The following is a 72,089-nucleotide window of genomic DNA, read 5'->3' as shown; positions in this document are numbered from 1 at the left end:
AAACACAAAACAATATTCTGATTCCATTTGCATGAAGTTCTACAATAAGCAGACCCCATCTATGTTAGGGGGAAAGTCAATAATAGCACTGAGTAGGAGGTTGACTGGGAAACAGTCTAAGAGGATTTTCTAAGGTGATACAAATTTGGATCACAAACCTGCATGCATTTGTCAAAACTATCTGAAATGTACACTTGGAATTTTCACAAGTTACTCTAGGTAAATTTTACCTTAAAAAATAGAATATAAATAAATACTGAACTGTGATCAACGGGTTCTCTTTTCATATTGATAAGGGTTAACAACTCTGAAACCACTTTCTGTGTACTCTAGGCTTGAGAAATTAAGCAAATAGTTTGAGACTAGGAGAGGCAACTTTCTCAGTAGCAGAGTGTGATGTGCAGACATGGAAAGGGGAACTGCTAGAACGCATCGGATGGGGAGTGACAGTAACAGGAGCAGCAAGCACAGTCAGCACCTCAGCCTTGGCTTCTAAACACCCTTCCCCACTAAAAAGAATGAGAACCCCTTTAACCAGCTGATTCCAGAACTAGAACAAGGAAAGCACAGGGCATCCTGGGATGTCTTATTGATCCAGAAGTTAAGGAAGTGCTCAGAGAACAATAAGGCATAGAAAAAGATCTCAGGACCTGCCTTAACAGGACTCCCATCGGCCAAATCTGGGAAAACCTGAACATCAAAAACAAATGGTAAGTGGTGGGGGCTGTAGCCCACTGGTAGAGCACTTCCCTCGCAGGTGTGAGACCATGGGTTTGATCCTCAGCACCATATAAAATAAATAAACAAACAAATAAAGATATTGTGTTCATCTACAACTAAAAAAAAATGTTCTTGGAAAAATTGGGAATGGAACCACCATTTGACCCAGCTACCCCACTCCTCGGTCTATACCCAAAGGACTTAAAAACAGTATACTGCAGGGACACAGCCACATCAATGTTTATAGCAGCACAATTCACAATAGCTAAACTGTGGAACCAACCTAGATGCCCTTCAATAGATGAATGGATTAAAAAATGTGGCATTTATACACAATGGAATATTACTCAGCAATAAAAGAGAATAAAATCATGGCATTTGCAGGTAAATGGATGCAGTCAGAGAAGATAATGCTAAGTGAAATTAGCCAATCCCCCCAAAAAAAACAAATGCTGAATGTTCTCTCTGATATAAGGAGGCTGACTCATAGTGGGATAGGGAGCAGGAGCATGGGAGGAATAGACGAACTCTAGTTAGAGCAGAGGGTGGGAGGGGAAGGGAGGGGGCATGGGGTAATTAATGATGGTGGAATGTGATGATCATTAGTATCCAAAGTACAGGTATGAAGACATGAATTGGTGAGAATATACTGTGTATACAACCAGAGATATGAAAAATTGTGCTCTATATGTGTAATAAGAATTGTAATGCATTCCGCTGTCATATATAAATAAAAAAAGAAAAAATGATAATTGATGAAAATACATTAAGTAAAATAGAAATCTGCAGGTTATACTGTTATAAAAAAATGATAAATAAACAGGAAAAGAGATTATTGTTTATAGTAGCATAAATATCTAAATATATATGTAAACATATATATAAACATAGAGAATAAAGTTAGAAAATCACAATGGATACTGAAACTTGTGAATGAAATTTTAATGAGAACCAGGATATTTACATAGTCTCTAAGAGCACTCCACTATTAGCTAAAGTTAATAGTAGAATTGGAGAAACCTGGAGACACCACAGTGACCAAAAGCTCAAAGACGTTACCAATATTACCTCTGGATGGGAGGCACAGAGATCAACACAACTTGACATCTTTGGTATTTCTGTTGAAAAGACATAACAATCAAATCATAATAAAACTTCAAGCAATCTGAATTAAAAGACACTCTACAAAATAGCTGACTCATACCTCTGAAAAATGGCACAGTCAAGAAAGACAAAGGTGCAATAAGCCAACAAATAACCCAATCAATAAATGGGCAAAGGAACTGAACAGAAGAAGAAATACAGTCGATCAACAAATATATGAAAAATGATCAACATCTCTAGCAGTTAGAAAAATGCAAATTAAAACTACACAGAGATTCCATCTCACTCTAGTCAGAATGGCAATTATCAAGAATACAAGTAACAATAAATGCTGGTGAGGAGTGGGCAAAAGGTACACTCATACATTGCTCGTGGGACTATAAATTGGTGCAACCACTCTGAAAAACAGTGTGGAGATTCCTCAGAAAATTTAGTTGGAACCACCATTTGCCCAGTTATCCCACTCCTCAGATTATACTAAAGGACTTAAAATCAGCACACTACAGTGACACTGCCATATCAATGTTTATAGCAGCTCGATTCACAATAGCTAAATTATGGAATCAGCCTAGGTGCCCTTTAACAGATGAATGGATAAAAAAAAATGTGGTATGTTTACACAATGGAATACTACTCAGCCTTAAAGAAGAATGAAATCATGGCATCTGCTGATCAAAGGATAGAGCTGGAGATTCTCATGCTTGGTGAAATAAACCAATCCCAAAGAAACAAAGGCTGAATGTTTTCTCTGATGTGGAAGCTAAATCACAATGAGAGGGAAGGTAGGAAAGATTAGATAAAGGGGAATGAAGGCAAGGAGGGACAAGGGAAATAGAAATAGAGTAGAATGAATCAACGTTACTTTCTGACCACTAAAGGGAAGGTCAGGAAGAAGATGCCAGAGCAGCTCTGAGAGTCCCCGAGCTGCAAAGATGCCAGGGCTGGGAGGAGCAAGAAGCCTCCATCTTAACCTGAGCATTCCTTACTTTTTGTGTGCACTTCACTTTATAAAATTTAGCGTCAAGGGAACCCAAAGAGCAATTCCTCATGGGGTGCACTAGGCTTTTATGTAAGTAACATCCCTGAGATTTCACATCTCTGTTCCCCAAATCCCATGTGTTCACTCCCCATGAACTTTCAGCTGGGACCAGGAAGAGCTGCTGGGTGGGGAGGCTGCATGGTATGGGGTGAAGCCCAGGCCACCCTCCGTCCCCGCTCCCTCACCCTCTCTCCTCTTTCTTGTGCTTCATCTTCCTTTCTCCACTGTAACACACCTGATGAAAAATGTGTTTTAACAAAACCTACAGAACCCAGGACAATGCATTATCTATATTCTTTGCTCATAAAATCTCTATTGACTAATGAATTGAGCTCAGAGTCACAGACAATAATAAAACATCAATTTCCATTTTCTTAGATTTGATAAAGTCTGATGAAGGGTAGATGATTCAAGATGGTCAGCAGACAGAATCCTAATAACCTTTTATAAGTAAGAAGTCATGAATTGAGGCCCAGTAAGGGTTTTCTCCCTCGGTGCTCCTCCTAGAAGTTGCTGCTCATCAGCGGCTCACTCTGAGCTCTCTTCTCGGCCTCCTGGACCAACTGGCTTGATCTCTGCACCTACCAGTGGTCTCAGGCTGTGGGCTTGTGTAGTTGAATGTGTCTCTGTCTTGGTCCTCAGTCGGCTCATGTTCCTTGATGGATCTGATGCCATCAGCTGAGGAGAGGATGAGAGAGAGGGGGAAGTAGGTTTAGGAAGGGAAATTGAGAAGGAAGGAGAAGGAAGGGAGAGGAAATGAGAAAGTGGAGTGGGAGGGAAGGAGAGGGAGTGAGGGGGTGAGGGATTGGGAGAGGAACGAAATGCTTATTGTGGTCCAGAATGTCAGAAAGTGCCCTGGGTATTATGAGAAAATTGGTCTAGATCTTGTTCATAAGGACTTCTCAAAGCAATTGAGAAAAGGGAAAACCAGTGAACACAGAATCCTGCGTATTTTCAGAGCTAGCCCAGAGTCAGGGGCCACTTGGTCTACCTCCTTATGCACTACTGAGGAGACTGAAGTCCTGCCTCAGGTCACACGTTTGGTCAGTCAAAGCAGGGATTATTGCCACCACATCCTAACTTTCACCAGGAGAGAAGAGGCGGATACCAGTGAATCAGTTGCAGAGAAATCTCTCCCAAGGCAAGAGGCTCCGCCCCTTTAGATCATCTTCCTCTTTGAAGAGAAAAAAATATGGATGGTTTGGGGAAGGGATGGGCCAACCTGTCTCAGTGAGATACAGGGGAGGATGGCACCTGGGGGTGGCCTATGAGTCTTTTGGGGAACCTATGAGGTTGGCCTTCCTGTGACCTCTGCCTTGAGAGAGACCTGAGTATCTGCTCTTGCATTCTATCCCAGGGGCACACAGGACCCAGGAAGCCTGGTCGCACCAAATGACAGGAAGCTGATCCCAGGAGGCAAGGGGAAATATATGCCCAATCCTTCAGGCTGGTCACTAAGGAACCCCTGATGGCCATGTCCTGCTCCTGGCCCTTAAAACATTACATGTGGATGAACACCATTATGAACGACAACAAGATGATCAGCAAACACCTTATTTTGTTTCTACTATAAAATGGTAAGTACAACCTGAATTCCAAGTCTGTGAGACCTGGAGCCATTTACAAACCCATATCACAGGGCAATATCAATGTCATGAGCCCTAAGGAACAATCTCTGAGCCAATACTTCAGAAGAGAGTTTGGTGGAGGACATGGAATAGAACTATCATTTTAGGGAGTACATCAATGACAAAATTTCCTGTATTGCGAAAAGAGATTGTTCATGTATTTTTAAAATAGATGATGTTGGCACCTCAATCGCAGTGGTATTACATCCCACCAAATGATCTTTTTAAAGGAATCTAATAGTTTTATTATAAAATGCTAATATCTACAACTTGTTGGAAAATTTATTTTTGTTACTATTTAATCATACCAAGACAGATTTTAGAAATCTTCTCAAACTTGTGAAGTCTTTTGCTTACAGATGCTCTAACGGAACTTTGAACGGGTTTTGAACAATAGCTAGGACAAAATTGGACTTCCTAATAATAAATTGAATAGAGCAAAATCTAAGTTTTTGGCTAATTCGGGCAAATTTATGTGAGAGTTCCTTGTACTATTCTTGTGATCTTGACATTTTTAGATAAAATTTTTTAAAGTTCTGAGTCAAAAAAGAATTCTTTAACAAATCAGGGATAAGAAAATAGATGGGGTTATATGATATGAAGCCATCCCTAGGCATGGCCTGGTGGTTGGTTGTTAAGTCTTTCCTAGAGGTTCTTGCTGAATTATTTGTGGGTAATATGACATAATGTCTGGGATTTGCTTTAAAATATCCACATGTTATGGTTTTGATTTTAAATGTTCCCTGAAAGCTCACATGCTAAAGGCTTGTCACCAGCCTGTGGCACTACGGGTGGCAAGGGAAACCAGGAAGTAGGGATTGTTGGAGAAATAGGTCATTGCCTATCCTTTAAGGGGATACTGGAAAGCCAGCTCCTCCTCCTCCCCTCTCTCTCTCTCTCTCTCTCTCTCTCTCTCTCTCTCTCTCTCTCTCTCTCCTCCACTAGATGCTTCCACCTTGATACTCTGCCTTGCCACAGACCCAAAGGCAATGGCAACAAGCAAACATGGACTTAAACCTCTGAAAGTATAATCCAAAATAAACATTTTCCTCATTTTAAGTTGTTTATCTCAGGTATCTTGTCACATCAACAGAAAACTAACACATTCAATAAGGAGACAGAGAGGATAGATAAAAGAAGAATGCTGAATGCTAATAACTGATAGATCTGACTGAGGAGTACATCAATCAATGATTCTCTTCACTGCTGCATAAAATTTAAGTTTTCCATTTAAAAATAAAAGGTTGCCAGACATATGAGAAGTGGATTCTCCATTAGTTAAGGAGAAAGAAACTTGCAGCTTAGATCCAAGTTCCCACTCCAGTGTGTCCACTGTGACTTCACTACACAGCCTGGGCAGGTGACATGCACTGGGACTGAGCCTGGATATCTGCAAAGCAGGGTAAGAAAATGGCCTGTCTCACTGTCAGGGATATTGGGGGTGCGGTAGCCATGTATGATGATGGAGTTCAAGTTCCACTGAGAAAGCAGGGCCTGGCTAAGTTCCCTGCCACTTAGCAGTGTTGCCCCTGTACTCAGCCAGATGGCTCACTGGCCAGCTGAGACACCAGTCTTTACAGTCCCCTCTAAGAGGACTGTATTCCATATACACATTTTTTGCCTTTCCAGGTAATTTTTTAGCTGAAGAAAACATAAGGGGGGATGGTAGGAGGGGGAGCTAGGATAAACCTGCCTTGTTGCAGAGAAAATATTTATAACAAGGGTTTTTCCTTCTCAGGAAGAAACTGCTTTCCAAATGCCATGATGAGTTTCCTGAGAGTCATTTGCAATGCTCAGGGCTCCAGAGCTGGTCCCTCTTCCCCTGTCTCTCTGCTCGCCCCCTCCACAGGCTGATTAACTTTCTCTGCTGAGTGTGGGTACATTTGTCCATGGCAGAGCTCACCCCAGCAGTGCACAAGGTCCTCTCGGTCTTGGGAAAGGGAGACGTCCACTTAAGGTGAGGTTCACAGAGCCCAGGTCCAGCAGACACCACCCAGCTGGCAGGGGAGGCCTTTCGAGTGGCTTGGGATAAGGAGCAGATGACCTCAGGGAGCCCTGGCCTTGTGTGTGCCTGTGTGGGTCATGCACAGAAGCTCTGCACACGTGCAACTGTGAGGCGAACAAAACAAAGACGGGAACCCTGAAGTCTCCCTGGGGAGGCTGAGGACTAGACATCTTGCTGCTGCAAATCCTGGGACACCACCCACCTTTCAGACTACTGCTGGCCCAGCCAAGGAATCCAGATAGGGTGGGAAGAATGACTCTTGCCCAGAATGGAAAGGGCCCCACCCCGCAGCCCTTAAAAATAAAAATAAATAAATAAACTGTAGAGACACGGGAGCTGCCTTGTAATAAAAATAGTGATGATCATCCATCATTCTCTGGGGGCAAAGAGTACATTATTCCTTTAATTTTCCTAAAAAATGCTACGTTGTATATTTTATCTGTACTTTTTATTATAGTATATTAGTTTTGTATTGTACTATATGTTGTATGTTACAGATTACATTATAAAATCATTTAGATTCTTTTATTATCTCCATGTGAGAAACCTGAAGATCAAGTGACTCCCTGCAGCCACAAAATAAGTGGGAAATGGAATTTGAACCCAAACAAGCTGGAGTCTTAAGTCCCTGCTGTTAAGCTCAGGGTTGCACTGTGACCAGTTCACAGGAACCAAGCCCAAACCTGAATAGCAATGGCCCCAGGTACCACCTCCAGCTCCAGGAATGGAAGACTCAATCGGGGAAGTCTGGCATTCAGAAGGAAAAATGCAGACCTGGGGTCTGAGTACAAGAATAAGATCCAGGCACTTAACAAAACCTCCAGGTACAGAGCCAGGGAGCTGGAGACAAGGACATCTGACCTATAGGGACAGATGTCCAGGGCTGTCATTGAAACATAATTTTTGCTGAAACTGAGGAGAAAAAAAATTGTTGGAAAGTCTGTTAAAGATTAAATAGATAGGAGAAATAACTTCTAAAGCTTTACAGCAAAAGAGAATTACTATGGTCGACAACCATTAATAGTATATTGCCAAATAGCTAGTAGAGAGGATTTTGAATGTTCCCAGTGCAAAGAAACGATGAACGTCTGTGGTGATGAATATGCCGATTCTCCTGATCTGACCATTACATGCACGTATATATGTACACAGGTATTGGAATGTCACACTCTACCCCAATAAATATGTACGATCACTGTATCTTGATTTAAAGTACAAATATAAATAAAAGTTAAATAGGAGCCAATCTAGGTGGGGATGGCTGAATTCAATTGACAGTGGCGGGGAAAGAGCAGTCACTGTGGGCTGGGGGGTGGACTCAGTGGATCCCTGAGGGTAGGTGAGATTAGAACAGGAGAAAGGGAGCAGCAAACACCTTCTAGGGGTCACCAGGATAAATAGTGCAAAGCCGAGCTGAGTATTTCCTCCTTTGGCACCAAGTGAGTTTCTGGTTTTCCTTCTCGCTGAGATAAAACCTCTGTGAACAGGGCCCTTTCCTGGGTGTGGCATTTTACAAGGTAGACAGCACACAGTCACCCTTCCCAGGTCATTCCCATGGTTTCCCAGTGAGGACAGGCAACACCAGGACCACTTTATGGAGCACAGATCCTAAGCTCGTAGAGACTGGTGTGAGGTGAGGGCTTTACTCCAGAAAGACCAAATCAGTTTCAAATCCAGGTCTTCAGAGACCTTAAACTGTGCTGCTAATAACTCGGTTTTGAACTTCTCAGCCTCCAGAATTATAAGAAAATAAATGTCTGTTCTTTAACAATTACCTAGTGTATAGCAGCACAGAACAGAGCGAGACGGGACTTAGAAGAGTTGTAACAAGTGTCCTGACCTAATCTAGGAAGTAATAAAAGGCTCTGCAAGGAAGTGACAAGGAAGCTATCTGAAAGATGACTAGGAACTAATAAAAGAAAGAGCAGCTTGAAAGCCAGTCCCAGAATAGTAGCCCGTGGGGACAAGGTCATGGGGCTGGAGGGAGCTGTGAAAGGCCAGCAGAGCAGGAAGCAGCTGAGCAGGCGAGAGCCAGTTGAGTGCCACTGGAGAGGAGGCAGGGCCAGATGGGATGGGGGCCTTCATCCTGGGGTCACAGGAACTCAACTGATGCACCACGATTAGAACGGCACTGTAAGTGTCAAAGTGGCTGCTGTATACATAAAGAATCACGTGAGAATAAAAGTGGAAACAATATTTAGAAAATAAGGGCAGCAGAATTGGTGGGAAGTAAAGGTGGTTTTTAGTTAGATATGGTCAGGGATGCAGAGGTTGATGGATTCCAGAGATAGAGAGGAGGCATTATCAACCCAAGAACATTTCCCAGCAGGGACGACAGATCCCATGTGGCACCCCTCCTGGTGATCCAACCTTATGTGGGAGTTTCTGGTACAGCTTCTGGGTTTCATGAAGAGGAAAACTGGCAACACTGAGGTGATCCTAATGACTCAAGATTATTCAGCTGAGAGAAGAACCCAAGTCTCCAATCCCCAGCCCACCACCCTTGGTACCTGGTACACCTGGGAGAGTACCAGAGGATCGCACCACCACCCAATGCCTCCCAGACCTTAGGTTAGTCTTTACATGAAATAAAACTCCACTCTATTAATACATCTACACAGCCCATTTTCCAAAAATCCATGAAGACCTGGTTTGGATGTAAGGTGTCCCCCAAAGCTCATGTGAAAGACAATGCAAAAAGGCTTAGAGGTGAATTTGGGGTTATAAGAGTCTTAACCCAATCAATGAATTAATTCCCTGACAGGGCTTAACTGAGTGGTAACTGAAGGCAGGTATGATGTGGCTGGAGGAGGTGAGCATTGAGCGTCATGCCTTTGGGGTATGTTTTGAATCTGGTGACTGAAGTCTCTCTCTCTCTCTCTCTCTCTCTCTCTCTCTCTCTCTCTGCTCCCTGCTGTGGTGTCTTGAGCTGCTCTTCTCTACCACACTCTTATGCCATGATGTTCCACCTCACCTTGAGCACCAAGAAACAGAGCCAGTTGTCTAAAGACTAAGACCTCTGAAACTGTGAGCCTCAAAATAAACATTTTTTCCTCTTTTGGTTGCAGTAATGAAAAAGCTGACCCAAACACCTAGCTTCCCTGGATCCCTGTAAGCCACTATATTAGTTTCTTCTTTCTGTCACAATGAATTGCCATAACCTTAGTGGTTTACAATGATAAAAAATCAGGAGATTCAAGATGACAAATTAGAGGTTGCATTTCCAGTTGCCCCATGGATTGGGATGGAAACAGCAGGAATACTGTTTCTCAGCAAGGTGGGTGAATGAGGGAATTCACTGAAATTCAATATTGTACAGTCTCTTAGAGACTCAGAAATCTGGGTATTTTGAACAAAGAACAAGAAAGAGTACATTGAAGCCAGTTGTGCCAATAGTGCTGGTTCACCAGAGAAGTTAGGGATCACACAGAGAGAAAAACACAACAGACAATTTTGGCACAGAAAACCCTGCACAGCAGAACAGCAGCTGAACTTAGCTGATCCAGAGGCTGCTCATTGAATTGTTGTTTGAAAAGTGGTCTGTTTCTCAACTGGCAAGTGGAGAGCTGATGGGAGAGCAGGCCATGCTGCAGTAGAGACCAGGAAAGCATAGCAAATATTGCCATACGATCCCAACTAACACACACTATGTGGCCTAGGGTGTACTTAGCAGAACGTCAGTAAAATAGACACAGGGAAGATTCAAGTCAGAGATTCAGAGGGAAGTGCAATTTGCTGTCCCTTTGAATCTGGAAGCTGAGGTGACCAGCTGAAGAGTGTCAGGAAACTGAACAGGCATGCATAAATAGACTTAGGGACTAAGCCTAAGAAGGCCATATTCAAGGGCAGCCGAGGGTGAGAGACCTGTGGAGGGCTAGATCCCCTTTCCCAGAAGTAGAATTCTCAGGAAGATGAGATCTAGACTCCCAGTTAAGATCAGCATCTTCCCAACACTCAGGGTCTAGTGATCTTCTCACTCCAGAGCACATACACATTCCAGCCACCAGAACTCCACACATGGAACTCTGCAGCAGCCCCTCACCCTGGGAGTGCATCCACTTGGTCGGTCCAAACAAAACCACAATCAGCAGTACTTCCCATTTCATCCTACCTTATACTGGTGAGAAGGGAAGTTAAAAACTATTTCAACCCACTTCAGTTTTAGGCCACTCAGCTGGCAGCTCAGTGAGCAATGCAAAAAGGGGAATGATGTAACAATCTCTAGCCATCTCTAAGGGGTACTTAGCTCAAGAAGAAATAGAAAGAAGGACAGACAGGTATACACAGTGATTATTTATCTTAGTAGTTTCAACCAACTCAGTAGAAAAAATTCTTTCATCATTAAGAATCTTTCCTCGTGTGTGTGTGTGTGTGTGTGTGTGTGTGTGTGTTCTTGCTGTGATGATTTTTCATTGCCAGATATACATCTACATATTTATTTCTTTTTTTCTCATTTTTAGCATTTTTGACTGTTATTTTTCTTTTCTTTTTTTGGTTTTTTTAAATTGGTTGTTCAAAACATTACAAAGCTCTTGACATATCATATTTCATACATTAGATTCAAGTGGGTTATGAACTCCCATTTTTACCCCAAATACAGATTGCAGAATCACATCGGTTACACATCCACATTTTTACATAATGCCATATTAGTAACTGTTGTATTCTGCTACCTTTCCTATCCTCTACTATCCCCCCTCCCCTCCCCTCCCATCTTCTCTCTCTACCCCATCTACTGAAATTCATTTCTCTCCTTGTTTATTTTCCCATTCCCCTCACAACCTCTTATATGTAATTTTGTATAACAATGAGGGTCTCCCTTCATTTCCATGCAATTTCCCTTTTCTCTCCCTTTCCCTCCCATCTCATGTCTCTGTTTAATGTTAATCTTTTCTTCCTGCTCTTCCTCCCTGCTCTATTCTTAGTTGCTCTCATTATATCAAAGAAGACATTTGGCATTTATTTTTTAGGGATTGGCTAGCTTCACTTAGCATAATCTGCTCTAGTGCCATCCATTTCCCTGCAAATTCCACGATTTTATCATTTTTTAGTGTTGCATAATACTCCATGGTGTATAAATGCCACATTTTTTTATCCATTCATCTATTGAAGGGCATCTGGGTTGGTTCACAATTGTGAATTGTGCTGCTATGAACATGGATGTGGCAGTATCCCTGTAGCATGCTCTTTTAAGGTCTTCAGGGAATAGTCCGAGAAGGGCAATAGCTGGGTCAAATGGTGGTTCCATTCCCAGCTTTCCCAGGAATCTCCATACTGCTTTCCAAATTGGCCGCACCAATTTGCAGTCCCACCAGCAATGTACAAGAGTACCCTTTTCCCCACACCCTCGCCAGCACTTGTTGTTTTTTGACTTCAGAATGGCTGCCAATCTTACTGGAGTGAGATGGTATCTTAGGGTGGTTTTGATTTGCATTTCTCTGACTGCTAGAGATGGTGAGCATTTTTTCATGTACTTGTTGATTGATTGTATATCCTCCTCTGAGAAGTGTCTGTTCAGGTCCTTGGCCCATTTGTTGATTGGGTTATTTGTTATCTTATTGTCTAATATTTTGAGTTCTTTGTATACTCTGGATATTAGGGCTCTATCTGAAGTGTGAGGGGTAAAAATTTGTTCTCATGATGTAGGCTCCCTATTTACCTCTCTTATTGTTTCTCTTGCTGAGAAAAAACTTTTTAGTTTAAGTAAGTCCCATTTGTTGATTCTTGTTATTAACTCTTGTGCTATGGGTGTCCTATTAAGGAATTTGGAGCCCGACCCCACAATCTGTAGATCGGAGCCAACTTTTTCTTCTATCAGACGCAGAGTCTCTGATTTGATATCAAGCTCCTTGATCCATTTTGAATTAACTTTTGTGCATGACGAGAGAAGGGGATTCAGTTTCATTTTGTTGCATATGGATTTCCAGTTTTCCCAACACCATTTGTTGAAGATGCTATCCTTCCTCCATTGCATGCTTTTAGCCCCTTTATCAAATATAAGATAGTTGTAACTTTGTGGATTAGTCTCTGTGTCCTCTGTTCTGTACCATTGGTCCACCCGCCTGTTTTGGTACCAGTACCATGCTGTTTTTGTTACTATTGCTCTGTAATATAGTTTGAAATCTGGTATCGCTATACCGCCTGATTCACATTTCCTGCTTAGAATTGCTTTTGCTATTCTGGGTCTTTTATTTTTCCATATGAATTTCATGATTGCTTTATCTATTTCTACAAGAAATGCCGTTGGGATTTTGATTGGCATTGCATTAAACCTATAGAGAACTTTTGGTAATATCGCCATTTTGATGATGTTAGTTCTGCCTATCCATGAACAGGGTATATTTTTCCATCTTCTAAGATTTTCTTCTACTTCTCTTTTTAGGGTTCTGTAGTTTTCATTGTATAAATCTTTCACCTCTTTTGTTAGGTTGATTCCCAAGTATTTTTTTTTTTGAGGATATTGTGAATGGAGTGTTTTTCCTCATTTCCGTTTCAGAAGTTTTGTCGCTGATATACAGAAATGCCTTTGATTTATGCATGTTGATTTTATATCCTGCCACTTTGCTGAATTCATTTATTAGTTCTATTAGTTTTTTTGTAGACCCTTTTGGGTCTTCTAGGTATAGAATCATGTCATCTGCAAATAGTGATAATTTAAGTTCTTCTTTTCCTTTTTTTATGCCTTTAATTTCTTTTGTCTGTCTAATTGCTCTGGCCAGTGTTTCGAGAACTATGTTGAACAGAAGTGGTGAGAGAGGGCATCCCTGTCTTGTTCCAGATTTTAGAGGAAATGCCTTCAATTTTTCTCCATTCAGAATGATGCTAGCCTGAGGCTTAGCATAGATAGCTTTTACAATGTCGAGGTAAGTTCCTGTTATCCCTAGTTTTTCTAATGTTTTGAACATAAAGCGATGCTGTACTTTGTCGAATGCTTTTTCTGCGTCTATCGAGATGATCATATGGCTCTTATCTTTAAGTCTATTGATGTGGTGAATAACATTTATTGATTTCCATATATTGAACCATCCTTGCATCCCAGGGATGAATCCTACTTGATCATGGTGCACAATTTTTTTGATGTGTTTTTGTATACAATTTGCCAGAATTTTATTGAGGATTTTTGCATCTAGGTTCATTAGAGATATCGGTCTGTAGTTTTCTTTCTTTGGGGTGTCTTTGTCTGGTTTTGGAATCAGGGTGATGTTGGCCTCATAGAATGAATTTGGAAGAGCTCCCTCTTTGTCTATTTCCTGAAATAACTTGAAAAGTATTGGAATTAATTCTTCTTTAAAGGTTTTGTAAAACTCCGGTTTTGTATACCCATCCAGTCCTGGGCTTTTCTTGGTTGGTAGTCTTTTGATTGCTTCTTCTATTTCATCCATTGATATTGGTCTGTTCAAATTGTGTGTATCCTCCTGACTCAGTCTGGGCAAGTCATATGACTTAAGAAATTTATCGATGTCTTCACTATCTTCTATTTTATTGGAATATAGATTTTCAAAATAATTTCTAATTGTCTTCTGTATTTCTGTAGCATCTGTTGTGATGTTGCCTTTTTCATCCTGTATGTTAGTAATTTGAGTTCTCTCTCTTCTCTTCGTTAGCATGGCTAAAGGTCTGTCGATCTTATTTATTTTTTCAAAGAACCAACTTTTAGTTTTGTTAATTTTTTCAATAGTTTCTTTTGTTTCGATTTCATTGATTTCCACTCTGATTTTAATTATTTCTTGCCTTCTGCTACATTTGCTGTTGTTTTGCTCTTCCTTTTCTAGGGCTTTGAGATGAAGTGTGAGCTCATTTATTTGTTGGTTTTTTCTTTTTTTGAGGAATGACCACCAGGCGATGAATTTTCCTCTTAAAACTGCTTTCATTGTGTCATAGATTCCAATATGTTGTGTCTGTATTTTCATTTATCTCTCAGAAGTTTTTGATTTCCTCCTTTATGTCTTCTGTAACCCATTGATCATTCAGTAACATATTGTTCATTTTCCATGTCATGTAGGATTTTTCCTTCCTTCTTTTATCATTGATTTCCAGTTTCATTCCATTATGATCAGATAAAATGCATGATATTATCTCCACCCCTTTATATTTACTGAGGGTTGCCCTATGGCATAATATATGGTCTATTTTTTAGAAGGATCCATGTGCTGCTGAGAAAAAAGTATATCCACTTGATGATGGTTGATATATTCTATATATGTCAGTTAAGTCTAGGTTATCGATTTTGATATTGAGATCTATAGTTTCTTTATTCAAATTTTGTTTGGAGGATCTGTCCAATGGTGAGAGAGGTGTGTTGAAGTCACCCATAATTATTGTGTTGTGGTCTATTTGATTCTTGAACTTGAGGAGAATTTGTTTTATGAACGTCGCAGCACCATTATTTGGTGCATAAATATTGATAATTGTTATGTCTTGTTGGTGAATGGTTCCTTTTAACAGTATATAATGTCCTTCCTTATCCCTTTTGATTAACTTAGTCTTGAAGTCGATTTTATTCGATATGTGGATGGCCACCCCTGCTTGCTTACAAGGACCATGTGTGTAGTATATTTTTTCCAACCTTTCACCTTCAGCCTGTGTATGTCTTTTCCAATCAGATGTGTCTCCTAGAGGCAGCATATTGTTGGATTTGTTTTTTTAATCCATGATACCAGCCTATGTCGCTTTATTGGAGAGTTTAAGCCATTAACATTCAGAGTTACTATTGATATATGGTTTGTACTTCCAGCCATGTTTGATTATTTATCTTTTTAAAAAAAAATTTAGTTTGTTTCTCCATGATTATCTTTCCCCTCGCCCTCTGTCTTTACCAAGGCACTTCCCACTGATGGTTTTGGGTTACAGCTTTTATTTTTGTTTTATTTGTTTATATTCTCTTTCTCTCCTTTCTTATGCCTCTAATAGCCAAATTCTCTGGTTATCTCTCCCTTTACTTTATTTCTTTAATTTTTTCTCCTCCTTCTTTATAGCCATCACTTACTACATCTGTTCTGCTTTTTCTCCACTCACATTTTGAAAATATATACTTTCTTGTTCCTACTTATCACATTTTTTCTCTTAATGAATTGTACTTTTACCACCATCTTTTAGAACTACTTGATTTATATAATCATGCCTCCAACCACTGTTTCCAAAGATATTGAAACAGATGAAAGATCAAATGAAGAATTCAAAAAAATTATTATAAGGATCAATGAATTCCAAGAAAACACAGAAAAGCAATTGGATGAATTTAAAAAGTCAGTATAGGATATAAATGAGAAATTCAATAAGAAGATATTTAAAAAGAAACAAACAGAAATTTTGAAAGATATAATAAATCAAATAAAATGTTCAGTTGAAAATCTCTAATAGAGTAGACCATGCTGATGACAGAATCTCAAAGCTGGAAGACAAAGTGTCTGGGCCCTGAACATTTACACAATATTAAAGAACAGAAAATAGTAATCACAAGCAGAATATACAAGAACTCTAGAACAACATTAAAAGAACAAATTTTAAAATCATTGAAATCAAAGAGGATTATGAGATATGGGATGAATTCAGAAACCCAAATAGACAAGATCAAAGAAAAAAGAACCTCTTCATAACACTTTATAATTAAAATAAGAATAGAATTTTAAAAGTCTCAAGAGAAAAACATCAGGTCACATTTAGAGACAAACCAATCAGAATTATTTTTTATTTCTCAGCACAAACTCTAAAATCTAGGAGAGCCAGAAAAGATGTCTTCCAAGACCCAAAAGAAAATAATTGTCAACCAAAATTGTCATATTGAACAAAGATATACTTCAGAATTAGAAGAGAAACAATAATCTTCCAAGATAAGCAGAAACAAACAATTCTTCACTATTTTATGGCATACTTAAAGAAATACTACACACAGAACTCAAAAACCCCAGATCTGACACATGGACAACTATCACTTGAAGTGTGACTAAACAAATGAGAAATTAAATAGAAATTAAACAGGTTCAAATTAAACATTAGAAATAAACCAAAATTACAGAAATTAACAAATATCTCTTCATAATAACATTGAATGCAAATGATCTCAATTCTCCAATTAAAAGACATAGACTGGCAGACTAGATTAAGAAACAAGAGCCAACTATATATTGTTTGCAAGAGACTCACCTTATAGGAAAAGACAGCCACAGACTGAAAGAAAAAAAGATGGAAATTGATATACCATGCAAATGGCACCCAAAACAAGCAGGAGTAGCTACTCTCATATCCAAAAAAGTATGTTTCAAGTCAACATTAATCAAAAGAGACAAAAAAAAAAAATGTCACTTCAAAATGGTAAATGGAGCAATCCAATGTAGGCTGCTTTCAGAAATAGAAGAAAGGAAATGGATTCTCCCCTGGAGTCTCCAAAAGGAAGCAGCCCTGTCTGTAACTTGACATTAGCCCAGTGAAACTGGTTCCAGATTTCTGACCTCTGAAAATTTAAGAGGACTGATGTGGAGTTTTTCTCCCATTTTGTTGTTGTTGTTGTTGGTGGTGGTGGTGGTGGTGAATGTGGTGGTAGTGGTAGTGCATTATAACTGCACCTAATGGTATGATTCATAATATTACATATTCATACATGCACATGATGTGACAATATAATTTGGCTAATATCATTCCCTAGTATTTCCTCCCTCCCTTCCTGCCTACCTCCCACCGTCTTATCCCTTTCCTCTTATGATCTTTTGATTTTAGATCCCCGCCCATCCCCCTTCTTTTCTTTTTTTCCTCTCTAGCTTCCACATATGAAAGAAAATATATGACCCTTGACTTCATGAGTTTGGTTTATTTTGCTAACATAATGTTCCAAATTTCATCCATTTTTCAGCAATCGACATAATTTCATTCTTCTTAACAACTGAATAAAACTCTATTGAATATATATGTATATGTATATATATCCTACATTCCCCAGGTCCCGGCTCCTTCCTCCACACTCAAAGTCGACAGTGCAGCATGTTGCTTCCATCGTCTTGCTGCATGCTTCTATAGTCAAATCTCCCTTTGCCTGTCTCTTATAAGGACACTTATGATTACATTTTAGGACAACCTGGATAATCCAGGATAGTTCTCCATCTGAGGATTCTTACACAGTTCCTTTCGCCATTTCAAGTAGCATTCACAAGTTCTAGGGATTAGAACTTGGATGCTCTTAAGGATTATAAGCCTATCATAGACTCTGCTTATCTACAGTGAGAGGAAGTCAGGGATCCAATCCTTCTGGATATGATGATTAAACATCCACTCTTCTTAGAACAACTCGATTATTATTAAAATGACTGACCTTGACTCAAAAAGAAGAGGAGGAAATAGGAAACAGAAATAGACTGAGGATGAGCCAAGAATATTAGATTAATGTTGAACCAAAGATTCCTACCCTCTTAGAGATCACGTAAACCCTCCATCCTTTGAGAATAAAATTAAAACTTTTAAATCTCCCCCTCAAAATGCCAGACTCCCAACATGCAATGTTAAATGTTTCACAGACTCAGTGAAATCCACCAAGGATAAAAACATGCTATGTACCATAAAAGCAGACCTAACAGCATTAGCTGGGTGTCCAGATCACAGTCTTCCCATCTCTGTATCTATTGCTTATCCCTAAAGGGATTGGCCTTCTGCTGATTCTTGCAGAATCTAGGTTTGTCACAATAACAGGAACTAGCCATCAAGAAAATATCTTGGGCATCTGCTGAGAATGGGACCCCCTAAAATAAACCACAAAAAAATCTTAACAGAGATTCTGGAAAATCTAGGTTCATGCCATAATTTCCACTTCCATATAATACACAATTAAAATGTACATATTTAAGTGGTTGTGAGAATTTTATTTTCAGAAGCTATCACATTAGATACACTAAGATGCTTACCTAAGACAAATAAAAGCAACTCTTCACTTATAAGAAAAAGGCAGACAACCCAATAGAAAAAAAAGTAGGCAAAGGCTTGAAAAGATTGTTCACAAAAGAGAATAATAGAGCTCTATTTCATTAGTTACCCAAGAAGTGCAAAAATTTATCAGATAACACAGTATACCACCAAAATGTCTAAGAGAAAAATACAGATAACATCAAAAGTTGGTTAGTATGTGGAGCAAGAGGCATTATCACAATTAACACAAACACTTTGGAAAACTGATGATAGCATCAACCAAAGCTTAACATGTGCCCTTCTATAGCCCAATAATTCAAGGAGAAAAAATGTGTATATATATTCATCCAAAGAAATGTTTTTAAGATGTTCTAACAGCACCATTATTTTTTATTTTTTAAAATCATTGTAGATATATATAATGAAATTCACCATCTAAACCACTTATCAGCAATTTTCCAGCAATTGACATAATTTCATGTGTATAATTCAATGGCATTAAGCACATCCTCATTATTATACAACCATCACCACTCCTAATCTTTAGAATTTTTCCAAATCTTCATAAATTGAAACACTATACCCATTAAACAGTAACTCCCCATCCTTCCACCTTCAGCCTCTGTCAATTGCGATTCTGCTTTCTGTCTCTGTCTAGCTACACTTGTAGGTATGTCGTGTAAGTGGAATCATATAGTATTTGTTCATTTGTTACTGACATTTCACTAAGCATATTATGTTCAAGGTCCATCCATGTTATAGCATGTCTCAGATTTCTCTTTGTTTAAGGCTGGATTGTGTTCTGTTACGTGCACATGCCACACTCATCCGCCGATGGACACATTTTTGCTATTGTGTATAATGCTGCTGTGAACATGGATGTACAGATTTTTCAGGCCCCTGGTTTCAATTCTTTGGGGTATATGTCCTGCAGTGGATTTGCTAGATTATGTGAAAATTCTTTTTTTCTAATTTTTGAGGAATCTCAGTACTGTTTTCCATAGAGCCTTCAATGTTTTACATTCTTCCCCGAAAAGCATACATGTTCCAATTTATCAACATCCTGGCCAATGATTGTTATTATCTGAGGGTTTTTTAAAAAATATAATAGCCATCCTAACCTGTAAAGTGCTATGTCATTTTGATTTTGATTTGAATTTCCTTAATGATTAGTGATGGCTGAATATCTTTCATGTGCTCATTGGTTATTTGTATACCTTCTTTGGAGAAATGTCTATTCAAATTCTTGACTATTTTTCAGTTGGATTATTCAATTTTTTGTATTGAGTTTTGTTAATTCTTTACATATTCTAGGTGTTAACCCCTTATGTTATTCACAAATATTTTCCCATTCCAGGTATTGCTTTTTTGCTCTGTTAATGTCTTTTGATGCTCAAAAGTTTAGACTTTAATATTGTCCATTTTAACAATTTTATCCTTTGTCGCCTACGATTTTGGTGTTGTGACCAAGAAATAATTGACAAATCCAATGTCATGAAGTTTTTCCTATTGTTTTCATTTAAGAGTTTTATGGTTTTTAGCCCTTATACTTGTGTCTTTTGTCCCTTATAAGTTAATTTTTTAATATAGTGTGAAGTAAAGGCCTGGCTTCATTCTTTTTCATGTGGCTATCTAGTTTTCCCATCACATTCTTTCTTTTTAATTTTTTGTAGATATTGATGGGCCTTTATTTTATTCATTTATTTATATGTGGTGCTGAGAATCAAACCCAGTGCCTCAGACATGCTAGACAAGCGCTCTACCACTGAGCCACAACCCCAACCCAAACTTTGAAAAGACTGGCCTTTACTCATTGAATGGTCTTGGCACCCTTGTCAAAAATCATTTGACCACACATGAAGTTTTGTTTCTGGGTTCTCTGTTCTATCCCATCATGCTAACTATTCCCTTATGCCTGTCAGCCTCATTATTTTTAATAGCCCCAAAACAGAAACTTCCCAAACATCAATCAATGGTAGAATGGATATATAGTGAGATAGTAGCACTATGGAGTATTATACAGCACTGAGAGTAAACTAAGAGCAACAATATGGGTGAACTTCTCAAGCATATATTGAACAAAAGAAGCCAGACCAAAAAAAAAAAAAAAGAAAGAATGCTTATTTTACTATTTTTTTTACATAAAACATGAAAGCAGAAAATTTTAGTTTGTGTTTCTAGAATCCAAGAAGGGAGGGAAGCAGTATTGACAGGAAGGGGATCTGGCAAGGGAAAGAGGGGCTTCTGAAATGGTGATATCCCGTTATTGGATCTGAATGCACTCAATTAGTAAAACACATTGAACCAGATATTCAAGACTTGTTCATTTTTCTAGATGCATACAATGTGTCAATAAAACATTATTAAAAATAAGAATCTATATGTATGAAGTAGTAGAAACGTTATTTAATTGCAAGAACCATTATTGCAGCCTGCAGATCATCACTTCCAGCCAATCAGGACTCGACAGTGCCCAGACCGTGCCAATTACATACATGGTATGGTTGTCAGCTGAAAATAGCTCATGGAGTCCCCAGCGACTGCCACTACAGTTTATGTTGAGTCCATAAAGCTGATAAAAACTGAGTGCATTACCCATGGTTGGTGTCTAACAATAAAATAATAAGTTATACCTGTTGCTAATGTGTCTATGACTGGGAGACAGCATGACAAGGGCAGACAATTAAATCAGGATATGCAATAAGTTAATCCAGGGAGACTCTGGAAGAATCAAACTTAGCCTTATCCATAACAGTCTCTAGGGAATTGCTCCAAAGTACCTCCGGCTATAAGAGCCTCAGAGAAGATGCCTTTCAAATGTTTCACCCCTTTGTTCTCATTCACAGGGGCTGCATCTCCTTTGCTACCTTCACACCTTTCAGATGATTCTGTCTGACACTTGTGAGTACTCACCATGTGCCAAACACCGCACCCAACTCTTTCTCTCTGTATCACCTCATGGACATCTGCCTAGTGACCCTGTAAGATAGGGACTATTTCTACCTTCATTCAAAGATAAGAAAACTCAGACTCAAAATGTGTATCATCTTGCTAGAGTAAAGCAGTAAATGATAGGTCTGGAATTCAAAATTGGGCTTTCAGACTCCACCTGCTGACCTAGTTATATAGTGCATGAGTGTATTACTCAGGGTTCTCCAGAGAAACAGAACCAATAGGATACATGAAGATAGATACACACACACACACACACACACACACACACACACACACACACACAAATTGGCTTACAGGGTTGTGGAGGTCAAGAAGTCCCAGGATCTGCTGTCTATACACTGGAGAAAGGAGAAAGCCTGTGGTGTAATTCAGTCCAATTCCAAAGGCCTGAAAAACAGAGGAATTAATAGTGTAAGCAAGTCTCTAAGTCCAATGATGCCAGAACCAGAATCTCCAATGTCTGAGAGAAGAAGAAGATGGATGGCCCAGCTCAAAGAATGGGAGAGGGCAGTGAGAAAGGGTTGTGGGGGGGGGTGGGAAGAGAGAATAAATTTCTTCATCCTCCCCTTCTATTGTATTCCAGCCCTCAATGGATTGGCTGATGCCCATCTATGTTGGTAAGAACAGATATTCACTTAGACTAATTTAAATGATAATCTCTTCTGAAAACAACCTTACAGACCACATCCAGAAAATATGTTTTACTAGCTATCTGGGCATCCTTTAGCCCAGTCAAGTTGACATGCAGAATTAATCCTCACACTGTGTATCCTGATTTGTCCCCAGCTACAAAGTACTGGGGACCCTGCTGTGGAAATAAGACCTGAAAAGACAAGAGGAGAATCCCTCAACACATATGCTGCTTCTCTGCAGCTCAATAATCATTGATCTTCCTGTCCTGTTCAACTAAGCAGAGACCATGTCCTATTTATCTCAGAGTCCTCAATGCAGTGGACCAGGGGCTCAGAGTAAGCATCACACAGTGGCTGTCCCATAAATGTTTGTTGCCAGAGGGAGGAAGAAAGAAATGATTCCCTTGGCAGGAGACCAGGGAACAATCTAGAATCCATCACAACTGTCTGAACTCTACAGGGTTGGAGAGTCACAATCTCCTTCTGCCTAGGGATAGGAACCTGACAGCTGAGTTTAGAGGTGGCTTGGTGCTATTCATATCCTGTCTTCATTTTAGATGCTGTCTTTATTTCAGATCCTATCTATTTAAAGTTTTGATATTTTGTTCATCATAAATTTTTTCATTAATTTTTTTTTAAATAGTGCATTGAGACACGATCTTGATGACTGAGTCTTCCACACACCCTTACATTTCCCTCTCGAAGCCAGTGTCTCGCTTTCCTCTCTCTAGCCTGGCATTGCCCAGTTTCTCTACTAAAGTCACACTCGGGACACAGCAATCTTGTGAGTGTAAGCAATGTGCTTTTCACTCATAACCAGAGTTCATGCCCAGAACATTGGGCTCTGATACCCTGGAGCAGTGGAAACGAATTTGTTGGCAACTCCTCACCAGACTTGAACAATGTTTTGGTGCTTAATTAAATTCCAAGAACACCTGTTTCATCAGCTTATAAATTCCAACTGAATTTTAAGCAGCTTCTGTTTGGCATGTGGAGTCTTTATTTTCTAGGCGGTAACCACAGCAACATTTCCCCTGAATATCCATCCTTTGCTCCTGCCACACACACCTCACGCCTGCCCAGGGCCTTTTGCAAGCATTGAAAGACCCCCTCCCCCAACCTGGCCTTCAGACAACCCTTCAGCTCTTGGGAGGTTGAAGAGGCAGCAGGACAGCACACTTTCATATTTTTACTCTTCTTGACAGTTCACCTAAAGTTTGGGCATTTGCATGAGAGCACATGCTACCTACCACCTTGTAACTGAAATAGCTGCCCCTTTTTAAAAGCATCTCTAGACCATATGCCAAGCCTTCGGCTGGGCCTCACACATATTTGCTCTCTCTGAGCTCAGTCCCCTGCTTGGAGAACCAGAATGACCTGCACCCCGCAGCAGAGCTGTAGGGACTAAGCAACTGTCCCTAAGGCCCCGCCACTACGGTGGAGCAGGGTTCTGCAGCCAGGCCCTCCAGACTCTAAAACCTACCTGCCTCATCAACTTGGGGTTCTGGGGTCAACAGGGATCACCTGGGGGTATAGCAATGAATCAAAGTCAAAAATTGAAGCAGTTAGGATGCATGGATACCATCACCTGTGAAGGCCCCCAGGAGGGGTGTTGTTGGATGACCCTCACCTACACTGAGATTCAGCCCAGTCCTGAGTGAGGAGGTCCAGAGACAGACGGTGCAACAGTAACACCTGGGCACCTGGTCAGGCCCATTCTACACGCCTGTCCTAACTCTTCAAGGCCTGGGTTCCCTTTTTTAGGAAAATGGGGATAACAATTTCTATGAGCCTGAGGTTTGAGTTTGAAGAATGAATATAAAGTGTTTGCCCTAGAACCTGATATGTAAATACTTTATATTAATGTTTTACATATTCCTGTTTTATGTAAATGTAAGAGCACAATAAATATTAAACTGCTATTCTTAGTATGTGCATTTAGAGTGGTTTTGCTGTGCCATCCCCAATAACTTCCCAGCATCTCCATGACCAGTGCTAAGTCCCTCAAGGGTCTGGCAGTCAGCTCACACCCTCCATATGCTTCTTTCTCCCGGCCTTCAGCTTGGCTTTTCCCAGTCCACCAGCTGTCTGCCGTGCCTGCTCCTTGCCTGACTTTAAGCCCATCTTCTCTGTAGAGCCCTCCCTGACCATCCCCATGCTCAGCAACCTTCCTCTATTCTACTCCTCACCCACGCTTGCTGCCTTGTTCTCCCACTCAGGGGACACAGCTGAATGCCACCTTGCCTTTGTTATCCTTCTGTGGATGGTAACAGACTGTGGACCATCGAAAACCCAACCCAGCTGAGGCCATGGCCATGCTCAGTCATTCTCCTGCCCCAAACAGGTGTCATGCACTTTGTGCCAGAGTCCAGGGCTAGAACCAGAGCACAGCAGAGCAGATGCAGAACCCATGCTTGTGGGGTTTAGTGTCCAGGAAAGAAGACAATTATAAACACGTTATGAGGAAAAAAAAAACTATCAGCTTATAAATTGTGATAAATGCAATAAAAAATAAAAGAGCTGTCTGGGGATTGATCAATATTCCCCTCTCCCCACACCAGTTGAAAGCAGAGGACCCAGCCCTCTAAGGATCACTGTCCTTGACAAATCCTAAGCCACTGTCTCCAAGTACAAAACCCTCCTTCACTTCAAGGTAGGAAAAGACCCAGTGGGCCTTCTGCCTTTGTCTGTTCTTTGGCAAAGGCATGGTTTGTTGTACGGCCCAGAAGTTCCTGGGCCCAGGCTCCCAAGCACTTCTGGTTTGGCGCTTGCCTTGGGCTTGCCTCTGAGCCTCAGGAAGGGAGCAGCTCATTTGGGATTCTGGCTGGGCCTCCAGGAGACAGCAGCCTTCAGATTCTCTTTTTTTTTTTTTTTTTTTTTTTAAAGAGAGAGTGAGAGAGGAGAGAGGAGAGAGAGAGAGAGAGAGAGAGAGAGAGAGAGAGAGAGAATTTTTAATATTTATTTTTTAGTTCTCAGCGGACACAACATCTTTGTTGGTATGTGGTGCTGAGGCTCGAACCTGGGCCGCGAGCGCGCTACCGCTTGAGCCACATCCCCAGCCCCTCAGATTCTCTTTAAATCACTTTTTTTTCCAAACAAAAACAGTAGTGGGGTTTTTGAAAACTACAAAACTCAGAAGAGTTGTGAAAAATAAGATACTGCATGCAGAAAACAACAGGTGGGCCCTTGCCTGGGGTCCCCTCTGGTAAACAGCCCCAATCTGAAGGGAGTTTCCCAGCTTGCTGGGGATCAGTGCAGTTTTGTTTTTCTATTCTGATCAGAGCGCTAGGGAGGGATCTGGGGTAAGCCTGACAACTCCCTCTTTCTTTCTCCGTTGGCAGGCAGCCCCCTTCCTCTCACCTTCGCTCTTCAGTCTAACTTGCCATTCACTTGCTCATTCTGGCTGTTCCTCTCTCTGGACTATGGCTGCTTTGTGTGCAAGGGCCAAGACTGACCCTCCTCTGACAGGCCAGCCCTGATGATCCCAGAAAGGACTCACTTTCTAAACAGCCTGTTAACCTGTTACAGTGAGTCCAGCTGAGCCAGGCTCCAGCTGCAGACCCTGATCTGTTTCTGGCCCTCCCCTTCCCAGGAAGCCCAAGACCCAAGCAAGCACCAAGCCTCATTATTACCAGCTGGAGCGCAGGCCTGCTCCACACTGCTGCCTTCCAAACCACTTCCTAGGTCTATTACGTCTGCTGCTTCCCTGTCTCCTCTGGGTCTGCTGGGCTTCATTTCATCTGCTCCTGTTCATACAATGCTGTGCAGATTGCCAGGCAAGCCAAACTCCTGGTCATGCCTATCAGATGCACTTGGGAGAACCAGGTCTTCGAAATCAGAGAGGCTTGCATTATAATCCCCAGCAACTCTCTTAGAAGCTCAACTTCACCTTGACCATCTGCAAATACAGGACCCCATACAGTTAGAAAATAAAGAAAAAAATATTATACACATTAAAGACATCCTTAATGACATTATATATAATCACTTGGGACTTTGAGATTTGATGGACATCCTGCAGTGATAATAGCACCAGGCACAAAATTACTCTGAAGATTAAAGGGATTAATATATGCTAAGTGCCCGAATTCCTGCCAGGTCCTTAGAAAAGTCCCCAAAAATACTGGGTCCTCTTCCTCTGTACCCAAATTGTTCTTTTTCCCATTATAAGATATGTATCCCACGGCTACCTACCTTGTACCTTCTCACCCTCATGCTAAGTCATCTTTTTTTCTTTGTTTTTTTTTTTTTAAGAGAGAGAAGAGAGGAGAAGAGGAGAGAGAGAGAGAGAGAGAATTTAATATTTATTTTTTTAGTTCTCGGCGGACACAACATCTTTGTTTGTATGTGGTGCTGAGGATCGAACCCGAGCCACACGCACGCCAGGCGAGCCACATCCCCAGCCCCAGTCATCTTGATTCTAGCATTTTCCACCTTTTTTGCAACAATCCCTCAGAAATATCCACTTGAGGGTGAGCAAAATCAGAGCCAGTTATTAATCATTTTGCCCTGTCTTGAATTCCCATGGAGCTTAAGATTTTTACAAAAGCATATCTTGGCAGTTACAACTATCTCATGTTAAAATTAAGAAGTCAAAATGCTTACTTCAAAGAAGCCCAAATTTCTGGCAACAACTTGTACCTTGTCTATTAGGAGAAATGAGTGGGTCTCTACATGACTCGGAGCCTCTGCGGAGGTTTGGTTCAGATTGTCTCCAAATACACAAGAAGGTACATTTTTTCCAGCCCCAGAACTTATCAGCATCAACTCCATCTGCAAACCTATCATTTACGTACGCTGTACATTACTTCAAAAAATTATAACTCTGCTTTGTAACTAGACTTTCCTTTTGCTTGATTCAAGGGCTGTGGGTCTAATCAATTTTGCAGAAGGGGTTGTTGGAGAGCCTGTTACAAAGGTTTTGTAATGATTGCTCTGCCAAGGAAGTAACCAAATGCATTCCAGTCTTGTTAAAGAGTACAGAGCTGATGAAATATACATGTGAGATCAATGGGAGAACTGCTCAAACTTGCTTGGGTTTTTAAACCACTTAGTTAGACTCACCCCCAGTAATAAAAGACTCATAGGTTTTTTCAATGTTTTGCTTCTCAAAGGCAAGATACATGTACATGTGCTGCTCACCCTTCTCCATTTTAAACCTCTACTTTTCTCTGCTTGGGGACCATGATAAACCACCAGGTGATGGCTTCTAAGTTCAGGATGGGAACATGGGACCTACTTTGTAGATATTAGTAAGACTCCTAGGAAGCTGCCTTCCCAGTAAGCTGCCTCCCAGAAAAAAATTTTCCCCACTGCCCAAAAATCCAACCTTTCCAGAGAAGGCAAAATAGTGGTAGCCATAGAATTCATCCCTGATTACCCTCCCCCCCACCAAAATTCAACAGCTGTCTTCCCCAAGAGAGAATAGATGCATCAGTATTTCCAAAATGTGTTCATCCAAACATTTGATGAATCGGGTCATAGGATTAGTACATTGTGCATCACAGTCTGGGAACCATTGCTTCAAGGGAGCTTGTCTAATGCAATAATTTATGAGAGAAAGATGGGTCACCCTAGTATATTCTTAGGGTTCATCCTTTAGCAATTTCCAAGTTTTTATCAGAGAGCAGAGGCATGGAGATTTTATAGGACCTAAGCAAGCTCTTTCCAAATTTGAATTCTTCAGAAAATAACTCCAGGATCAAAATGGCCTCCCAGAGTTTGGAGTACACCCTCATTTGGGATCCATAATTAGGACATACCACTATATAACAGTAGATATCCTCACAAGTACTGGATTCCTTGAAAGCAGGTAACTCATTTATAATAAGACAGAAAGAGCATCAGCTATTTTCCCTCCCCAAGAGGGCTCAGCCAGGTACTCCCCTAGAGACCTGGAGTACAAGTCCAATTTCACTTTTTCACCTAAGTGTGACCCAGGGCAAGCCTGGCACTGGGAGAAACCATATCAAGACACCATGACAGAAGCCCAATACCTTTCCAGCCCTTAGGGAACTCAATGTGAAGCACCAAATAGGAGCGTGGCTTCTTTCCACAGGGATCTCCTAGACCAGTCATTCTGGGCTCTAACTCCTCTGGCTTTCCTACCAATTCTCCGGTTAACTTCAGTTTCACTTCCCTACTTCCCTGGGCCCTGCGCTCTAGGAACAGTAATTGAAGACTAGAACTGTCTAACACTAACACCAATTGAATTCATTTATGCTTTCCTTGCCCTTTCAAGACAGGTTCAGGGCTAAATGTAGCAATCAGAGACTCACCATTCAACTAGAAGTTAGGCTAATTGATAAAAACCAGCTGATCCACCCAGATAAAACCAGCCGGGTTAGCAAGAGATCTTAACAAAAGAAAACTTTGCTTGATTTGAAGCCTAGAAAATCTTTCCGTTAAGTTGATGGTGAGATTTTAAACATCAGTCTGGAGTGGGGGACCCTGGTAGCTACTACATTTGATTAACTGCTATAGCTCCATCATAGATTGCTCCTCTGTGTTAGGCTAATGGAACCCACAGCATAGCTATATAAGTAATAATTACCAAATAACAATATTAAAATGTTAAATTTAAGAAGGCTTTCTTGAGGCAAAGCATTCTGGAAAGCCCTCTAGGTGAATGATCTCATTTCTCACAGCAATTCAGTGAGGTCCTTAGTATTTTATCTTATTCTACATGTGCAAATCTGAGACTTAAAGGGATTCAGAGACCTATCCAAGATCACCAAGCTACTAAGTAGCAAAGCTGGTATTTGAGCCCAGATATGTTGAAATACAAAACCAATGCTCTCCACCAGTACATTCAAGGCACAGGTTATAATTTCCTCCCAAGGCTGCTGCATTTAGGAGAAACCAAACTGAAATGCCAGTCACCTTTTCATACATTATTATGTGCCCACCATGTTCCAAGTGCTACCTTGAGTGTCCTACATTCATCATCAAGACTCTATAGTAGTGCTTTATCTCCATTTTATATACAGAGACTCAAGTTAAATGTCTCACGTCACCCTGTTAGGAAGGAGCAAAGCTAGTTCTCAACCCTTAACTGTGCCTTACTCTATAGCCCACACTTCCACCTCTAAGCTACCTACCAGCTTATCAGGAGTTTCTATTACAAATTTGGAAAGAATTGAGATGGGTGAAGCTATCAGAATATGATGAGAATCATGATAAACTTACTTCTGCAAATTTTCAACTTAATCTCTTGGCTGACCAAAATTTTAAAAACCAGGCAGCTGTCCCCAAAAACCCAGCATTAATTCAATATGTAGACCATTGTGCTGAAAATTTTCAAGAGAATATTGGTAGGAAATGTTCCTCCAGTTATGAAAATCCCCACTAGCAGCACTCTGGAGCACTGTGGAGGTTTTCATGTGAGCCTGGGTTTCCCTCCAGCATTTCCTAGGGTTGCTCTTCAGACTCCTGCACTTGCAGATTATCAGCTCTTAGAGCAGCGTTAGGGAAGTCCTGCCGAAAGCTGTGACATCCGATGCCAGTATCTTAACAACGAACAGATGTGTACCCTCCTCCACACCAGACAATGTGGCATGGGTTTGAAAGCCTTCTCTCCAGTCCCCACCATGGGGCCCAAGTGGATGTCTCACAAAAATTTTTGGTTACTCTGCTAAGAATTTCTTCTTCACTCCAAGGCTGGCTTCGTCTGCCTGCTGGAGAAGTAACCACAACTGTCCCCACAACATTCCTGAAGTTTTCATCTCAGAGGACAGCTTCTAGACCAAGTTGACTCAGCCCACTTTGCATCCTGAGCCTTTGCCACTACCAAATATCTACCTGGAACTAACGAATATCTCTCACTTCCCTTGAACAGAAAAAGTCTTCAATCAATCAAACTACCAGAGTTCACTGGCTTATGGAATTGGCCTTTGAGAAAATGAATTTACCATTCCTACCTCCCAGCTTCTCATGCCTACCTGAAAGAATAATGCCATCTTCACCAATATCATGCCAGCAAGAAAAAAAAAAAAAGATTATTTCCCCAGGAGGCAGAGGCAGATTTTCTGACTGAGCCTGGGAGACCAAATGCTAAGATTTGTATTATTTCCCTCAGACTAGCTTTAATATATCTAGTATCTGTCCCTGAGTTCTGTGCAGTCAGCAATTTCCCCAGAAAGTTCATTTATTTTTCTTGCTGACCAGGACTATATTTTGGTTTTCCCCAGCCCCATTTCCATCTCCCTTGAAAACTTCCAGAGGAAGGAATCTGGTATCTAGAAGAGAAAATCGGAAGGAAAATAAGGAAGGCCTAGCCATTGAACAGAGCCCAAAGTGACTTCCTCGGGAAAGCAACACCAGAGAGTAAATCTCAGTGACTTTTCTCTGTTTCCCTTCCTGAAGTTCCTCAGACACAGCGAGTCCCTGAGAGGGCTCTGGGGAAGGAGGTCTAGGCAGCCCTGGTAATGCTCCATCAACACCATTGTACAGCTGTGTAGGAGGAAGGTCCACTGACAGGCAGGAGGGAGCTCACACTCATTCTGAACTTAGGAAAGGGGGAATCTGCTACTGAGGAGAACAGAAAGAAGGTCACATCAAAGTTCTAGTCCAATGTTCAACCTTCAAAACTATGAAAGCGTTAGAGTCCAAAACCAAGTAGATCCTGACAAGATGAACCATAAAGACAAAAAGGAATCATCCTGCACACGCCCTTACCCAAGCCCCAAACCACGGAGCAGAACAACAAGTCGCCCCTTCCATGGGGATAAGAATGTACTCTACCAGTCAGCCCCATCTTTCTATTGGTCCTGCCACCAAAGAGCCCAAACCGGGAAATAAAGTCTGAGGCTGCTTACCCATATAAGGCCAAGGCACAGGGCTGTGCCTGGTGCTGCCTCAGTGACTACTTCAGCTCAAACACCAAAGGAGCTTTTCCTCACTGATCTGTCCATGGCTTCTGCCCATATCCAACCCTGTATCATTACTCTTCTGGTTATATAACCTTAGGCCTTTCTGGACACACCCATCCTCGATGCCTGCATGTTCTGTAGCAGTCCCCAACTCAGAGGACTGACTTCCATCTCTTCATTGAGATCCCCTGCCCACCACCCAACCTTCCACCCTCTCAATCACAGAACACAACCTGAACACAGTTGTGCTTTCTCTTGAGAGGAATGAGAAACCACTGGAGGTTTTTAAGTAGACAAGTAATGGCAATGCATTTGACCTTTAGAAGGATCTTGCTGCCTTCTGTGTAAGGAAAGGAGGTAGAAAGAGGAAGCCTGTCAGAGACTGATAAATTAACCCAAGCAAAATATAATAGATTATATAAGGATAGTGACACAGGAACCAGAGAGCAAAGGATGGTTTCAAGAAGTATTTAGGCAACACAATCAGCAAGATTTGACTGACAAAGATGTAGTTTATATGGAGAAAAATGAAAAAGCAAATGGCAGAGATAACCCCAATGTTTCTGGCTCAACAATAGGTAGTACGGTACTGCCAAGTACTGAGCTAGGAAACAGATGACAAGCCAGTTTGAAGGAAAAATGTGTCGAGTTTAATTTTGCATGTATGGCATTCAGGGAATTTGTAGGAAATCCTTCTGGAAATATTAACTGGACTATTGACTAAAGATCTGGTGCTCAAGAGTCACATCTGCATTCAATAGAGAGACTTTGGAGTGTCAGATACCAGTGCGGTTCCATGGAAGTAGTCCAAGTCAAAGAGACCCAAGGAAAGAACCCCAGTGAGACCATCCTTGATACATTAGAATCTGGGTCTCCAAAGTAATTAATGGGTAGTGGGCAGATAGGGAGTTCAAACAGGAGACTGAATTAGGAAAAGCCAAATGGAAGACTATTTCCCTAAAGAGTAGTCCATGGTGTCTCATAACACTGAGTTCATTTGGATTTAATGACAAAGAGACCCTGGGCAACCTTCACTCAGCCAGACTTTCACTGCGGGGAGTAAGTAAGAGAGAATCCAGTTTGGAGCAGTTGAGGAAAGACTAGGAGGTGAGGAATTGGAAGAGTGGAAGGGTACAACTCTTTCAGAAGTTTGGCTGTGAAGAGGAAGGAAAAGCCAGAGGAGTGGGCTGAGGATACTGTGGAGAGTTTTATTTTTGTTGTGAAGATAAAAATACTTAAATATACGTAAGTGCTGAGTGCATTGAGCTGATCGAGAAGATGCTCAAGATGAGACAGGAGACAACTGGTAGACAGAGATCCCTGAGGACCCTGGAGTGCAGCCAGGATGCAGGGTATAAGCATCTCTTCCCTCAGGAGACAGGTGTAGAGGTCAGAATGACGCAGACCTGTCAGTGGGCCGAATGAGTGGTGAGAAGTCGGGGAGTTTCTGCCAATCCTGCACCAGATGCCAACAATGACACACCCTCACCCCACCACTTCACCCTCCAAAACAAGAAATAGATTTGTTCTATCAGGAAAACTGGAACATACTGGTGGGTGTTAAGAGGAGGCAGATTTTTTTACTCAAGAGAAGACGAATGTTCCTACAACTGGAGCTGTCCAACCACAGAGTCGCAGCTGGAGAGAGCCCTGTCAGGCAATGTTCAGGCAGAGACCAGAGGCCACAGCCTTTCCAGCCAATGTCAATAGATCATATACTGGAAAGAAGCTAGGGCTAGAGGTTTCCAAAGATCCTCTCAACTCTAAATTCCTTCTTCTCTCAAGATAGCCCCTGACCCTTCCCAAGGAATCCAGGAATCACTATCACTTTGCCTACAAGGAATCCTGTAGGCTCCTCAATAACCCATGCTAATGCTTTCATTTGCACCTTAAAAAGTGTTCAGGAGAAAATCTTGGACTTAAGAAACAACTCCACACCCTGCATTTCACTGTTGGGATTTTCTTTCCTGGGGCCTTGCTTGCCCCCAAGAGTTCCTTATGGAAGCGTGCACTGTTCAGGAGGGTGTCCCAGTTTACATGACAGACCCAGTTTGCACCTGAGAGCAGACCTCTGTGGGATGGGCAGTTAGTCCACTGTCATGGTGGAGGGCTAGATTCTGGCATCACACAGGCAGGGTTTAAATCCAGCTCCATTAGTGTCAGCTGAGTTGATCTTTCTGTGCCTGTTGTGGAAAATCAAATACCAAACTTTTATAAAAGTGCCCAGCCTATAGTAAGAACTCAGTAAAGTACTCAAGTTGGGCAAAAATGCCCAAAACTCTGAACAGAGTGCCATCATGGTTAGAGACTAAAGATACAGTCTAACTTCATGAGACTACATCAAAATTTATAATTTGAGATTTGCCCAAATCCCAGCCTTTTAGAAGATAGATCTTTTAATGTTATAATTACTCACTGATAAGGAAACAGAGACATTTGTCTTTGCAATGGGGGAATAAAAGGGTTCTGGGCTATGAAGATTCACTAAGAAATAGGTTCAGATTACTTTTCATTATGCTCTTGGGCACCCACTTCAGCTCAGGTGTCGTTACTACACTGATTTCCACCTAAATTCTATGGGTAATGGACACTTCTTTCGTACCCATTTGAGACAGAAAGCTTAATTGCTTATGCTATCTTTAATCCTCACAAAAACTGCAGGGCAGGTGGTAGTCCCATTTTACAAAGGAAAAAAAAACATAAGGAAGTTTTTACAGGTTGTTTCAAAAGTCACACAGCCTGTATTTAGTAGGGCCAACACTCAAACTCAGATCTATCTGACCATCAAGCCCTATTTGCTACTGTGCTCCATTTCTTCTACATTCAAGACCTTACTAGACAGTAAGTTTCTTGAGCTGGGGTGATACCATTGTGTCCCTGCAATATGTAGTCCAGCCACATAAAAGGGACTTAGTAAATGCTTACTAAACTCCCACATGTCCAGCAGGAGTTGGATAGGTTCCAGACTATGTAGCCTGCCTTACCTAACTTTCAACAAATATGTGTCTGCTAAAAAATTTAAGTCCCGAAGTCTCTTCAATTCTATCCCCAAGAATTAAACCCTGGATATCTCCGTGCTCCAGATGGGAAGTCATTCCACTGCTTATTCTCTAGCCTCAGGGACAATCTACACCCGCCATGGTGTGTAGCAATTACTACTGGAAATTAATCCAATATTTGGTACCAATGGAATCAAGGAGAGCAAAGATTGGAGGAATATGGAACAAAGACGAAGACTTCAATGGGGCTGAGTCAGGTGATCATCTGTAGTTTGGGCTGCAGCCAGCACCTTCTAGACTCTTCCTCACCCAGCCTTCCCCGCTACATGCCTCCATCAGGATGCCCTCCAACCTGGATCCAACCCACTTCCGTTTTCTATGGTAGTTTGTAGCACTTTCTTCACCCGCCAAACCTCTTGCTTCTTACTCTTAAGACCACCTCCAGGAACCTTAGACATAAATATGTGCAGCCTCTGATGGTCACTAGGCTGTGCTTCAGGTAGACTGATCTACCTGTGCCAGCAAGAGCAATGGTCTCTATGCTTTCCTTCCCCCTCCACTGCCTGGGTCATCGGCCAGTAAGAAAAAAAACAGTCCCCAAGCCAAGTTTCCCAAGCTTTGAAACTCAGGATGCTCCACCTTGGCAGGGATGGGAAGTGCCCTTTTCTGCAGACCCAAGAGCCATCATCCCATTGGCGTTCCTAAATTATCTCTAACCAGATTAACCTCCCACAGAACACAGAATCCTCCAAGGAGGCCCAGTGGATGCTGGCCCCAGGTCCTCAGCTAATTGCTCTCATCCTCTTCCGATTCAAGTCAGGAATTATCCCTCCAAAGCAGTGGAGTCCTGGAAGGACAGTAGTGGTGACTCATGCAGGGGTGGGGGAGGGGCAGGAGAGGAATGGGGAAAGAAAAGAGAGCGCACCCAGGCTAGCTGTGGAGCCACAGAATGAGGCACATTAGCCAATTTAGCCAATTACATGGCGAAGCAATTAAATAACCTCACAATGGTAGGAGGAAGTGTAAACAGAGCCCACAACACTACCCGCTAGGCCAAGAGAAAAACAAGCTCAGCCGTTGTGGTGGAGTGCAGCTTCCCTGTCCTTCCCTTCCATTTGGTAACAGAATTCCTCCTTCCCAAGGAAATCTATTCCATGCATTTGGGGTAGGATTCACCTGTAGGTGAGGCATGCATAATACCAGAATTAGCTGAATGTGCCATCCCTCAACCTTAGTGGTCGATTCCAGGATGGGCATACAATCCTAGAGTGGAAAGATTAGTACTGAAAGAAATCAGTCTGCATTCCTTTAGGATCCTAACTTGGAGACTCTGGTTTGGACCTGCTAGAAACAATGTTTTATTCCATATACAAAAAGTCTTCCTGAGAATAAATGCTACATGCTAAGAGGCAGAGTGCCAAGAGGTGGAGAGAAAGGAGAACTTTGATACAACATTTGGAGTCCTGGATCTAGCCATTCCTGAAGACTGTGAACTTTCCATTTACAAACAAACAAACAACAAACCTCCCCATTTTCTCTCAAATTAGTTAGAATTGGTTTGCTGATGTCTTATTAACTATTGTAGCCACTGAGACTAGAAGATGAACATCAGTGTGGTGGTGGCCTAGAAGGAGATGCTAAACATGAGGGATAGATCTCTAAGATAAAATGATCACCAAAAGTTTTTGAAGCATCAATTGATCAGGACTTTTGGCCTCCTGCATAGTAGAAGCAACCTACCAAACTACACTTAACTCAAGGAAACAGCCATGCATATGAAGCTCAGAGAGAAATATGGTGGCGGGGTGGGGGGGGGGGACTCTCATGCTTTCCCTGAAATCTAATCTAGCTTTCAAGGTGACTGGAAGTGGTCCTGATTCTACAAGAAAGTTGTTGCTAGGTTCTCTGAACTCCAGTCCTGAACTTGAAGACCTTCTGTGAGGTCTTCACTCCATCCCTGAATCAGCTTTTCTAAATCCCTGCCACATTAAGAATTACGACTGCAAAACCATGGGGTGGGTACAGAGCTGTAGCTGTCACTGCTTTAGCATGCCCGTGGCCTCCCACTGCATCGCTGTCCTCTTCTCCCAGGCAGCATGCCAGGGAGGCCTCCGTCTCTGTCTGGAGGGCAGAGAGCTACTTGTTAGGAAGGAAAGATCTATACCTTCAGGTTGATGGATGTGGGGACCTGCGTCTCCTGTGGTGCGAGCTCCCACAGACTCCCGCTCCAGCAGCAGCTCTCTAAGCAGAGATGGCATCATCGAGACCAGAGTGCTTCAGCCTACTCAATTGAAAGGCTGTCCCCTGGTGTCACCAGTACCACATGGTAGGGAAGTGAAAACTGTGAGACTTTGTGGTGGTGTCAGCAGATAAGGGTGTAAAAGAGGGAGCTGCCACCATCCTGGGAGTTGAGCTCTGAAAATTATTTTGGGACTTTGCATTCTCTTTCAAAACCACAAACTAGAGCCACGATGCAGGTTCTCATCTCTGACTCCCCATGACATTTATCAGGGTTGGTGTAAGGGTTTTTGATGCCGGAGCCACACCTATGCCTGAAGCATCCCAGGCAGGGGATGTGCCCAGAAAGCACCATTCTTCCATGCACTTCCTGTCACTTCCAAGGCACCTCAGTACAAGTGGCCCAAATGAGTCAAATATGTCACTAAGGTCCCCCTTTTATAATCCTTCTCTGCTTCCAACAGGCCCCCAAGTTTCCAATTGGCATTAATCAAGACTTCACCAAAGGTTGAGGGCTCAGGAATTGGACACAAAATCCTCAGGGGGAAAACAAGTCTAGCGAGGACTTTTCCAGGTCAGTAACTGCTGAATGGACCTCTTAGAGGGCGGACTTCGGGTTAGGAACACTGACTGACAGGAGAGTGGGGTTGGTCGTCAGTACCCCACCCCAGCCCTGGTAGATGGGATGGCCATGCACCATCAACTCTCTCCTCCTGGGGCTGAACTCAGCTGGCTTTGAGGCTGCAAGGGCAGGTGGACCTGTATGCAGAGGGAGGAGAGGAGAGTGGACTCCCCAGGAGAGGCAGGATAGCCACAGAGGTGGACGTTGCCCATCTCCAGGTGCCTTTCTAGCCCCTGCCTTGGGCTCCGTGAGACCCCTCAGTGGTTCCCATGGGTTTCTGCTCATTCAACCAGATGGACACAGGAGTAAAGTAATTGATGTCACCTCTCCCAGATAAACACACCTCATCCCTCCTGCCATTCTCACCATGGGATCTACATAGGTGGGAAGAGAGAATCTGCCTCCAGAATTCAGATCAGGGCTCTCCCATGAGAGACCCAGGACAAGTATCTCATCTTGCTTCAGTTGTCTCACCTAAAAGTTGGGAGACTCATCTCTAGGGGGTGACTGGCACATAAGCTCTTTAATAGATCGCAGGAAAACCCATATTTTAATTCTCTCTAGAATCAAGTCTTCTCGACTCCCAGTCCCAGAGAGGAGAACATACTGCCCTCTCAGGCCCTAGATAACTGTGCTGGTTTCCCTGTGCATATATGGCCATGGATATGGTATTTAACCGTGGAAATCACACTTCTAATAGTGTAGTGTCTGTACTGTCCTCGAGAGCCTGTCTTCTATCTAGAGAAATCAAATATGCCCAAGAAGAAAAAGTTCAATTAGCAAAAGTTCAGCAAGGTTGTAGGTGGAAAGGACTTTGGAGCGAGATGGGGTCCCTGGAAACCTCAGGCGTGGCCAGGCTAGTCAGGGAGCTCACAGAGGAGCTGGGATCTCAGTGCCATGCTGTGTGACACCAGACCCAGAAAGCCAGCCACAAATCTGCCAACCACATTTCACCTGAGAGAAACTTGCCAAGACAGAGTAGAAACGGCCATCGAAAGATGTGTTCCACAGTCGAAGGATCTCTGGTGATCACGTTTCTCCTGAGCACCCATCAGATCCCAATTGTTTCTGTTTTGGTTTGCAGTGGCCAGAAACCAGTGTCCTTTTTGCTGATTCAGCCATCCCCATGCCCCTGCCCCTGGACCACCTACAAGTGAATGCCGTAGTTTTTGGCCTCCAGTGTCACTATTGGGTACATGCATGACATGTTTCCAGAAGCTACAAGTACCAGGAAATTCACATCCCAGGCACAACTCTCAACCAGAGAAGGACAGGGGTCAATGAAGTGCCCCCAGGTTTCTCCCTCAGTGTGAGGTACAGTCGATTCTGGGGTGTGTTCCACCGATTGATCCTCACTCATTATGTTCACCCTTCTTGGGGTTTCCTCCCCCCCCCCCCCACCCCCAGCTCATCTCCCCAACTCCTATTTGGTGTTTCTGGAGTTCACCACCCGAATAAACCACTTGCACCAAATCTTCTCTCAAGTTCTACATTAGAGGGATCCAAACAAGGCCAAGAGGGGAGCAAAGCCTAAGGGCCAGGCGGGGAGCATTCCCCAGCTCCCCACTGCCTGCTTCTCCAGGTACAATCTGCATGGTCTGCCCCTGCACCTCTCCTGTGTTATTTTAAATCATATTTGTTCCTGTTTTCTGCTAATCAACACCATTTGGTGCTACTCAGTAGGTCTCTGCTCCTGCAAGTGAATTAGTAATATTTCCTGAATGTTTTTTCAAATAAGCATCTTTATGAGGGTTTTTATGGTGCTCAGCAGCTACACTGGAACCAAATGAGCTGTTAGACACAGGGAAGAAAGTTGACTGAATCCCAGCGTAGAGCCCCACTCTGATTCATTGGGGCTGGAAGCAGAGCCCATGCTAGACATTTACATAGATTGAATTTCCTTACAGGTAAATAAATTGTCCAGTTCCCTTGCCTGGCATGCAAGTTGGGTATCAGTGAGCAAGCAAATCATTAGCATGGTTGCTGCAACACCCAGCTCCTTCATGAACAGCAGGACCCATGGCCCAGGCTACCAGGGCAGGAAAGGTTAAGACATCATCTCATGGAAGGGACCTGTGAGAATATAATGGCATTCTCAGAACTATGTCTATTGACTAATCCTGGTCCTGTTCCAGTAAACACCGTCCTCCTTTGAAGATAGGCATGAGATGGACTCCTAAGCAGCCACATCAAAATAAAGAATGAACCATGCCTTCTCAATGCACCAAGGGCTTGATCCATGAACTGAGTACAGGGAAAAGATCATCTATCAGAAGTATTTTGGTTTACTGGACAAGGAAGGATAGGAACATAACAGTCTGGGAACACAGCTTCCCCGGGTGGCCCAGGGACTCAGACCATGAGACTGGATCTATTTCCTTTGCTCTTGCTGCATCCAAGTATGGGAAGAAGAAGATGGAATCCAGGAGACTTGAGGTGTGAAGGCAGGATGCTGCCCAGTTTTACAGGGCTCTCCAACTCTGCCAGGCTTGAGCAGGAAGTTGGGAAGGAAAGGAAAATAGAGAATTGTTAGGGTGGGGGATGGAAAAGGCAGCAAGAGGAAAGAGGGAGACTAAAGGCACAAAAGTCATTCTGAGCACATGTTGATCACAGCTGCCAACACCAACCCCTTCCTTCAATAAATATGCACTGAGCACTTGCTCTGTGACAGTCCCTGAGCTGGATGCCAGGAACACAAGGCACATGTGGCGCACACCCTCAAGAGTTCCCCAACAAGCAAAGAGTAGAATTTGAAAACAACAATGTCAATGGAGTCAGGGGAGCATTTCCTATGCAGAATTGTGGAGATGCAGGACAAACCCAGCCAGGAATAAATGTCATCTATCAATAAGGTACGTTCCTCCAGAGTCTTAGAGTAAAGTCTTAAGCAAAAAAGGAGGAATAAGGAGTCCACCAGAAGAAATAGGCTTAGACAGAGCAATTTGCCAAGAAGCAGAAATGGCAGGGCAAGGGACTTAAAGCCATGAAGCATGGTCTCTTTGAAGCAGTTAAAGAGAAAATGCAAACAAGATAATGGTGATGGAGAGGCAGAGAGATGGGGCTAACTGACCACCACTCTGAGAAAGCGCAAGGCCATTGAAGGAGAACTGTCAGATGTGCATGATAGAAAGAGCACTGAGGTACGAGGGAAGCAGGGTTTAGGGATGGTACAAATGCAGGAGAAGCAGATCTGTCAGGAGGCCAGGAGAAGAGCTACTGTGGTCATTTCTAGGGAGTGCTCGGGGTCGGAAACAAGTAGACAGAATAAAACCCTATTTAAGAAGGAGGATGAAAGGAATTTGGTGGTTTGAAAGGTCTGTAGACCCACTTGATGCAAATTAGTCAATCTTTTTCAAGTTACACTGAACGCCTCTGCAGGGCCCTGAGCCCTGGGCTGGGAGGCAGTGAATGAGTTGCTAAACCCTGGGACATCCATGGGAACCTGCCACAGGGAGTCTCCTGCCACCCTGGGTGCTGAACTGCCTTCTGAGTCATCCCTAGGAGCCTCTGGAGGAGCAGATTCACCTCATCTCCAAGAATACAATCAGGGTGGCTCACCCAGCATAGACTAATGATAAAACTGAGCAGACTGGAAGCAATCCACTAAGGCCTCAACCCCAGCTCCACCTGGACATTGTTGGGTCTGCTTCTCTGGGCTGACCACAGCTGGTCCTTTCTTCATCGTAACTAGAAACCCACCAAGGGTCTTGCCTCTGAGATAAGACCTGCCTCTATAATTGGGCAATGTGGCCCAATTAGACCAGGTTCCCTTCTGCGGACTCAGCTGAGGCCAACCCAGATCATTTTCCCTCTGCAGCCATTGATGAGTGGCCGCCATGATTTCATCCACGTTTATGACCTCCCTGCTCTTCCTTACTCTTCCATGTGGGAAAAACCTAACACACAGGGAGCATTCGCTTATCCTCTCTTTCTTGCTCTCTTCCACTCCCTAGATCCTCCAGTAGCTGCTCACCATTCTACAGCTATAAAATTAGACACCCATGACTTAGTGCCACCGTGCACCTTCAGACGATCCTAATCTCAGACATCATCTAATCCATCCCTTGTGAATGAGAAAGATATGATCAGTAAACAGCATTGTGGTAAGACTCTCAGACCCTGGGGGAGTTAAATGTGGGCTTACTATCTTCTAGTTGTACATTTGGGGCAACTAACTTGAACCCCCAAAGCCTCAAATTTATTTGTAAAATACATTTACATATCCAAAATAAAATAACGTATGTGAATAATTTAGCACATGATTAATAAACTTTAGTTATTCTATATAACCCCTTGTTTGTAGTTGCTTATTTTATTCATGGAAGTAAAAGAATCAAACGAAGTCGTCCAATGTAATTTTCCTTGATGCCTTTGATTCTTGGAATACACCCTGAAGAGAAATTCTGCCAGACCCCCCCACCCCCGGGAAGCCATGAATAATATTTTTTCATGAAGGGTTGTGTCAATCAACTTTTCAACACTGTAAAAATAAAAAATAACTGAAATAAATCAACTTAAAAAGAGAAAAGGTTTATTCTGGCACAAGACTTTGGAGATTTCAGTTCATGGTCCTTGGCTAGTTCTGTTGCTTCTGGGCCTGTGGAAAAGCATTACATCATGATAGGAGCACGTGTTACATAAAGCTGCTCACCCCAGGGCAGCCTGGGAGCCAAAAAAAAAAAAAAAAAAGCAATGGGTGAAATCCCACTACCTTTAAAAGTAATGCCCTCGTTGACCTTAAACCACCTTTGAAAGGTTTCCACCAGCTCCCAACAGCACCAAGTTGGGGACTAAACCTCTTACTCCTAGGAATAAAATAAACCATCACAAGGAGGGTTCTATATAATAATTAAGCTTATTAATAATGTGCTAAATTATCCACATATTCTTTTATATTGGCTATATTAAAGTTTTATTATGTTGTTACTATGTCCATTTTACAAACAAAATTGAGGCTTTGGGAGTTCAAGTTAGTTGCCCCAAAAGCACAGCTAAAAGATAGTAAGAACAGACTTGAACTTGACTATTTAACTCCCCCAGAGTTGAGGGGTCTTTACCACAATGCTGTTTACAGGGCCTCTGGGGGACATTTAAGAATCAAACTGTTAAAAAAAAAAAAGAAAGAAAAAGAACCAGACTGTAGCAGTGGCTTCCAGCTTGTTAAAGAGCCATGAGCTGGGAAACCAGCAACATAGATGAACTGTGAATATCAACACGAGATCTTTTGGGGGGTCCTCAGCCCTATGCCTTCCCTTTGTCACTTGCCCTGTATTATAGTGGACAGAAGCGTGGAAACTACATTTTCTTGCAGTTAGCCCCCCAGCATGGCTGTGTCTATTCTGTGTGTCCTTCTGTCTTTGTGCTGGACACTGTGAAACTGCAGAATAGAGGGACTGTATTGGTCAGAAAAACAGAAATCCCTCTAGTTATTTTAGCAGGAAAGGATTCAACCGAGAAAAATCTGTGGCTTACAAAACCTGTGGAAGGCTTGGGACATGATGTCCAAGGAGCCCCAGAGCCAGCTTTCAGGAAACCGGGGAGTTCTGGGGTCTCAGGGTGCTGGTGGTGGAGATAGAGCTGCCAGCGACACTGAAACAGGTGCTCAGTGGGGCCTTGCCCAGAAGCTACTGCAAACCTCCAGTCGGCCATCTGCCTGGCTTCACGTGCCAGAGTGGGAGGAAAACGCAGCACCCTCTTCTCTTCCACCTTCCAAATCTTATTGCAGCTCAGCAGATTCTAAATCAGAAACTGCTGACAACACAGTGGGTCTTAGCACTGTCCTCCATCACAGGGGCTAAAAGCCTAGGAACCATATGCGCTTTCACAGCTCTGCCCTCTAACACAGGGGCTAAAACTACATTTCCGAAATGCTGTTGCCATCCCCTTTCTTTCCTTTGTTTACTAATTTTTACAGATTCTACTTGAAGAATCATCTAATTTCTGGCTGATGTCCCAACCTCTGAATTTTTTTTTTTTAATCATGGACTAAACAATGGTTCACTGAGTGTCTAACCCCATGTTAAAGGATGGATATGTGTGTAGCTGGATGAAGAGGAAATTGTTCAAAGATGACAAGACACCGCCCACCTGGTAACACACCTTGTCATTCAACTGCTACTTCCTTAAGTCTTAGAAGAGGAGTAATGAGTGAGACCACACAGAGAACTTCCATACCCCAGCTCACCATGGGGCAGAGAGGAAGCCACAGTTCCAGGAGGCCTCCTGGAGAAGGTGGCTCTTAAACAAACCCTCTTTCAACAAACCCTCTTAGCTGGTGAAGCATAAAGGATAAGGACTTCTTATTTCAACTCCACACTCATCTAGCTGGTGCCTTAGAAAAGTCACTAAAGCTCTGAGGTCATCATACCAAATGCCTTAGGCTACATAGAGAAATCTGAGGCAAAGGGACAGAGTATCTTTAAGACATTATGAGCTGGGCAAATTCAGGGTCAAGTTCTGTAAGGACATGGTTTTGAACCTTGTTAAAAATTACCTAAATTGATTTTTAAGTTAATGAATTCATTAGACCCAATCTTTGATCACTTGATTTAAGTGAATAATTAAATCAATTGACTTCTGATCAGTATATACAAGACTGAGTTAGTGCAGGAACTTCCCCTGCCCGTGACAAACAGAAATGATGGGCAACAAAAGCAATCAACAACAGGTTTGAACACAAATGAGACCAACACACACACACACACACACAAAAAAAAATCCCTCGATGAAGAAAAGAGAGATAGACTCAAATCTGAAGCAGGAGTTGAAAGGGACACACCCAGTACTGTTAGAACTGGAGACACATAAGACAAAGTGTTTCAGGCAGAAGACGCAGGATACTAGATCCAGGCCCCAAAGGAAGGAAGAGTGATAGAAGTGGAAAGGATAAAGGCAGAACACAATGCATTTACTTTCTCACTTTTAGTTTAAGGCAAAAATGATAGCCCTGTACCGTCCCTGTAACAGCTGTGAAAGTAAAATGTATGAGAACAATAACATCAAAGATGAAAGGGAGGAATTGGAAATACAGTATTGTAAAGTCATTACAATATTCATGAAGCAGCATAATAGTATTTGAAGAAAGACGAGTTAATTGTGAATGTATATTGTAAACCCTTGGGCAACCACTAAAAAAAATTGTAATAAAATAATAATTTAATGGATGGTATAAAATAGAATCATAAAAAATGCTCCAATAAACCAAAAGAAAGCATAAAATATTGGAGGCAGGAAAACAAAGAAGAACTGGAACAAATAACAAATAGGTGGTAGATTTTGATCAAATCTTACCAATAAACACATTTAAATATGAATATCACATTAAATGTGACTAAACATTGTAGTTATATTTATAAAGATAGATTGTCACATTGCCTCAAAAAACCCAACTCAAGACCCAACTATATTTAAAATGTATGTTTAAAGCTACTTTAAATATAAAGACATGCCAGGTACAGTGGTACACACCTGTAATCCCAACAGCTTGGGAAGTTGAAGCAGGAGGATTCTGAGTTCAAAGTCAGCCTCAGCAACATATTGAGAACCCAAGCAACTCAGTAAGACTCTGTCTCTAAATAAAATATTTTAAAAGGGCTGGAGATGTTGCTCAGTGGTTAAGCACTCATGGGTTTAATCCCTAGTACCAAATATACACACACATATGTATACATACATATATATATGAAGATATAACTAAGTAAATTAAAAGTGTGAAAAATATATAATCATGCAGACACTAAACAAATGAAATCTGCAGTATTGTATTGTTTTATGATAAGGCAGATTTCAAACAAAGAATATTATAAGGACTTAAGAGGAACCTTACATATGATAAATGGGCCAATTCATTAATACAACAAGCAATTCTCAAGAATAAACAATCCTAAATGGGTATGCACACAATAGTTTCAAAATCCATGAGGCAAAAACAGAACTGGAAGGAGAAAGAAGAAAAATCACAATTTTAGCTAGAGACTTCAATTTTCCTCTCCCAGAAATCAACAGAACAAGCAAAAGGAAAATCAGTAAAGATAAAAAAAAAAAGCTGAGCAACACTAATAACACAACTAGACCTAACTGATGTTTCTGATACATCTCACCCAATGTGGAATACTTACCCAGATGGCTCATAGTGTGGGGCATAAAACAAACCTTGACTAATCTCAAAGAATAGACCTAATACACACAAAATTTATGTTCTTATGTTCTAGACATAAGAGAATTAAACTAGGAATTAATAGTCAATAGATACCTGAAATATCCCCCAAAATTTGGATATTATACAACATACATATAAATGAGTCATGTATAGGAGAGAAATTATCAAAGCCTAGATTAGAATATTTTGAACTGAAGGAAAATGGAAATATTACACAAAAAAATTGTGGGATACAGTTAAAGTAGTGTTTACAGATAAATTCATAACATTGATGGCTTATATTTGAAAATAATAGATGTCTCAAATCAATCACCTGATCTTTCTCATTAACACAGAAAAAGAACTAAACCAGAAAAAAAATAGAAGGAAAAAATAACAAACATAATTTAAAGCAATAAAATCCACTATACCAAAATCTGGTTACTCAAAAAGATCTATGAAATTGATAAACTTTTAGCTAGAGTGACCAAGAATTTAAGAGAGAGCAGATGATGAAGGTGAGAAACAACAACAACAACAAAAAAAAAACTACAGCTAATATCACACATAACAGGATTAGATTGAACACTTTCCTGCTAAGACTGAAACAGGGCAGAGAGATCTTTGTTTCACTCCTTTTCAGTGTTGTATAGGAAGTCATAGCAGTGCAATAACATAAGAAAAAAAATCCCAATCAGAAAAATCAGAAAGTGTAATTAAAACTGTCTTATTCTTAAGCAACATTATTATCTGCATAGTAATTATAAATAGTACAAAAAAGCATTTGACAAAATACAAAACCCCTTCATGTTCAAAACACTAGAAAAAATAGAGATAGCAGGAACATACCTCAACATTGTAAAAGCTATATATGTTAAGCCCAAGGCCAACATCATTCTAAATGGAGAAAAATTAAAAGCATTCTCTCTAAAAACTGGAACAAGACAAAGAGGCCCTCTTTCACCACTTTTCTTCAACATCATCCTTGAAACTCTAGCCAGAACAATTAGAAGTAAGGGATACAAATAGGAAAAGAAGAACTCAGACTATCACTATTTGCCAGTGATATAATTCTACATTTAGAAGATCCAAACAATTCCATCAGAAAACTTCTAAAACTAATAAATGAATTCGGCAAAGTAGCAGGATATAAAATTGACACCCATAAATCAAATGCATTTCTGTATATCAATGACAAATCCTCTGAAAGGGAAACAAGAAAAACTACCCCATTCACAACAGCCTCAAAAAATAAATATGTGGGCATCTATCTAACAAAAGAGATGAAAGTCCTCTAAAATGAAAACTACACCACATTAATGAAAGAAATTCAAAAAGACCCTAGAAGATAGAAAGATCTCCCATGCTCTTGGATGGGCAAAATTAACATTGTCAAAATGACCATACCATACTACCAAAAGCATTACACAGATTTAATATAATTCCTATGAAAATTCAAATGACATTTTTCATAGAACTAGAAAAAAGCAATCATGAAATTCATTTGGAAAAATAAGAGACCCTCAAATATCCAAAGCAATCCTTGGCAAGAAAAATGAAGCAAGAGGCATCACAATATCACACCTTAAGTTATACTACAGAGCCATAGTAACAAAAACGGTATTGGCACCAAAACAGATATGTAGATCAATTGTACAGAACAGAAGACATAGACACACTCACATGAATAAAATTATCTTATACTAGACAAAGGCACCAAAAACATACATTGGAGAAAAGATAGCCTCCTCAACAAGTGGTACTGGGAAAACTGGAAATCCATATGTAGCAAAATGAAATAAAACCCCTCTCACCCTGCACAAAAATCATTAACAAAGAAAAAGAACTAAACCAGAAAAAAAATGGTGGATTTTGATCCATTCAAAATGGGTCAAAGACTTAGGCACTAGAACAGAGACCCTGTGCCTAACAGAAGAAAAAGTAGGCCCAAATCTCCACCATGCTGGCTTAGGAACTGACTTCCTTAACAAGACTCCTAAAGCACAAGAAGTAAAACAAGAATCAATAAATGGGATGGAATTAAACTAAAAAGATTTTTTTATAGCAAAGAAAGCAATCAATAACGTGAAAAGAGAGCCTACAGAATGGGAGAAAATCTTAACCACATGCACCTCAGATAGAGCATTAATCTCCAGGATACATAAAGAACTAAAAAAAAAAAAACTTAACACCAAAAAAATGATAATAATCCAATCAATAAATGGGCTAAGGAACTGAACAGAGAATTCACAGAAGAAATGCAAATCAGTCAATAAATATATGAAAAAAAATGTTCAACATCTCTAGCAATTAGAGAAATGCAAATCCAAACTACACTGAAATTCCATCTCAATCCAATCAGAATGGTAATTATCAAGAATACAAGCAACAATAAATGTTGGCAAGGATGTGGAGAAAAATGTACACTCATACATTGCTGGTAGCACTAGAAATTGGTACAGCCACTCTGGAAAGCAGTATGGAGATAAACTTAGATGGAAGTTTTGACCCAGTTATCCCACCCCTCGGATTATACTAAAGGACTTAAAATCAGCACACTACAGTGACACTGCCACATCAATGTTTATAGCAGCTCAGTTCACAATAGCTAAACCATAAAACCGAAGTAGGTGTCCTTCAACAGATAAATGGATAAAGAAATTGTGGTATATATGCACAGGAATATTACAGAACCTTAAAAAAGAATGAAATTATGGCATATGTGGGCATATGGATGGAACTGGAGAACAAGCCAATCCCAAAAAACCAAAGGCTGAATATTTTCTCAGATATGCAAATACTAATTCACAATAAACTGGGTGGGAGTGGCTAGGGAAGAATAGAGGTACTTTGGGTTAAACAAAGAGGAGTGAAGGGAGGGGAGTGGTATGGGGTATGAATGATAGCAGAATGAATTGGACATCATTACCCTATGTGCATATATGATTACACAACCTGTGTAACTCTATGTCATGTACAACCAGAAGAATGAGAAGTTAGACTCTATTTATGTATGATGTATCAAATAACCTTCTACTGTTGTGTATAACTAATTCGAATAAATTAAAAAAGAAAAAAAATGAAACTCAAAAATAAATAAAATCCACAAAGAAAACCTCCTGTAACTAATAAATTAGTTATCATGGTTGCAGATTACAAAAGTCAGTTATCAAGAATACAAACAATGTTAAGTGTTGGTGAGGATGTGGGAGATAAGGCACACTCATACACTGCTGGTGGGACTGCAAATTGGTGCAACCAATCTGGAAAGCAGTGTGGAGATTCCTTAGAAACCTTGGAATGGAACCACCATTTGACCCAGCTATCCCACTCCTTAGCCTATATTCAAAGGACTTAAATCAGCATACTATAGTAATGCAGCCTGTACACTGCAAAGTTTATAGCAGCACAATTCACAATAGCTAAACTGTGGAAACAACCTAGATGCAATTCAGTAGATGAATGGATAAAGAAACTGTAATATATATATACACAGTGGAATATTACTCAGCATTAAAAGAGAGTAAAATCACGGCATTTGCATGTCATGCTAAGCGAAGTTAGCCAATCCCAAAAAACCAAAGGCCGAATATTCTCTCTGATAAGTGGATACTGATCCATAATGGGGGCGGGCATGTAAAAAATGGAGGAACTTTGAGCAAAGGGGAGGGAGGGATGGGAGCAGGTATGGAGGCAGGAAAGATGGTGGAGTGAGATGGAGGACATTACCCTAGGTACATGTATGCCTGCATATATGGTGCAACGTTACATCATGTGCAAACAGAAAAATGAAAAGTTGTGCTGCAACTGTGTACAATGAATCAAAATGTCATATATACCTAATGATAATTGATTAATTAATTAATTTTTAAAAAGAAGATCTGTCTTGTTTTACTTTCTCTTTCTCTATGATCTATCCATCTCAACATGAACCCAGGGAGATTTATTTTATTAACAGAAGTATAATTCAATTCTTCCTTCATTTAGTTTGCTGCTCAAGGTATTCTAAGTTTGGGTCACAGGAACTTTCTCAGGTTGACTTTTCTGCTCTTTCAACATGGTCCCATCTTGAGGTGGGGGGGTGAGGGGTATTTATTTAAGCATTTCCTTACTCTATGGCATCAAAATGAGATCCAGATTGCAGATTGGAGTCAACCTGTTCTCCAAGGAGCTCTGATTGATTTTTATTGAAGAATGCTATTTAGAAACCAATTTCTAGGTAATAGGTGTGTATACTGAAATTGGGTTATCATTGTTTCCATGGAATGAGTTAGGAATTTTATATTTATATATAAATGATTGCGTGAGTACTAATTCACACACACACACACACACACACACACACACACACACAATTCTCCACCTTTTATACTATAAACAGTGTTGGGTTCATACATCCCCTCCAGCCCAGCACCACAGGGTTCATGGCCTTCCTTGCCTCTGTTTCTTTGTTATTTCCTTTCCCTACATGGAGAGAAGATGGTTCTCATGGTTGACACACATTTGCTCACTGTTTGAGCCCTACTGCCTAATACATGTACACTGCATTCCAGAACCCCTTATTTCAGCTCCTTTTTTTCCTGAGATCCTCTGATGTGGGGTTATGAGACCAATTTAAAATATATTTATATTCGTTGGTAATGATCTGTCTTCCAACTCGGGGTGCTCACATATCAACTGATGTTTAGCCATTTACATGTAATAAAATTCCTTTGAAGTCCTGTGGAATGAGTGGACGCACCCTCCATCAGTAAAACTTATTCAGAAGGTTGTACAGGGAAGAACTGGGTGGGAATATGGAAGAGAAGTTAAGGAACACAGAACAAAAAGCAAGAAGTAAGAAAAACAGATAAAGGAGGAGAGACCACATCCAAAGACATGGCAGTAGGCAATTTTCCAGGATAAAAGAGATTCTTGATTAAGAAGTTAGCCATCATGAGCAGAATAAATTGAAGCAGTTTCAGAACTGCTAGCTTATACCCTGGTGAGGAATGAATCTACTCATGAGAATACTCTGTGTGTTTACTTGTAGCTCACGATGGCCTGGGCTTAGTTTAGTCCCCCAGGCTGTGACTCTTTGAAAGCATAGAACACATATTATTCATCTCTGTATCACAAGTACTTAGCACATGGCACGTGTTCCATCAAAATTTATTGAATGAAATCCTGTATCAATGAATGAAGACTTACAAACTTAAATATCAAAAGGTACCAGAGAAGAGCCCTGGGCCGCAGAACATGCTCCCTCTTTCAACTGACCTTCTACATCCTTCCCATCTACATCCCAAACCCCCGAGTAAAATTAGCAGGTGTCAGGCTCCATGGACCCCACGCCCTGCAGTGGACAGATGTAGACAGGCCTGATCAGTTGGCTAGGGTACAGATAAGGACACAGGACTTAGTGTTTCTCTGGAGCCTTCCCAGACACATGCAATTATGTGGCAATGCCAAACAGTATTAGACAAACACATGGATGGATGGACAGATGGACAGACAGTTGGACCAAAGTCTGCACTAAATTTAAATTTAAAAGCACACTGATGTAAGAATTTTGGGGACAGGATGTGGATGTAAAGCTCACTGACAAAGCACTTGCCTAGCCTGCACAAGGCCCTGGGTATGATACCTAGCACCACAAGAAAAAGAGGAAATAAAAGAATTTTTTCTCTTCTATTATATCCACATCCCCAGTGGCTAACTCGTCGATAGTTTTCAAGTAAATATTTGCTGAATAAAAGAGAAAGGAAAACGAGGTAGCTGGCAAGCAGTGTCTCTGTGCCAAATGCTAAAAGAGGTGTTCCTAGCTTGTCCATTCGCTCTTCTGACACCTGTGTCAGCTTCTCTGACAGGAACCCTTATGTTAGGATGGCCTTAGGCCTGAGCCTAAGCAACTCCATTAAAAAAAAAAAAAAAAACCTGCAGTTTCACCAGGCATATCCACAGATCCCTCCAGTGTGGCCTTAGACAAGTTCTTCCCCTCACTCTGATAAAGAGAGCAAGCCCCTGACAGGCTGCCCTCACCTGATAAGAGGGAAAGGGGAGAAGATCAGGGTGCAGACCACCAGACCAGATGTCAGAAACATTTACCCAGGTAAATGATGTCACTGAGAAATCCAGTGGTAGCTGATAAGGATTGAAGGGGGGGGGGGGTCAAAACCCCCAAAATTTAGTATAAATGATAGAGTAAATGAACAGGGATTCAGCCAGCCGAAACAAGGATGCACTCAAGCTGGAGAGCCTGGTGAGGACCTGACATCCCAGCACTTGCCATTGTTCCTGAGCCTCTGCGTGATTGATCCTCACTGCTCTCAAACTCTGCCGCCTCCTCTGGACCTTGGTGAGAGCTGCAACTCCTCCCTGCAACCCCCTCCTCAACCAGTCCTCCGCTCCACACCAGGAAAAGCCTGCCTTGGTTCCAGACCTGATCACCTTGGTGTGAGTGAGTGTGCATCTGCTGGACATAAAGTCTGAGCCTTAAGACTTTTGAACTTCGCCTGCGGAGGAAATGTCTGTCATTAGCCTGTCATGATCAAGTGTGTTTTGCAGGGCTTAGAATTAATCTAGAATTGTTTGCTGTGAATTAATTATTCTAGAATTGTTTGCTGTGAATTGATTAGTCTAGAATTGTTTGCTGTGAATTGATTATGTCTACGGCAGTGCCTAGCATTAAGGATTGTCGTTTTCTTGATGAAGAACCTATAGAGTGAAACTGTATTGAGTAATTTGAGTGATTGAAGCATTGAAAGGGGCAAAAACACGTGGACATTCTTTATTTCTCCCCTCGACTACATACATCACAATTTTGCCCCCTCGTGACACCTTATGAGAAAAATTCAAAGACCAGCCCTTCTAGGTTGATTTTCAACCCAAGGTCCCTATAAACTGAGAATTCTCAGGACCTAAGCAGACTTTCTGAAGCCCTAGTAAAAATTGCAGAGGAGAGGGGGCAGGAAATTCCCAGGGCCCCTAAGAAGAGTGGCTTGGATGTCATCAGCTTTCTTCATGGCACCCACAAGAATCTGCAGGCGATGCCGTTCAGGGGCCCAGCACTCCTCACACCATCGGAAGGGAAATACCGCTGCCAACCACCAGGGAGACCCTCGCCAGAGGAAGCTGGCCGGATTAGCACGCGAAGGCAAGCCGCCAACAGGCTGTGGTGACAGATGCTGTAGGCGCAGCCGCATGAAGCACGGAACCCCGTGTGGCTGCCGCACATCGCTCCCTTTTGTCAAGTTGGGCTCTGGGGAGGGGCGCAGGCTCTCCTCCCCACCCTGCCTGGTCCTCAGCTCCACCATCGCTGGGGCGGGAGGTGTTTATTCAGTCAACAAGAGCCTCGAGCGTCCTTGAATCAGTGTGAAGATGCTGGAGTTAAAAATAACCGGAGTGTTGCTGGGTCCCCTGGGCATTCCCTGAAGAACGCCTGCCAAGCAGAGGCTCTGCTCCTCGGGGGCGACAATTTAGAAGAGGAGACTGTATTTCAGACATCATAAAATTACTGCTGTAGACAGGCGCTCTTCACTTTGGGACACAGGAGACCACAACAGAAAAGACGAGCTTCGAAGCAAGTCCCTCATACACAGCATGCAAACTCTGACCTTAGAATGTGCAAAGCAGGATGCGGGCGCCCTGCCTGTCATGGCAGAACAGGGTTTTGTTAGCAAAGCCCAGTTTCAACATTTGTCCAAACCCCCCAGGCGCAGCCCCGTGAATCATTGATGCCAGCTCTTCGAGACCGTCTGCTGCAGAAGCTGGTGCGTTTTTCACAGAGCACTGCCCAGGGGATTCTCGGTCCTGTCACTCATTCTCTCTCCCACTACCAGAGGAACATGTTCTCCCTGGGTCCTCAGAGAAAAGAGCGCTTGTTAGAGCCACAGAGAGCTCTGCGGCTGAGGAGCGTGAGTCTGATGAACAAGGACACACAGGGGCCAGGAAGGCCACCTCGGGATGGCTGTGGTCTTGTCCTCTTGCTGTCCACTTCCCCGCACCCAGCTCCTACTGGCTGCTGTAACACTGCTCTGTCCCCTGATTTGTCAAGCCTCGAGACAGGAAAGATTCTTGCTCTTGCTTGGTCCTCACAGCCCTGCCAGGGCTCTATGAGGCTTCCCCTCACCAAAGCAGAAATGTGTTCCTAGCAGGGCTCTGGCTGGTGGAGAGCTGGCGAAGCCATTGATCTTGGATTCTGACTAGCTGCGTGACCTTGAAGAAATCATTCCACCTCTCTAGGCCACCACTACCTCATCTTCAAAGAGAGGAGGAGGCTGAACGATCCAGGTCCAGGGAAACCCACACCACCCACGGGGCTCCCTCTCCACACACATACACTCGGCAGTCCCCAGGCATCCCTCTAGAGTCACATTTGAAAGCTAGACATATGAACACTCTTGTTCTTCCAGTGACTTTGATATTTGATATGCAAAGATTAGAGGACCTTCTCTGGAGAAGGTATATAAAGACACCAATAGCAACTCACTTAAGAGTGGCCATTTGGGAGATACTCAGCCTCTCTGAGGAGGACACTGAGCATCAATCTCACCACAGACAAAGCACTCCTGAGGCAAGGAGGCCAGCCTCTCTTTTGTACCTTCATCTTCAGCCAGGTCTGTGGGCCGTCAGAGGCAGCAGGGAAGGTGGTCACCTCTCTGGGAAAAGGTGGCCATTCCCCTGGGGGAAAATCTCAGGTGAAGGCCTCCGTGGTACACCATCATGGCCAACACACACAGCAGCTGGGCTGGCAGTTCTGGGGACACCAACAGGGGCCACTCACTATCCCCTCCTGCTTCTCAAAACCTTCTGCCTTCACATAATTGTCTCTCATGATCCTCAAGGCATCCCTCGAAGCCGACAGGGCAGGTGTGTTTGGCAAGTAATGCACAGTGTGTTTCTGGTGACTGGAAATCAGAGCAGTGTTTCTCAAAGTCACAGAACCAGCCAGGGAAAGCTGGGACCAATATCCAGACTTTCAGTGACTTTTCCAGAACCATATATTTAATTTATGTCAATGATTAAACTAAATGACTAGTTTTAAGGGCTTCATATTTGAAATGAGGCCAACCTTTGTGTGTTTGCATTTATGATTGAGAGCATCCCCTGGCTGTTCTCCATATTGGTCCCAGGACTTCCCTGAAACAGACAGCTCTCTAAGACCTTGACCTCTTATCTATACTTTCCCACATGCTTTGGAAATGTAATCTCACACAGGTGTGGCTGTTGAAGACAAGGCTACACTGCTGTTTGTAACCCTCCCCCATGAATCTGCTCCTGCTCTTGTTTTCAATCTGGAGCCTTTTCCTATCCCCTCACAATCCTTCAGTCATTCAACAAACACAGCACGGCTCTGCTGTGGGTTGGGCCAGTGCTGTGAGCAGGATGAAGGAAAAAAAGCGAACAAGGTCCAGTTTCTGCTTGAGAAGAATTTAGAAGCAGATGGGACAACTCAGGCATAAACCACAGGAGAAGCCCAAAGTTCTTGCACAGAGGAATGTGTGTGTCCCAGCAGACTGGAACTATAGGGCGGGAGCAGCTCTGGCTTCCCTGGGGAGCTGTACAGAAAAGCAGGGTCCAGGGTTGAGCAAGTGATCCCCAGGCCAGAGCACCGCAGGTGGAAGCAGCATTCACAGCCACGGAAGGAGCTACTACGTGGGCAAGGCATGAGCAGGCACAGAATACCACTAGCCCAGCAGAGCAGAGTCAAGTGCATGGGGCATGGTGAGCCAGGAGTGTCCTCCCTCTGAGTCCAGATGTACAGCAGCAACTTCCAGAGGAGGGACCACAGTGTGGGCTTCACAGATTCCAAAGGACTTCAAAGCAAGCCACAGCAGTTTTTCTTGGCCAGACCTTGTGCAGTGACTGCCCCACCTGGAAGCTTGGTATCTGAGTCTTTCACCCAAAAGGCTAAAAAACGATAATAACCATAAGAATGCTGACTATCAGGGCTGCCAGCCGGGCGGCACTTAGCAGGCCCCGCACCAGAACAGCCCTCCCTCGCGTTATGAATAGAGACGGGGTTTATTGCAACATCTGTTCAATTTGTCTCGCTCTGTGAGATGAAGATGTGAACACGCTCGAAGAAACAGAACCACCCCAAGGTCACAGCCAGGTCTCGAGTTGCTGAGGGTTTCCTGGGCTCTGCACCTTGCCTCTTTGCAGAGCCTTGGACTCCTGGGGCCCGGAACAATCTGTACCCTTCACTACACCTGGCCCTGCGCTGCTGCACTCGCGGCCTGCGGAAGCTGTGGAATCAACAGTAAGGGCGGCCCCGCCCTCCGCCCCCAGCGCAGCTGCAGGGCACTGGCTGTGTGCCTCCCTGACAGCTTGCCTGTCCACGGTGCTTCCCCCGACAGAGAGCAATTGATTCCCTTGGCATCTTACCTTCCCAGTGATCAATTTCGCCTGACATTTGTCAGACTCTCACACCTCCTCTGCTGCCCTTCAAGGGGCGGTTCTTTTCATGGAAACTGTGAACACAGCCCATCTTGAAGACAAATGATGACTTTTTTCTTTTTTTTTTTTTCCCATCTACTTTCAACTGGAGAAAAATCAAGGCAAAGGAGAACAGAGAGCAAGGGGCCAAACTAGAGAAAAGACCCAAGAATTCAAGGTGTAAGATTTCAAGTGCTAGGAGACCTCAAGGGACAAGAAGTTACCTAGTGAGGGGGCAGAGTTAATGGCCCCCAATGTGACGACTGTCACCTAATAGAAACTCTGACTTTCTCCCTGTTCCTAAAAGTGTAGCCCTCTGGGTTAGGAAGTCACACCTAGGAATTCTGAATGCTTCTTTTAGCTCCAAGAGTCCCCTTTCCTCTACCAATAGCCCAGGAAGGGCCCATAAGTTTGAAACTTTCAGTAGCCAATATCTCAAAAACATATTCATTTAGCAGATGCTGCTGATAAGTTGGCCCAGTAGGGGGTGGGGCCAGGATACAGCTTATGGGGAGAATGAAACTTCAGGTGACTGGAAAAAGCAGAAGAAAGGAGGTATCTCCAAATAACCCCGCAGGCTCCTCTCTCTGCCAAAGGTTTAGCATGCACCATTAATTTTTACTGCAATCCTCGCAAGAGCAGGTACTGTTGTCACTATTTTTCAGATGCGAACTCTGAAGCTCAACAAGATGAATTTACTTGGCAAACATCAAATAGCTAGAACAGGGAAGGTCAACAGTGTCGCACATGGAGTTTGTTGCAATAGATTTCCTGGCCCCATCTTTAGAGACCCTGATGCAGTTAGTGTGGGTTGAAACTCAGAAATCCGCATTTTTAACTAGCCTCAAAGTAACAGTGCTTATGGATGTCAGGGAGGTGGTTTACAGTATGGGCTTTAGAAAGGCATCTGGCTTAGAAACCCAGCCCTGTGACCTTGAACAAGTTCCTTAAGCTATCTAAGCCTCAGCTTCTCCATCTGTAAGATGTACAGATGGAGTACACACCACACAGGCAGATTATGAATATAGAGGGGACAATTCAGTAACACTGGCCAGGATAGGCTCACCCCATTTGGGGGCACAAGTATAAGCAGAAACCTTGTTTGACCTGCTGCCCACTCCCCTGAACCCTTCTTCTCTGACCCAGCTTCCATTCTGCAACAGGAGGATCTCGTACTTCCAATGTGGACATCTAGACCAAACCCCCTGAAAACAGCCCCTCTCCCACAACCACTCTTGGGTCCAGAGGAACTAGCAGAACAGGCCTGGGAATATGGACTCAGGGAAGAGGCTTGCACAGGAGCACATCCTGGGCAGCAAATTCTAAGACTTCAGATACTAGAGGGGAATGAAGTCCTTAGATGGGCACAATCACCAGGTCACAGACATGTCTTGGAGAGGGCATAGCAGGAAGAGAGCCAGAACAGGAGTCTCCAAATCTCAGAGTCCAAGGAAGAGCACCTAGTAGCCAAGGGCCAAGGACAATCCTAAAGGGCACAGGGCTAGCACACTTGAAGTGCCCAGAGGACACACTGCTGTTGGCTGGTACAAGACTGGTCTTGGAACCACGACTGCTGAACTCATGCATTTATACAGCCAAACATGAAGCCAAAGACTGAAGCCCACAACATCCATTCATGGTGATAGTTTGGGACCATGGTATCCAATGATATGAAATGCTTTTCTCAGAAGCACCGGCAGAAGGAAAGACTGGGGATGGGACTGGGCAGTGTGGCAAACAGGTCAGCACTAAGGGCTGAGCTGGGCAACGAAGCTTCCACCAGTGCCCCAGGTGGGCTGGGCCAGACCAGGTCCTCCTCTGTACTCCCTCTTTAGCCCAGGAAACAGGGAGCTGGTGAATCCAACCAAAAGGCTTTCTCTTCTGTTTCTTCCAGGGAATGGCAACTCAGAGCTGAGTTTTGACAAGGAGACAGTGCCACATGTCATCACAGCCAGGCTGTAGACACAGAGTCCTGCATGAGGCAGAAGCCACATCTAAGCAAGTAGGCTGCTCCAGAGACATGCTCTTCCTGTGTCTGCAGGTGAGAAGGGTTGAGCATGCTTCTTTCTCCCAGAACTCCAACCCTAGACCTACTGAAAAATAAATATCAACCAATAGACTCATGTGGCTCTTGGGACACTTCAACACACTCTCTCTGTGCTCTTTCATGCTCTCAACATCCCTGGTGTAGGAAAGCAAGGCTTTCATTCCCTTGTTATGGATGAGAAATCGAGAAGAAAAATATCACCATTATGACATTGCTCCCTTTTTATTGAAATTGGATGGATCTGAGTTCGAATCCTGACACAACAACATGAAGCAAGTGCTTCACTTCTCCCTACCTCATCTGTATCATTGCAGAATATATTACAAAAATTACAAAAATTAAAAGCAATGTAATATAAAAATCAATTAACAGAGCCTAACAGATAGTAAGAACTCATTAAATATTACCTGTACTATGCATCTAGTGATACCAAGAACACAGCTTGTCCCTCTGATTAATCTCCAAGGGCTGGAGAAGGCCATAGTCCCTATTCAACTTCAGATTCTTCTTCCTTCAGGGACTGAGGACAGAGTTTGAAACACAACAAGCATTTGATAGATAATTGAAGAATAAGTAAAAATAATTTGAAAGTGAATGAAAAGGAAGAAAGATTGATCTACAAAACCTACCATCCCCCAAGGTAAGCAATGCCCATCAACTAAGAAGGGAGGTCAAGGGCTCCAGCAAATCCTAATTCCAGGGCCTTAATTCCTTCCAAGAAAACCTCATGTGTCATCCCTGATTCGGACCCCAGCAAGGCTGTGGAGGTGGTGCAAAAAGGACTGAGGAGGTTCTAGAAGCACACTTGGTATTAAAGGACACATTTTTTAAGAGCCATAAAAGTCAATGCAAACTATATGGCAGAGCACATGAATAAAATACACTTTGATGCAAATATATAGAGTTTCCTCGGGTGGTATGATAGCCTCCTTGGGACACATTTTATGACAGGGAAACTATTTTCAGACAGACACATTAAGAACCCTAGTCTCTGTTGAGGGCCTTGGCGTGCTCCTCGGTTCTCGAGGCCTGGGGGGGCCTTCCCCTTGGCGCCAAAGTGATCTGGGCACAGCCTCCCCTTTTCCTCATTCAGATCAGGGCTGGGATTCTAAGCCAGAAAAAAGTTCCCAGAAAAGAGATGGGTCATTCAGGACAAGGGCCAGAAAACAAGAGGAAAGATCAAGTATTGAAAGGAATCTGAGGAATGAAGTGACTTTGTTTTCACAACAAATTAATTTAGAGAGTCCACCCTTGATTCTCCTTCAAGCCTGCTTTAGAAAAATACCCATATTAGCCCTGACAATGAATAATCAAAATGACCCTCAGCAATCCCAGCATGGTCCACATTCCCAGTGCATCTTGCAGATTGGGAGGAAGATTGAGCAGAGGTGAGAAGAGGTTCAGAACCGAAGGTCCAGAAAGAGGCAGGAGGAGCTTCTTCCACAGATGTGGAAGTTAAACAAGTAGATCCTATAGAAATAGAGTGTGGAATCATGGTCATGAGAAGCTGGAAGAGGGTGAGGGAAGAGGGACGGAGAAGATTGGCTTATGGGTACAAAAATACGTTAGATAGTTCTACTGTTGTAGCACAGAGGGTGACTCTAGTTAACAATAATTGATTGTACATTTCAAAACAGCTAGAAGAGAGGAGTTTGAATGTTCCCAAAAGAAAGAAACTAAAAGTGTTTGGGATGACACGTAGGCTAATTATCCTGATTGGATCATTATAAGTTGTGAGCATGTATCAAAATACTACACTGTACCCCATAAATATGTGCAATTATTATGGGTCAATAAAAAAATTTTTAATTAAAAAAAAAAGCAGAGTGCCCCCCTGGTCAGAAAGAACCCATGAAACTCTCACAAGTGCCCTGGGACCTGGGAGGTCCCCTTACACACAAGCCTGCCAGGTCTTACCATGGACTGCAGGTGTCCCCAACCCCTGCTCTCCTTGCCCTCCCCACTGCACAGCAGTCACCAACAGCCCAAGGCATCTGAAGCATCAGATGGGGACCCACGTGTGGTATGCATCATCTTCCAGGAGGTTCCCGTCTCTCACTAATAAGAAGCAGGGAATGCAGCGAGGCCTTCTGCCTTTGGTGAGCTGCAGGGCCTAAGTCTTGCTCTAAGACCTCTGCAGGGCCTTCCTGGGCACAGGACTCCCCCTAGTCAGCCCCAACCAAGGGCTCTGCCTGTGCCTCTTCCCCAGTAGAGTTTTTGGAGCCTTCCCCAAAGCATCCTAAGATTCAGTGAAGCAAAGCAGTAGAACCTGTGGGAAGATGGAGAAAAGAAAAGAAGGAAGGAATTCAGAGAGGAAGGACAGGAAGACGGCAGGGAAGGAAAAAGTAGGCCGTTTCTTAAACATCTTCCTACCAACTCCACAAAACGGGTCATTTTATGCCACACTTTACAGACATGGAGGCAAAAGCCCAGAGAGAGGTAACTATAAAAATGGCACCACTGGTCGGCTGGCAGCTCAGTCTGTGATCTCCCAACTCCACATCCTGCACATTTTTCTGGGGAGTCAAAAGTGAATTCATTTCTGGAATTGTTAGAAGCTGGCAAGCTGCCTAGGAATGCAAAAGTCATCAAACCTGAGAGTGATTTCAAGCTCACCATGCCCACTCTCATACCCAAAGCAGCTGGACCCACACTAAGGGTATTCAGTGAACTAATGTCACAAGAAAGTCAGGCTGACAAGAAAGGCCCAAGCTGCCAGTCACATGACCCTCTAGCTTTTGGGTATCTGGAAAAGACCAAACCTTCTTCTCCACATTCAGTAGTTACAGAGAAAAAGGTGCTGCAGGTGGACTTGGTAGTCCATACATCCCAGGATTTGGTCCTCACAATCATCCCCATGGGGGCCCCAACTGCTACCCTCACATTATTTTATTATAGATAGATGATAGATAGATGGATAGATAGATGATAGATAGATGGATAAAAGAGATGAAACTATATTCATATAAATTTTTTACATTAAAATCCATATTTAAGGTATAATATAATAATTATATAATATATATATCTCTGAATCTTTAGATGTATACTTGTAAATAGATGTTGACATTAAATAAAACCAAATGAACTTCTCTCTGGGCTATCTCTGTCTTGCTGACCTGTTGAAGGTACACTAGGTCTGCCTGTGGACTAAATCAACACAACATTACCTGCAAGTTTGTTCCCAGAAAAAATTATAAGAGAGAACATGGAGATGGGCAGAAGAACTCGCCTTCATCACTGAGAAGAATGCGTGACCTAGAAAAGCCTGTTGTCCCTCCTTCACTTCTGGGGGCCCAAGAAGCTGGTTTGATATTTAAGTCAAGGCCAAGTACTCCTCTGGAATCTCGGAACCCTCCCAGAAACCACTTTTATTTATCATTTCTCGTTTCTCAGCACAAGCCGCCCAGGCCTTGATAGAAAGCCCAAGTCAGAGGCACCATCATGGACAAGGCAAAGAGGTCACCAGTGACACCACTCCCAACCCTGAGGAACTGGGAGGCTTATACCTTGTCCTACTGATGTGCTGAGAATTGTTCTTGTGATTGAAAAACATTCTGTCACATTCCAGAGTCCCTTAAACACACAAACTGCTCTCCTACAAATGTGATGTCCCTACAACAACTTTTATGCTATGACTGGGGCATGAACTAAAGAGACTTTGTCAAAACAGGTAAATTAAGGTGTCTCTCTGGACCGTTAATGAATTTGGATTTCCCTTCATAGATGTTCATCTTTAATTCCAAGTGTATGGCTTGAGTTCTTCACTTTCTGTATCATAAAAATCCTTCCTTTTCATCTTGGGTGGATTTTTTTCTTGGGTGGATTCAAAGCCCATAGTTCAGTCTTTTGGATGAAGGAAAGGCCTCTCTCCAACCTCCCTCTCCCTCATCCTTCCACACCTACACCACCTGGGACCATAAAGAGATAAACATGTGGACATCAGAGTGTGGGGCCAATGAGAGAAGGCAGGTGTGTGACAGGTGCACTCAGGTAGAAGGGAAGGAACACTTTAGAAGGCCCAGATAAACAGGAATCCAAGAGGTGACAGAAGGGGGAAGCCAACTCTCAGTGGAAGCCAGGTGATGGGTGGTGACAAGAAACTTGAAAATGGACTGGATTTGGGAGAGAAAAAGAACTGAGGAAGAGTTGGCTGGTCTAAGGTCAGCTAGATTTCAGAGGACTCAGGTCAAGGCCTTTGTCATGGACTCTGTGGCTCCGTGGGTCTGCAGGCAAGCCAACAAGGCAGCAGAGTGGACATGGGTACACCTGAATTGACGGCTGCATGTTCAGTAATGTAAGACTGGACTCACACTGTCCCTGAGTTGAAATAGTGCCCCACCCTAGATACACTCAACTCAGAATCAGAATCCAGTTGAGTGAGACATCAAGAGCTGCCTTGGTATCACCATTATATGATCAATGCCTGTGGGCCCAAGACCACCACCCTCTGAGGGATGATAGCCCACGGTACTGGGTCAGAGTTTAGTCTGGCTCCCTGACCTGCCAAACATCTGCCTTCCTTAGGCTTGACAACGTCCCTGTTCTATCTGGATTGATCTGGCACAATTCTGGAATCCCAGACTCCTATGCCTAATTTGAGACCATTTGTGTGTGTGTGTGTGTGTGTGTGTGTGTGTGTGTGTGTGTGTGTGTTCTCTAGACTATAGTGAAACCAAATGTTATGGTCTAAATGTGCAGAATATCCAGTGCAATAAGGGGAAGAAGAAGGTGAAGGTGAAGAAGGAGGAGGAAGAAAAAGAAGAAGAAAGGTAATTTAAGATGTCTCTCTGGACCATTGTTTCATCTTTAAGATGCCTCAAAAGGGAGAGGGAGGAGGAATAAAAAGGAGAAGGAGGAAAAGAAAAAAAAGTAAGGAAAGGACTTTTCAAAGCTTGTTTCATACCACATACATAGACCTAAATACAAAACCTGAAACTCTAAGTTTGGGATGAAAAACAAGACAAACCTCCTTGACTTTCGATTTCTCAAGTGTTTCTACATAGGACACGGCAGACAGGAACCATCAAAGGGAATATGGGAAAATTAGACTTTATAAAACCTAAAAAATTCTGTTTTCAAAAAAACTGTTATGAAAATTAAAATAAAAACAATAGACTGGGTGGAAATGTTTTAGAAACACATATCTGATCTCTGACAGAGATACGAATGTAGAATATACACACAGCTCTTGCAATTCAGAAACGGGAAACACACAGTGAAAAGAGAGCAAAGATTTGAATAGAACACTTCACTGAAAAATGTAAACAGATGGCTAATATATGGCAAGATGTTCACATCACATACATGTAGAGCTAAAAATAAAAAAACCAACATTACCCACTATATTGATGAGGTTGTGGAGCAACCGGAATTCTCACACATTGCTGGTGAAAATGGAAAATGGAACAGCCATTTCTTACAAAGTTAAACCTGTACTTACCATACATCTCAGAAATCCCCCCACTAGATTTTTTTATTCAAGAGAAATAAAGAGCTACACCTACACAAAATCCAGAATGCAAATATTCACAGCAAGTTGTCCATGATAGATGAAAACTATACAACCAGAATCTCCTTCATCTGCTGAATGGATTTAAACAAATTATAGTACACTAACAATATACCACACCAAGAAAATATTACTCAATTTTTTTAAAGAACTGCTGATATAGGCTACAACACAGGTGAATCTCAAAAAGCATTTTGTTAGATAACAGAGACCAGACACAAAAACCTCCATACTGTATGATTCCATTTATATTATGGACCACAAAAGGAAAAAAACAGTAGGGATAGAAAACAGAGCAGAGACTTGGGGGCCAGGGTTTGTGGAGAGGGGACTGGCCACAAAGGAAGTCAGGGAACTCTGGGAGGGTGATCAAAACACTCAATGTGTTTATTGTAGTGATGGCTACACAACTGTATACAGTTTGTCCAAACCCATCAAATTATTTAAGATGGTGAATTTTATTTCATGTAAATTATGCCTCTATAAATCTGATGTCTAAAGATAAGATGGAATTATCATGTATTAAATATAAGTGTCACTTTATTTAATAACAAATAAAGCTGAGATAGGTAGCCCCCCCTCTTTCCTGGAACTCTCTGGACCAGCACTCCATGGGGCCCCCAAGTCATTGGGCAAAGCTTTGCTGTCTACTGAAGCCTCTCTGGCTCTGCCCTTCTTCATGGGGCTCAGAAAGCCGACATTTCTTCCAAGAGCCCTGACTACTCTACTAAGCAGAATGCTAACTCGAAATAAATCACAATTGTGCAGACTGAAGTGTTCCCCAAAACTAAGTGTGGCATATAAAAAATTGAAAGAAACTTATGCAGCAACTGAACCATGGAATAACGTACCTGAAGATCTCTCCCACCTCCTCCTGGCTAGGACAGACCAGGCAGCGGCAGCAGCTTCCTGTTGGGGATGGTGACAACAAGAACCACACAAGGCAAAGCCTGGGCATTCATCAGACTGCAGTCGTGAGCTTGATCCGTTTTCTCATTCAGATCCAAAACAGTCCTGTGAATAAACACTTTAATGGTCCCAGTTTATAAGGGAAGAAAATGAGACTCACAAATGCTAGGTGACTTGCTCAAGCTCACACAAGTAGGGAAGTTGGGCTTTGCCTCCATGTGTCTCTGGCCCCAAAGTAACTCCTTAACCATTCCACCCATTTTTAAGATACAATATAGCAATAAAAAAAAAATCAACATGTTGCTGGTGTGATGGTGCACACCTATAATCCCAGCTACTCTGGTAGAAGGCTGAGGCAGGAAGACTGCAAGTTCAAAACCAGTCTCAATAACTTAAGTGAGACCCTAAGCAACTCAGTAAGATCTGTCTCTCAATAAAATACAAAGGGGGCAGGGCTGGGAATGTGGCTCAGTGGTTAAGCACTCCTGGGTTCAATCCCTGGTACAAAAAGAAAAAAGCAACATGTTCTCCTAAAAGTTGAACATCTTCTCCAAGTTCTAGAATATCTAGAGTTGGGGCTCCTTTTTGTGTGTGTGTGCAAGTGTTGGTTTCCATCTTTCCTTTTTCTTCTCTCTTATTATCCACCGCTACAGAAATGGTTTGGTTATTTGGGGCTCTCTTAAGTCCCATGTAGGGACCCACAGTTTCTCTTTGATTAATAACACCAAAGTTCTTCTTGAGTCCTCAGTCATGACAACCTGAGGGTCTCCAGTTTCATTTGAATTTCTGTCAAAAGCAAACATGTAACAGGAAAGTAAATACTGAGGCAAGACTAGGACAACATGACATTATGAGAGAACTAGAAATCCAGCTCCCATCAGCCACTGTTAGACTCTACAATAGGTAAGTACATCCACCAACCTCCTTCCTCAACATCACAGTTTACCAGGAGGAAGAGGTTGGAGACTGGGAATTAGACAACAAGGTACAGATGGTGCCCGACTTCACGCTAGCCCACTTTACAATGGTGTGAAGCAATGTTAGCTCATTAGAAACCATATTTTGAACTTTGCATTTCGTATTTGGATCTTTTCTCCAGGCTAATCATATGCAGTAGAACTCAGGCGAGATGCTGGAGAACTGCAGTCAGCCACACCATCGTGATGGGAAGCAGCCAATACCTATGGCGCACCTGTGTTACTAAGCTATGATGCTTCATGGGTTAGGCATATTTAATGCAATTCCAACTTAGAATATTTCCAACTTACAATGGGTTCATTAGGACAATTCCATCATAAGTCAAGGAGCAACTGAATGTTAAAATATTTTCATCTTGGCCAGGTCCTCCAAAATGTCTCCTCCTAAGAAACACTTCCCTGTTTTCAAAGATAAGAATCTACAGCTTGGGCTGGGGATGTGGCTCAAGGAGTAGCGCGCTCACCTGGCATGTGTGGGGCGCTGGGTTCAATCCTCAGCACCACATAAAAATAAAATAAAGATGTTGTATCCACTGAAAAACTAAAAAAAAATATTAAAAATTATCTCTCTTTAAAAAAAAAAGAATCTACAGCTCATGAATATATCCAGCTCATGAATCTCTCTCTCTCTTCTCTCTCTCTCTCTCTCTCTCTCTCTCTCTCTCTCACACACACACACACACACACACACACACACACACACACACAGTCTTTCTAGAGGGGCCTATTTCTGGGCTCTCCCATTTCTAAGGTTGTAATGTTTACTACTACTGATTAATGTTCTTTCATCTTTAAGATGTCTCAAAAAGAGCAATTGAACTCCTAGCGTGCTTCACAGCTTACAAGGCCTTTTAGCATGACCTCATTGTCTCTTTTCTATGACCCATGTCATCAGCTCTGGCTAATGAATTGTAAGCAGATACAATATGTCATTTCCAAGCCAGAATAGTGCATTGCTATGCAAAATACCCCACACATCTTTTCTTGGGCTAGGAAAACTTTAGTATTTTGGGTAACTGCTCCATCAGTCTGAAGTCTCAGGAAGAGGTGACAGAGAACAGAGTCCCTGGGAGATGTGCAACAGGAATGTGATGTGAGTTGTTCAGTCCACTAAAATTGGGGTGTTATTTATTAGTACAGCAAAAGAAAATCTATTACAACCGATACAGCTTCCTTCCTTTTTGCCTCAAAACGTACATTCATGCATTAGATAAGCTAATCCATGCTGAGTTTTAGGTCTTGATCAAAAAGTTCCTTGTCGGGTTTGCTGTTTCCAGTCTGAAGTGCCCTGGCATTTAGAGTCCACTGTGACACACGTCTTCCACATTATCACTGCCCAGTGCACACACACATACATTCCCTTTCTCTCCCTCTCTCTCTCTCTCTCTCTCTCTCTCTCACACACACACACACACACACACACACACACACACACAACATCTTGTTCCACTTAATAGTGGCAGGTAAGCAAGGATCTGGCAATCTGGTACCTTCCTTGTTACATACTTGAATGTCACTTGGTAAAGCCACAGAAGGGATTTGACACAAAAGGAATATTCAGAGGCAGTGAGAGTGGCCTCTTGCATTTTACATCACTTGGCTAACAGGGGAAAGAATAACAGGAGGGACTTGAACTGCTGAATCAGACAGAGTCAGAAAAGTGAGACAAACTCTGGACTCAGGCAGAGAAGGAAATAAAATGGTGGAGTCCTGAGCAAATTCCTAATCAGAAAAACCACCAGACATTCCAACCAGCTGTGTTTATTCAAATGCTGATTCCTGGGCCCCATCCCAGATCTCCTGAATCCAAATGCAACTCTCTAGGTATGAACAGGGAATGTATCCGTTACACAAACCCTCAGGATATTCAGATTACCGCAGATGGAGACCCCATAAAACTAGGTGAACTACAAAGTCCTTTCTAGTTTGGAAATTTCCTAGTCTATAAGCTAGACATATCAGGCAGGGATCAGTATCCACAGACAGGAGAATAAATGTTAAACTGTGCCCAAGTGACCCTGTGCTGATTGGGTGAAGTAATGAGAGGCTTTTCTACATGTAAGCAGTGAAATTTTGGAGGAAGTATAACCTGAGGCTAGGATCAGACATAGGGGGAATTTCCTGGCAATGTACATGCTCTAACAAAAACCAGCTAGTCTACATGTGATATGTAACCTGCATTCCTTTAACTAGCCACATTCTGTATCTCAAGGCAGGGTTGGCTTCCTGTATATATGACCTGTGCATATGGGACACACAGAGACACATCTTTAGAGGAAGCCCTGTGCTTGATTACTGCCTTGAAATTCCAGATAATTTTCTCTTTGAAAGGGAGTTTTGTGAGTCAAGTCTGATGAGGCAATCGAGCAACGCATGAGAGCAACAATATGTACTGGAACAGGCCTGTGGGCACCACAGGATGGGACAGTATGCATGCCAAGCAATCGACCTGGCATACAGGGGCAATCCAGCATGCCAGGAGACTCCGGGGGGCAGCCAGGGCCGGGACCTGAGCCCAGAGGGCTGGGGCAGTAGAATCAATAACAGCAAAGAAGTAATCAAGGCTTGAGCAGTGGATGCTGGCCTGCTCCTCAGTCCCTGGAGCCCTTCCCTGAGGCCACTGCATAAATGGTAACTGTCCACACCATCAGGACAGGCACGGCCTGTGCTCAGGCAACAGACTTTGTTAGTAAATTATTACAAAATAAAAATATGGATATGGATATTGCAATAAAGTGTATTCAAGAGTTATTAAAATTTTCCAGAGTTTAGATTCTTCTATTTTAAAAAATTGATGCAATCTTGGAAAGCAAATATTCACAGGCTTAGAAATAAAAACTTAATTTGAAGACTGCCATATTCAACAGAAATAAACATCATTTTCATATAAAATTTTTGATGAACCAATCCTTCACAAGATGAAAATTTTATAATTCATTTTTCCTTCTATTGAAGAAATAACAAAAAGACCACATAAACAAGGATTCTGGGTTACATTCAAGTTCTAAAGCCATTTTCATTGGCTTATAGGATCTAACAAATGATAGGGTATGTCTGAGACATGATCTATATTAGCTACAAATTAAACTCACACATCCAGGTACGCTGGCCCACACCTGTAATACGGGTGACTTGGGCGGTTGAAGCAGGAGAATCACAAGTTTAATGCCAGTCTCAGCAATTTGGCAAGGCAAGGCCCTGTCTCAAAATAAAATAAAAGGGCTGGGGTGGGTAGCTCAGTGGTACAGTCACATGGATTAATCCCCAGCACCACAAAAAATAATAATAAATAAATAAACTCACACTTACAGAAAACTGATTTGTATAAAGAGCTGATTATATGACAAGAATCCTCAGCTTGAAATATTCTAAAACCACTGAAGACTTTTTTCTTTTCACCCAGAGGCACTTTACCACCAATCTACATCCCCAGCCCTTTTATTTTTTATTTTGAGAGAGGACCTCACTTAAGTTACTGAGATGGGCCCTGAACATGCAATCTGCTTGCCTCAGCCTCCAAGTCACTGGGATAACAGGAATGTGCCACCATGCCCGGCTGAAGTCTTTTTTTCAAAATAATTTTTTAAGAACTTTACCCCAGTGCTGCTATAGACAATGAAATCATCTCTCACAACTCCAGTAACAATTGCATGAGCTGAAAGATTCTTCTGAAAATTAAAAATGGTCACAAGTTATTTGTAATCTTGCATTTGCAAAGAGCAAAAACTATTGTTTTGAACTACATCAATTGAAAATGAAATTGCTGGGCTGGGGTTGTGGCTCAGTGGTAGGGTGCTTGCCTAGCATGCATGAGGCACTGAGTTCAATCCTCAGCACCACATAAAAATAAAATAAAGGTATTGTGTCCACCTACAACTGAAAATTAAATTAAAAAGAAAATGAAATTGCTTAAAAGTTTGATAACCTAATAAATAAATTGGCAAAAGGTGGAACGAACCAGAAGAATATTATTGTCAACAAAGTATTACATCATTATGTTACTGTATCACATAAAATGATGACACCATAAATCTTTTTTATTGTGTATTACTGTTATAATATTATAAGCAATATGAAAATCATAGGTAATATATTTTATAGGTAATAAAATATTTTTAAGTGAAAATGTTCCAGATTTTAATACCTTGAAATTACTTTTTCCATGTTTTTGGAACAAGGAGCTCCATATTCTCATTTTTCAAGGGGCCATGGATATTATGTCTTCCACCTGGCTGGGAGAGGGGGTAACTTCTGGATGGGTCTGAGAATCCCATCTTGCCAAAGGTGTTTTGATGATTTCATCAAATACAGGAGTGTCCTGTGGATCCTGGAACCCAGAGACAAGGAACCTCTTGGCAGGTATAATCTCAGCATCTTCATCTATGGGAGTTCTGGGCCATCCTTGACTTCAGGTTTCTCCTTGTGGACCAAGGCCCTCATCTTCTGAAGCAGAAGGAACTGTATTTCAAGCTTTCAGCCAGTGATTCAAGAGGCTGACGATGTCTTTAAATAAAAGCAGGACAGGGAGTGCAGAGAGCAGCAGGCTTCTTTGAATGAGGGCCAGTGTTCCCAAATGCAAAATCCGCCACAGCTCAGGCTCCCCTGGCTTTATAGATAAACAACAAGATGACCTTTTCCTATCAGAAAGGAGCCGTGAAAATTCCATGTGCTTGTGGAATGTTGAATTTGGAATCAAGTTTTTCTGTGCTTCTTCTCAGGAAAACAACCCATAAAATGTCCCAGTAAACGCAAATTATAGGATTACTGTACCAATCCAGATGTTCAAACAAGGGAGCCTGCCTATTTTCTGAAAAAATATTACAAATACATGCTCAGAGACCGTTCCCCGCAGGGACTGGAAATCCCCCTGCTCCTTGCAATCGTGCCTTGCGGGCTCCTGGGACATGACACTCTGTCCAGCAATTAGGGGCTATGAAAGCAGGCTTGTCCCACTGTCCTTCCAGCCATCTCAGGAGGAACTGAGGCCATTTCCCTGAATCCCTTCCCAAGGGGAACATCTATTTCCCCCAATGGAGAAAAATATAGAATTGACCATTCTCTTCCAAATTTTCAATCCACTTTCTCTTCTTTTTCTATTCCCAAACTTCCCTAGGTTAAAAAAAAAAAATGTGTTCCCACACCCACCAGCCTAATGATAAAACCCGGGTGGCCATAAGAGTCATGTTCCCACCCTACTCAAAAAATAAAAATCTGCTCCCCCCACCAATCCTAACATTCAAGGCGGGGAGGGGTCTGGTGATTATTCTCTTTACAGGATTGCTTTAAATAACAACCCTTCAGGGTGAATTTAAAATAGAATCTGAGCTGCAAATTTTTGGTTTACCTTCTAATTTTGGCAACCTTCTAAGAATAGGTCAAGTACATGCAATAAAGTCCATTCAATGATCATTTTGCTTTTAATTGCTCCCACGATATTTAACTCAACAATAAATACTGAGGGAAAATCATTTTTTAAAAATCTTTGGTGCTTTCTAGATAATTTTCTTTTAAGATAACTCTGATATCAAAGTTCTTTATCAGAGTTGAAAGCATTGGAGAGCTACTAAACCCCCCATAGGAAAGGAGACACGGAGACAGAGAGATGACCTTGACTTTGAACTTGAGGACGTGAGAAGAATTAGATCAAAGTGGATTGAATGAGAATTGGGGTTATATAGCTCAGTGATAGAGCCCTTGCCTAGCATGCACAAAGCCCCGTGCCCCATCCTGTGGAAAAAAAGAAATCAAATGTCCATGTGTTTCTTTGACTCCACAATGGAGTAATGATCCTTGATGCGCTTGACCCTCCTCCCATCCACTTTCACCACATCGTCATCAACATGCATTTCAAGTCCACAGGACCACAGAAGCAGTGATAAGAGTCAAGGTTCTCAGCAGTGCTAACACATTGCACATTATCCATGACTCTGTAAGAGTTGAAGGTACAGTGTCCATCTGCAAAATGGCCAGGGCTAAGTGGACTCTAGATTGTTGACGAGCACAGCACAACAAGGGGACTGCCAGAAGAGCCATAGAGTAGCTACCAGAGGGTTGAGTGGGTGGGCACAGCATTCTCTAAGAGCTTACTAGCTAGGTGAAGAAGCCACGGACATGGACAATCTATGCCTGAAATTTGAATGGGAAAGGCAACGAGAGAGCCAGACAGGAGCCAGCTGGGTGCAAGGAAAAGACAGCTCAGAAGGTGGACCAGGAGGGCAGTGAAGATGGGCTATTCCAGAACTTCATTTCTCCCCCATCAGAATGAGGGTGGAAGGAAAGAAGATACCTACAAAATCATACTGAGGGCTGGGGCTGTAGCTCAATGGCAGAGCACTAGCCTCACATGGGGAAGGCTTTGGGTTCCATCCTCAGCACCACATAAAAATAAAATAAAGGCATTGTGTCCATCTATAACTAAAAAATATATTTTAAAAAAATTATACTCAGGGTAATCTCATGGAGGTCAGCATTTATAGACACCAGAGAAACGTCTCTGCTGATGGGAGCCACCCGCAGGCTGTAACTCCCACTTTGTGGGCGCCTCCCAAGATCCAGAAGGCAAAACAAAATCATGACAAAGATATTCAGTTTGTAAAGATCTGGGAAACACAGAAGGCAGAGGGAAGTGTCCCCAGCAAGAGCATTCCTGCTGACTCACCACCACCAGCAGGAGGCAAAGAGCCTTCCCTGTCCCTCTGCTCTCCTGCCAAGGAAGCTGCAAATGGAGTGTAGGTGGCACCAGGGATCCTCTAGGTGAGGCTGAGGCTTCTAAATTGAATTTTGAACTTTGAATTAAATTTCCCCAGCTTCTGCCCCTCAGTGTCCATGGGGGATTGGTTCTAGGACCTCCCCACCACCAACGTACACCAACGTACACTAAAGATGGATCATCTTTAGATCACTTATAACCTAATACAATGAAAGGCTGTGTAAATAATCATTATGCTGAATTATTTAGGGAAAAAGACAAGGAACAAAAAGTTGCTAAACATTTAACATGGAGTAATTTTTTCCAAATATTTTCAATTTGTAGTTGGTTGAATCCACAAATATGGAACAAATACAAAGGCCAACTGTACTTTATCATTTGTTTTTTTAATAGCTATGAAAACATTGTAAATGAAGAGTTTGAAAGGTGTATTAAGTTGTCACGTTATACATTAACGGGGCACCCAAGCAAACAATCCACTTAGGAAAGACCTCAAGTGGGAGCCTCGTTGCCCACACCATCCCTGAGGTCACCATAGGATATGGTGTGTAGAATATTGTCCTATGAAAACCTCACATGTGTACAGAAAATCAGCACAGTTCACATTAGGCCTGCTGGGTTTGTTCATCTGTTTACAGTAACCAAGATAGCGTCAGGACACTGTACCGTCCTCACCTG

Source organism: Spermophilus citellus (genome assembly GCF_964194105.1).
Source record: "Spermophilus citellus genome assembly, chromosome: 15".
NCBI lineage: Eukaryota > Metazoa > Chordata > Mammalia > Rodentia > Sciuridae > Spermophilus > Spermophilus citellus.
This window is presented reverse-complemented; position numbering follows the sequence as displayed.